This window comes from Cornus florida, unplaced genomic scaffold, assembly GCF_030987335.1.
Source record: "Cornus florida cultivar Cherokee Brave unplaced genomic scaffold, ASM3098733v1 CherokeeBrave_3.0.0_Hap2_Chr06, whole genome shotgun sequence".
In the NCBI taxonomy this organism is placed as follows: Eukaryota; Viridiplantae; Streptophyta; class Magnoliopsida; order Cornales; family Cornaceae; genus Cornus; species Cornus florida.
Window position 1 is genome coordinate 48,926,981 of NW_026775576.1, and position 72,089 is coordinate 48,999,069.

The following is a 72,089-nucleotide window of genomic DNA, read 5'->3' on the forward strand; positions in this document are numbered from 1 at the left end:
CATGAGCAATCTCCATTCATACACGATGTCGCTTTCCCTGTAGTATCTTTCATCTCTCGAGCAAAATCCAAATGATAACCCTAGATTCAATTATTTCAGCTCTGCTTCCAAAAACACTACACACCAACAATCCTCTTCAAATCAACCAATTCGCAAACCCTAGATTAAAAAAAAATCCCCCCAATATCAATCAACAAACCCTAGTTCCCTCAAACCGGCGGGCATTGATTGATTAATCTTATATTCTATTGATTGATGATCTCATTTCTAATTTGCAAAATCAATCACTTTCTCTCTCATTCTCGAGTCACATTGTGATCCAAAAACAACATTAGATGCTCCGAGTAAGCAACTTTCACAAAAAATACATGAAACTCTGACCTCCTTCGAGCACAATAGCTTCGATAGGTGTTGTCTTTGAGCAAAACCAGCAAATCTAGGGCTTAACTTCGAACGGTGATGGTGAAATCTGAAACCGCCCTTGAATCGCCAGAGACATAATCAGGAGAGGAGAGAGAAAAAGTTGTCCAAAATGACCTTAAATGTTTATATACCTAGAGCAAGTATGTTTTGAGTTGAGCTGGGTGTTTCCTCCGTTACAGTGAACGTTATTGAAATGTTAAAACATCATTTTGGTGTTTCAGTTTTTTTGACTTTTTTATTGAAATGTTTTACAACTGTACAAATCAAAACAGAATCAACTAAACATGTTTAGGCCTCATTTGGGCTACTGTAGCGAACCTGCAACAAAAACAACAAAAACAAAGCAGATACCAAACAAGGCCTTGTACCAAATACAACTAAGTGGAGGGTTCCACTTCCTTATTTATTACATAATTGGCCAATTAAAAGAGTATGTCTAACAATTCACTGTAACTATTTGGTGCAAGAATCATTTTCCTTCTCATATATGATCAAGAACTAGGTATTCAAGTTACTGAATTGAAATCCAAGGGGATAGATAGCCTAAAGCACGACTCTCACCTCACATCCTCAAGATAGGGAGTTTGAATTCCCTTGAAGCGGTCCCATGAAAATTTTCTGATAAATTATTCGGTGCCCGTTGGTGGTCCATAAGTTCTTTAAGAAGTTCGACACCAACATCACCTCGCACCAACAAAAAGTTTGACACTGCCATCACCTCAGACCATAAGTTCTTTAAGAAATTCGACACCAACATCACCTCGCACCAACAAAAAGTTTGACACTGCCATCACCTCACACCAACACAAGGAGAAAAAACATTACTGAATCATGACCCTACCCAGATTTTGGATTGCATCCCTTTAGTTATGTATTTGATACCCAAATCATGACCCTACCCAGATTTTGGATTGAATATCATGAGGACTGGTCGGTCAAACAATGGATATGAAAATTTTGAGTATAGCTGGAATAGTGATACTCAAGCCGAAGAGTTGCAGTTAATTGCCTAACCGAATGATTTTGATTGGTTATTTATGCAAAACACAAATAAGTAGAGGATCTCTCCCCCTTATTTCTTACATAGACGACCAATTAAAAACATACTGCAGCTACTCTAAAAATCATATTCCGTATAGCCGTCATCATTTTTTGCATTAAAAATATAACTTTAGAAAGTAGATCCAGTCCAAGTCTGTTGTGGGCTTGCTCCCTTCCAAGTTCCTAGACTACTTTAAACTTGGGAGTAATGCCGTCAACAGAGAATCATAACATATCATGAACTTCTTGTCTTGCATGTTCTTCAGTCTTGCATCAAAGCAACATCTGATCGTTTATTTTTTTTCCTACAAGATTCAATGATTGATTATAACATATATCAATTCAAGCCTATTCCTTCAATATTCCATTGCACAAACAGTCCTTACACAAATTCCTTTTGCACACAACAGAGACCACGACAATTCCAACAATGAGAGTCCCAGAATACAGACTACTTTCAGGTTAATCATCAAGGTCTTCAATTACTTCCATCCATTCTTTAGGCAAATGGAGACCTACAAAAATGTCCATCGCAGCTTTTCCAGGGCATGACATCGATACAGGTACAGAATGCGTTCAACATACCAATGTAATGCGCCAATGTTTACCTATCACGCTGAATAAACAGATCATATTCCACCAGAATAAAGAAAAACACTTTCGCATGTCCTTAAAATTGGGGGAGTAAATGATTCAGACAGTTAGATACATATATCCACGAGTCCATGCAACACCAGCTTCTGCAATTGCAAAATAAGCAGAAGCCAAAATTCGTCCCCTCAAAATGACTGGACTTTAACACATACAACCCGAGAATAAGTGCCACCCATCCTACCCGCTTTGAGACCACTAAATCTTCAGTGTGTCAAGATTCACCAAATTCAAAAAGTATATCGAAGACACCAGATCAAGAACTTAGCACATTAACAGGCAGATTGTACTTAACAAATTACCCTGCACTCCATAATGCAAGTTAGCATAGAGAAGTACTTTTGTCTTTATGGATATATGCAGAGCAACTTTAAGAAAATCTAAATATACAAAAAGGGGTATGGTGAAAATTAATGATACCAATATGTGAAGGGTTAAAATCACTAAACCCCCTTTTACTACATGTTTCTCATATAACCTCCTAAGCTAAAATACTCAATGGTCATCATTAAAATAGTTAAAGGCAAAATTAGTAAACATCCATACAGACGGGGCTTAAAATTCAACATGAAATCCATTAGACATATTAAATCCTCTTTACAAAATCAACAGAATCATTTAAATCACATCCAAATTTATGGGAATTAAATATTAAATGTGTCTCGGAACATCGTAGAATAGTTGTAAGCCACCACTCCTGTAGCTGCATCTGTTATGTTATGCCCATAGAACACGCGTCTGTTAAACATATATTGTTATGGATATGGCTTTCTTTACTTAAAAACCTTAGTATCATCAAAGGAGTAATGAAATAGAAAATGTACCCAAAAAGATTTAGAAACATGAGCTAAAGAAAATGGATTTTTATAAATATTTACTAATAATGAAGAAAAAGCACAAAAGATTTCAAACTCGATCCTGTCAAATCTCCTTCAATCCAAGAAACTTGTACATTCATTCAGCTCAAGTGTATATATCTACGAAAATCATCAAAATGTATTATTTCATTCATAACCAATGTAACAAAGAGAATAAATTCAAAATTTAAGGCAGACATAAGATCATGGTATATCTACACTATAGCTCAAAAATGTAGCAAAAGCCAAAAGTGTTACCAGAATATATTTGTAACCTTGCATCTCGCTCCCAGATCACACCATCTGAAAAGTGGCACTTTCATTTAAAACATCAAATAAAGCAATCCATGACAAATCTTCTCATTTCTTCCCTCATTAGACCTCTATATATTGCAATATAAAGAATAATGAATTGGAACCAGTTAGAATGTAAACTAGTGGAGCAACTGGGAAAGGGAAATGGCGATAGCACCGCAGAACATCATGCACTCAGCATGTGTACATTATGTGCTTACATGGCTAAATAACATGTAACTAGCAACCACAAGTAATTTTAAAACTACTCCCTTAAAGTACAGGATATATAACTACCAGTATACTTCACAACCACACAATCTCAGTTGAGCTATAAACCACAATCTGTTTTCTTACTGGAATTCCAACAAAGTAAATGCATCTGCATTAAATTATAGTTGGAAGATCAAAGTGGACATGAATCAAATAATGGAACCTTAAATATATGACGACCACAGTTCATACACTTGAACTTTCGACTTTAATAACAGCTTCAAGTATCTAAAATTCCATTTCTACAGATCTCATACCATTCCAAAGATGGCGAGATCAAGGTTGGGGATTAGCCAGCCCACATAAACTATTAAGCCAACCATCTTTGCTAATTACTACATCCAATTTACCAAACATGTCAATTTTATGTCATAAAAACACAAGGGCAAGATAGCGAGTGCATAAAATCAAAGTTGTGTCAAAACATCCACCAATATCACCAGATAATACCCACTACCCTTTAAACAAAGTGACAGTAATTCAGAAATTTGCAGGCAACTATGTAATTTGAGTCAAACATATGGTATATATGCCAGTCTACTGATAAACAATGAACTACAACCAATACTTCCTAAATTAGACATCTAAAAGCATATACATCAATATTAGAATTAATTTGAACACACATTTCCCAATAATGGAACATAATGTGTAACCAAAAATGTTATTTACCTACAAAATATATAATTGAAAACATTGTACACAAGCAATAAGTTACGACATCAATAGTGATTAAAATGACAAAAGATAAGAACATCATAAGACTACTGTATCAAATAAAATCGACTAACAATCAGAATGTGGTCAGTTTTAACATATTCACAGATGATATATACAAATGAACTACAGTACTTAACAATGACCAGTGTTTTGATCACCCAAAGGAGCACAATGGTCATCTTCTTTTACTCATGAAATTCGTCAGATGTCAAGGCGAAATGTAACATTACCATTACTCATTCTTTTATAAAAGGTGTTCATGTTGAGCCTTCATAACACCGCTCAATAGCTACTCCAAGCCCTATAAGCTCCCTTGATGCATATAACTGTTTTGATTTGTTTGAAAAGACAAAATGCTACCAATCTGGCTGATCAAATTGGAAGCAAAGAATGTAAATGCAAATGTTCAACAGACATGCAAATGTATCTCCAAAGCACTCCCATACATGCTCACCAAGCACAAAACATTAGCCATCCTTGTACCAAACACCAAATATGGCACGCCAAGGTAGCAGTTTCCACCATAAAAACAATGGTAGAAATTGCAGTATTCTTTTATAAAAGTCAGTCCGAGGTCATCAAGGAAAGAAGGGACCTAAATCCTCAAATCAACTCTTTATTTTTAAAAATTTTAGGTGAATTATCCCACTATAGCTCTTCAAATTCAGCTAGCACCTCAATGACATTAGAAGATTCACAAATGTTTCATACCTCTATGGTATTGGCAGCCTCGTTACATCAGTCAAATTATAGGTATAACAATATGTACTACACCAGCTATTCTCCGCCATCTAGTAGTTCACTGGAACCGAGAACTGTTTGTGGAGGCAACTCGCACGAGTCAATAAGAGATTTATTTCCCAGCGACCCCATGATGCCTGTTGTTTTTACCAAACTGTTCTTTGAATTGTTATGCTCCAATGACAACAACTCTGAGTCTATAACATCCACATCAGCTTTGGATGGTGGGGGTTTTGTCTCAACAAGAGTACTCACAGTTACAACATGTCCTTTGCCCACTTCAATTGTATTCCCTTCTGATAAAACACTCTCATTGGATCTCAACAATACATCTGGTCTCCAATCCTTATCATCAGAATTTTGAAATGCCTCTGTTTTCCGCTCTTCGCTAATGGGTAAGTGCCCATTTTCTGCATCCAAGATGTTTGTCTGATTTGAATTTGGAACATTCCCTAATTGCTGCTCCATATGACTAGACTCATCAATCATTAACAATTTTGATTCTTCATCTGACTCAAATTTCTGTTCTATGAATACCTTATTTGGAGGCACAACGACATCAGATACTTCCTCAGGACATGCAATGCCCTCATCACTTTTCAACTCACCCAATTGAGCCTCATCACTTCTCATCCCATGCAAATGGAGGCAGATAGGGGCAGTCCCATTACGGCACTTGTGGCACTTAAATCCAATAAGATTACCCATATTTTCGACACTAAGCCCAAAGGCATCCCCATGAAACCAATCTGCATGATAAATTAAGACACTGTAAAACTACTATGAAATACTTTATTAAGACAAAAAAAAAAAAAAAAAGTTGTATTATGAAATATATGAGTTGATAGTTTGTTGCTTCAACAGCCAAGAAATTTATCGGAATCCAAATATTATATTTAAAATGACAAAGAAAATCAAAATATATGTTAAAAGAAAGCAAGTTACCTCCACAAAATTCACAGCCAATATAAGTTAATGTAGATGTAAATCCTCGCTCACAGCAAAGACTGCATTTGGGTTGATCAAGGATGGCGGACAACTGTTCAGAAGGGTCAATAAGTTTTTTACTCCTAAAATGCGTCACTCGTTCATCATTTGGCTTTCTAGACAAACGAAGACCATTCAGCCAGTAAGTATGATACACTGGCGTTCTCTTCTTCTGCCAAGCAACTTTCTTTGGTTTTTTTGATGTCCCTTTTCTGGATTTCATTCTTTTTCCTTTCTTCCATCTTGGAGCTTTCATTTGCTTCCCTTTCTTTTGTCCTTCAAGATTCTTATTTTGAAGTGACACACATTTGACTTTCCTTGCAGAACGTCGCAGAGATACAACTACAGAATCTTTTCTGTTCTTTTGTGATTGTGCTGTTCGTGCATCTTTGCAGGCATTTTTACTGATGTTAGATCGCAGTGCCCTGCCAACTGTGGAGGATGATTTCTTATTTTTTTGTAACTGCGATTTTCCAACCGTGGAGGATTTCATTTTTTTTTGTAACTGCGATTTTCCCTTCTTGGTATCAATCTTCACGCACTTCTTATCCTGGCATTTGTGGCATGTATATGTACATCCAGTAGTAATGGCTCCAGAAGACTTCCTTACATGCCTTTTATGGAAAAAGCCTGAAAGTGATTTACAACTAAATCAAGATAACAACTCTATGGAAAACTTTAAACAAATGACATTAGGTGGTCACAATAAATTCTGTTACATAAAACCATTAATCCATATCATATTTGAAACTGTTATGACAAACACAACGAACCCAAGTTGAACCAAGAATCACGACAGAAAAGTAAACACGCCACACAAAGGACACAAAGATTTATACATGGTTCGGCAACAGCCTACGTCCACGGTTGGGATCCGGCGAAAGTTTTCACTATGTGTAAAATGGGAGATTACAAGTTTTCAGCCTCACTATGTTTCTGTACGAATTTCAGTGTCTCTCTTACCCCACTCCAAACCCTAAGCACCCTTATATATCAGGCCACAAGAGACTAATTAGAGTCCACAGCCCATAAGCCAAAAACGGGTCAAAATTTTTCGAGCTTTGATAAAAGCTAGATCCTTGATCTAATAGGCTTTCGCTCGATGGTCTTGAGAAGGCGTAGCAAGTTAAACATATTCCTCGACAACAAAATTTTGCAAAGGTTCAGGAATGAAAGAAGGGCACATTGAGGTAGCAAATAAGAGAGCAACCAAAAACAAAAAAAAAAGAATATATATATAGAGAGAGAGGTTACCGCTGGTATAAAGATCATGAAGTTATCATACAAAAAAAGAATAGAGAATTAAAGCAGCTAAATCATAAATAAATTGGCGAGTAATAGAGCAACAAAGATATCATGAAATTTAACCAAAGTAGGTGAATTAATAAAGAGAAATTGGGGTTATCTTATCATTCAATCATGGTGTAGGTGAATTAAAGCAAATCGTGAATTTACCATTGGAGAAAAATAAAAAAAGAAAACATCTATGGCCATGGAACTAAAATGGATTACAAGACAATAAGGTATTGGAAAGACACGTGAGCAGGATGAGCCAACTTTCAGACGTATGTTTCTCAACTCTTTTGTACAACTATCTTTAAAGAATGAATTATAAAGTATTCTGAAAAAAGAAATAAGAAATTATAAGATCTATAGAATCTTTTAAGGACGGCTGAAGAGTATACAGAAAAAATGTCTTCTCAACAGTTTTTGGAATGGATATAGCAACAAGATACAGCTCACATCCTTGCAGCCTTCCATACCACTTATCAAGTCATCTGCTTGCACTAACTCATCACTTCTGTTCACAGCTTTGTTGAATCACAAACACCCGGCACTAGCAAAAAATAACAATTTTTCACATGGTAATCTAGATTTTCAAAAATTCTGATCTTCACACAAGACTGGCAAATGTCATTGGTATATATTCCAAATTTTACATATCTCACCTTCCCAAGTTAAGTATAAATACATAAAGCAAGGACTACATTTTCTGAACTCATAATTCAGCAGTACCAAAGTCAACCAATATGACAGGTTTAATTATTGAAGCCACCAAATTGAGGTATAATAAGATTTTAGCAGTGACCAATTAGCATGGGAGCAAGCCACCTAGAAGTTCCAAATTCTAAGACATCAAATTAGTAAAATTATGCAAGATTAAGTACAAGTGACAAGGATCTAAAATTTCAAAAGACAAAAGTGCCAAAAACCCCACTGAACTATATCAGAATTGCAGAAAACCTCCCTGGATTATTGCTTGTTGCATATCAGCCCCTCAACTATTAAAAGGGTGCATCTTACCCCTTGGCAGTCACCGAAAATTAAAAAAATCAGACATACAAAATACCAAAAATGTCTTCATTAACTTAACTTATATACCATATATCTAAACACAGGCACAGTGTCTGAGTGAGAGTTTCGCCGGAGCCAACAACACACACCAGTGTGTGTATGTGTGTTTAGTGGCGGCCATGGCTAGGGTTTTCTTCAGCTTTCGGGTCACCGATGTGTCACTCAAGCCACTCCCACCACACCCTCTCTCCTTTTCTCCAACTGTTGCTTCCCACCATCGTCATCAAGAGGAATCCTTCCGCCGTCATTAACTGCTTGGTGTCGACGTCGATGGCGGCCATAGTATCGAATGACTTTGTCTCTACCACGAAATCTGGAATCGATCAAGAATTCTCTGTAATCGCTGATATGAACTACAACGTTCCCAACATTTAAAAGCTTCTCAACACACAGCTTTTGATCACCAAGCGCATCGAAGAGAATTATCGGAAGCCCAATAAGTTAAACGAAGCCCGGTAATTTCAAAGATATAAGATGTGGTTGGATTTCAGGTTTTCTATATAAAATAAATAAATAATAAATAAATAAAAACCCTTTTTTTTCTTTCCTTTTTGGGACCCAATCAATGAGGGTTTTTATTGGAGATTAGGGTTTCGATTATTTTTTTTCCTTTATTGTGGGATTTACTTCTAGATTGATAATGGAAAGTTTAGTAGTTTGATGATTTTATTGTTTTATTTTTTGGTAGTGCACATGTTCTTTTATACTCTGCTTAGTTGTTGAACAAATAAAAGGAAATAAGACTTTGATTCTGAACATTACCTTTGAGTGAGGAAAAAAATAAAAGGAAATCCATTGCAAATCGTGTATAGATATAGAGTTTTATATGTAATTGTGAATTTTTTTTCTAGGGTTTATATGAGTGAGTATGACCATACAATGTGTATTTATGGAGGTCTGCTTGTATTCATATATATATATATATATATATATATATATATATATACATTGAACATATATATACTCACTTGAAATTTATATGTAAACATATATGTAATATAATAAATTTATGCATTGGAGAGCTTATAGAGGAAGGGGTATACCAATCATATGGAAGGGCAATTTTGTCATTATCTGAGTTTTTTTTCCCCTGAAAGTTTATATGTCATTTAAAGTCACGTGACTCTCTAATCGTCGGAAAGCAGCCGGCGGTGACCACCAGGGGGTCACATTGCAACTTTCTGATAGTTTAGGGTCTGATATGCAACAAGCAATAGTCCAGGGAGGTTTTCTGCAATTCTGAAATAGTTCAAGGGGCTTTTTGGCACTTTTGCCAATTTCAAAATGGTCTCTTGGACCATGGTTATCAGCAATAGTAATGATACACTTTAACTAAGGGCAATACACTTTAATTAAGGGCGGTAGATGACCAAGAATGACTGGCCATGTAATTTGAACATAGAAGTTCACAACCTGCAGCTCAGAATCATAGCAAGAAGAATAAAATAAACCGAAACTTCACATAGAAAATTGTGGAACCACATGCTTGATTTTCAAAAAGGAAAAGGAATGGACAGTGGGTTGATTTAATATTAGCAACAATTATAGTATCTGTCACATATTTAGTACATGCAACAAAACACCACAATATTTCCATGCCTAAAGGTCGAGGTGGAAATTTCAGTTATGGGTTGCACATCAAGCTGTCATAATGGTTGTTAAAAGAACAAAACCGACCTTAACCAAGATGCCAGATAACATGAACCATCCATAAACAACCTAGTCTAAAATGGGGCAGCCCTAAACTGACCTGCTTTGGTTGTACACTTTGTGAACCAAAAAAGTACAGGAACAACAGATGAAGATCAAATGATTTATGTTCCCATATCTTCAGTTGTTTTAAGCAACAAGACAACATAAGACCATCATAATACAGTAAATGATGAAGAATAATCAACAAATAACCAACATCTAAGGAGTTGAAATTAAATAATTTGAGAGAAAACCATTAAGAAATGAAAGTATAAATAAATCAAAAGAGCAAAAGCATTCAGATCAGGCCACTAAACCCCAGAAAGCAAAAGGTAAACATATAGTATGGTACAAATCCCTTCAACTAAAATTGAATTATCTCGAGTCCAACTTAATAAAAAATAAAAAAGAAAAAAGAAAAGAAAGAGAGAGAAAAAAATCATGCACTTTGCAAGAACTCGAAACTAGGACTTGATCTAGCCATTGTTAACATTATTGGTGAAAAGGAAAGAACATTCACCAAGATCACACCCTTGGAGGGGGGGGGGGGGGGAGGTTAAAATTAAAAAAGTGTCCTACAAGTTTCTAAAAAAATATTTGGAACCCAACATTTCTATAAACTATTTAAGGCATAAAAACCTGGATTGGCCAGAAGATGCCACCCCTACCAATAAAATTCTCTCCACAAAATTAATGCCACCATGAACAGTAACCATTTCAAGAGGATGGATCAAAAATCAAGAAACCATAACATATTGTTTAAACTCAATTATTTACCTTTGCAATGTTGGCAGCTGACAGCTTCCCTGCAAATGAAGAAATGGAAATCAATAAGATTTCAAATTAAAATGGAATTGACACAAAGACAGAATGGAAATAGAACTTGATGTGCTTTAATCTATTAACTATACAACTGGTAACATTACAAGTTTGTCAAAATAGCATCTGAATTTTTTTTTTTTGTTTTTAAAGAATAAGAAGATATAATTGACTTCAATAAAACAATTAAATAGTGCGATATAAATATGAATTACAGTAAAAAAGTGGGAAAACCTATGTAATTATGGGGTACACATGAGCAAGAAAAACACTAAACTGATAATCTAAGTCTATCTAGTATCTATAAATTCACAAAAAGTGTCACAAACCCTAAATCTTCCAAAGAAGAAAATCCCCAAGTAAGCAAAGTTCAACTTTACAAACATTTCTACACTATCAGAAACTCTTATATTTCTTCCTTCCAAAGTCCAGAAAGCTCATGCGGAGTCCCATTCAAAATAGTTCAGATATTCCTGTACATGGCAATGAAGCACCAATTCAGAAGGAAGTCAAAGATTGATCAATACAAGACCCATTCCACTGGACCCATAAGGGAAAAATAAAGAAAGCAAATACCCATATATACTTCGACTTGGTGGATTCCTATACATGAGCATCAATTTGGAATACAAATGTTTCAACTAATTGAATGATCCACTGGCATCACCACCACCCGAGTTCAAAAAAACCACTTTCACAGGGAACAGGAGGCATTCAACAATTTTTTTCCAGGAGATCAACCTCAATTTTAACCAAAACATTAAGGAGTTCACTGTATATAAACCATTTAACTTAGCTTCAAAACCATAACATCCTTCATAACCCAAGTCCCGCAGGACCTTTTCAAAATACATGACACCCAAAATCCCAATCATGAAATCTTCAATGAAACAACATTCCAGTGCACCTCTTTACCCTCACACACCACATTATCATTCACCCACACTTCTTATCCTTGCTATTTTAAGAAAGAAGATTTCCAACATCAGAAGCACTTCATCACGCCTTATTACACTTTCAACCTCACCTCATCCACAAACTAATCAACCCATCAATGATAGCCTTCTGAAAAAAGCACTACTAAACTTCCCCAAAAACCATCACCACCACTCACCAATGTCAGCTTCATCACCAAAATTATTGAAGTCAATTTCTACATCTATTGCAAGCTGAAAGTAACATCAGAGCTCAAAAAACAGCCCCGGTCACCTAGCCTAATTATTTTAATTCCCTAGAAAGTAAAACACAATAACACCAATAAGAATAATAAAACCCATGATATTATGAGAACCTAAGATCAGCAACGGGTATGGAGAAAAAAGAGGAGAGATAGGGGGAGCAAGTTATTTTCTTCAGTTGACATTAAAATCTCAGAAATAAACACTTAAAGCACAGCAAGAGCCATATTGCCCCAGAAAAAATTGACAGGAAGTTTAAATAACTTAGAGAAACCAGTTGACCATTGCTCAAGGTTGGATTCCAAATCTGCTGGAATTGTTCATTCTGCTAACCAATATTGAAATAATTTATTCAAGCTTACAAGCGGAAGGAAGTCTAGAAATTTTTTAAGGTCATAACAACCAATTGCCACAACAATTATAATGTTACACTAATGATGGTTCAATAGATGTGGAAGACAATTGGCAGGACAAAAGCCTCTATTTAAGGTTCAGTATTGAACTACATTGTTATGCCAAATCTTCAGCATTGACAATTGCATAATACCATCAAATACCATGATAAATTTAATACATTTGATAAATCTCCCTGACAGACTAGCAGGGTAGCACAAAACAAATGTGCATAATTTGAGTAGTAGCACTTGAAGACTTATTTTATAGGTGTCATCACTTTCTTCTTCAGGTGATCTTCCCATAAAATTTTGACATATAATAAGGAAGTACATCTTATTATAATTTAATAAACCAAAAAAAAAAAAAGGTGTGCAAAATAATTCATCATGATTATTAGTTGATAACAGCATTTATTGCTTCAAACTTGGCTGCACCACAGAATTTTCTGTTTAGTATCATGCACCATTCCATAAAAGTGATATTTCATTTGTTAACTCTAAGGCATATAAGCAACCAATAAAACACATGACACTACGTTTCATAAGGGAAAACAACTATATTTATATGTATATATATATATATATATATATGTATATCAGTATCCAATGCATCCCTTTCATGATGAGGGATAGTCGGTTGCCTCCTACTATTTAGAGAACACACGATGAAAGAAACGGCATAGCCAAAGTTTTTAAGACATGACAACTGATAGTGAGATCAGATGAGAAGACTGGGCGATTGTTCTTGGCTCCTTAGCTTTATAGGGTCAAGTATTTCTCAGCAAAAATAATGAGATTAGATTAAGAAGACTGGGTGATCATTCTTGGCTCCTTAACTTGATAGGGCCAAGTATCTCTCAGCAAAATAATGGATGATTATTAATCCCTAAAATAAAAAGAGGCCCCCTTTAGAAGACCCAATCTTAAATAAATAAATAAAAACCCGCAAGTATAATTTTTTCTCTCTTTTTCTTTTACTTTTTGCGCAGACAGTGTATCGTAGTCTAACCCAACCTGTGCTCAGTGGGTCTCGAACTTAATTTCTCAAACATCTGTGTCATTAGCTTGCTTCACTCTTCTCCATGCTTGAAAATAACTTTCTTCAAGAGTGCAGACTAGGAACTTTAGGCTAAAAAATTTTGGTTGACTTTTCCCTTTGCTTCCCGTGTGAGAAGTAATCCTTCTCCCTCTAAATCAGGAAAATGCTTTTAAACTGAATGGCTCCCCTAAATTCATGGCTGTTCGGAAGTCCATCGCTTACAAGTGAGTCAATATTAATGTGGTACCTAAAGCTAGAAGGCCCAGTGAGCACTTTGTACAAAATAAGTATTATTTCACCAGGGAAGTAAAGAGACCACCAACAATTTTCTTACTCATGGAGAAGACTCGTTACTTTGGCTGGAGCTTCATAACTCACCCTTTGGAGATTCATTCATTACTTTACCTCTCTCTTCAAGGAATTGGTTAAAGTGATATATCTGAAGTAATTCCAAATCTTGATAATTTGGATTAACAGAAATGATAGACTCTGTGAAGATAATTTTTCTTCAGAAGAAGTGTGTTGGGTACGGGATCTCCACTATAAAAGAAACTAGAGGAATGCCTTTGAGCATCAACATGCAAGAAAAGATTACAGCAACCTCCTCCAGGCCTAACATAGTACTACAATTCCTACTCCAAGGGGAGAATCAAATTCAAATGCTATTCACTTAGTAATCTGAAGCAGTTTCATATTGGAGGTCTTTCAAAAATTTTGAAGGAACAATCTAGTAACACTCCAACCCTGTTGGGGCAGGTTATGCATCAAAGCAGAAAATTAGCTCTTCAAGGCCTTAGAGAGGCGTCTTCTATGGGATTTCATTGCTTTGTTAAAGGAGACCAATTGTGAGGTTAGATGAGATTCTAAAGAAATCTTGCTACGCGGCAATATACATATTTGATGAACGAGATTGTGGATTTGTTTGTTCTTAGTCAAAGGGGGTATTACTAAGATTCCTAGGATCACCAATACCAATATGTTAAACAAAAGAATAGTTGCCTCACATGTTCTTTTCTAACCTCCTTGACTTTTATCTGTTAGGTGCAGCTTCTTGTTTGTCATAAGCTAAATTTTGTCAGCTCATTTTTCAGTTTTAATAATTTTAGTTCCAATTTCGAAGGGCATCTCACCCTTCTATCCTCTCAACCCTCAACTTCCTTTCTTAGTAATATTCTTCACGCCCTTTTACCCCCAAACAATAAAAATAAAAAAATCTTAGCCAATAATGGCATATATAAGACAGTCCGTTTCTAGGAATATTTCTTTTGTTAACAAAAATAATTTGTTTAGTATCTTCACTCTGAGGCATTAAAAGATAATATAACCAATTTAAATTTAAGAATTCCATCAATTGATTAAACTAGAAAACTCATCTATCCTCTAGAAGAACAGTACACATAGCTATGACACGCAATGATAGGAAAGGATGCCTCATTTAGTTGTCATTCTAACCTAGAATTTGAATGCTACAAGAAAGAATAATTTATGGCCCAAATATTGATAATCTTCCCATAAAAGTAAAATCTTTTTTGTTTAAGCTCACACCTTCATGCTTACATTCTGCAGAGATCAAATGTTGTGACTTTAGTAACATCTAATAAAGTACTGGCATCCTGTCTCAAGTTCAAATCATTACATCAAGAGAATGAAAGCAAAGACAAATACTTACCCAGTAAAAATTTGTGCAAGGTCTAGCAAATACTCAGACAAGGCCTCTGATTAAACACTCTGATTAAACTTGAACACATCCACTGACTCTAACCCTAATACCAAACCATTTGACCGCCAATATAATAGACATACACATACTTTAATATATAAACCTACATCAATTAGACATGAGATCATAACCAAAATCAAAAGCATTCACCTTGAAAAAGAGGTAACCTTTCATTCGGAGAGTGACTAAATCAGATTAGAAAACAAAGATATATGACCAATCAAAATTTAATATTGTTGATTGTATGGACTGCTGTTTGGGGTAAGATTTTGCTGATCGATAATCTGAGGAAAAGGGGAAATCTTATTGTTAACTGGTGCTGCATTTGTGAGCGGGATGGGGAGTCAGTCAATCATCTCCTAATGCATTGCTCTGTAGCGCGCGATTGCTGGAATCTCATTCTTGGCCTATTTGGCATGTGTTGGGTAATGCCACACTCTACTAAGGAGCTGATTCATGCTTGGAGACGTTGTGTGAGTAGGAGTGTTCGTGCTTATTGGAGATCTGTTCCTCATTGTATTTGGTGGTGCATCTGGAAAGAGCAAAATACTAGAATGTTTGAAGGGAAGGAATCGCCTACAGCGACTCTAAAACTTTTTATTCTTCGTTCTCTTTTTAGTTATGTGAACAGAAGTTCGTGTTCCTCTTCTGTTGATTTAATTTCTTTTTTGGATTCTTTGGGGCCTTAGACCCCGGGTTCTTTTATGTCTACGGGACGCGTTCCCCTATTGAACGCCTTTTTTAATTTATTATTACTTATCAAAAAAAAAAAAAATTTAATATTGTTGAAAACTATCTACTCTGAAAGCTTGAGTTGTTAGAGAGGGTGTAACTTTAATATTTAAGTCCTTCAACAAATATTATATACCCAACAATATTTTTAAAAAGATAAAGACTGAAAATCATTGGTTAGATTGTAGCTAAATAATGATTTTATTCTTTTCCCGTGAATATTTTGGACTTTTTTGTTCAATACTGATTTTCTTTTAAATTTAAGAAATCTCTATACAAACTTTTATTGATGTTCAGTAAATACCACTTGTCCCAATTTATCAGTCCATTTAGAAAAACCCAACTATTTGAAGGAGGCAATATTTAATGCATTAAGATTCAACTAGGAAGTATCAATTTTACGATCTACACTCCATTCACAGTATCTGTATTCACATTAGAACTGCAAAAGGTAATATATGAAAGTTAAAAGCTGTTTGCAGTGACTTTCAAACTGGGCAACTTTTATGGGAAATCCAAAGGAGAATGCATGAACCAACAAATTGCAGTGGAGGTGGTAAAAATAGGTTCATACTGTTATTTTGGTCCTCGGCATTTTTTTTTTTTTTTTTTTTTTTTTTTCACACTTTGAAAGTTAAAAGGTAGTTATTTTATATTTTCTGTTTTCTACTAGTCCGTAGACTGTTGGTTTGGACCCAACTAAATTGATATGTACTAGGAAAAATACATTTTACCTCCACTGAGGTTCAGCAATTTCCTGTCGACTGTCAGAACTAAGCAGGGGCATCCCTCACCTTTAGTAATCCCCAATGGTGTTATTGGAGAATCCATAACTTATCTTATTACCGCCATTATTTACATTCTTTTATCACGATAAACAGCTTGATTAATTGGATATCTCAAAGCCCACCTCCCTATACGGCTACACCACCCAGCCCCGCTATGCCCCTTCTTGCCAACCAACATTTCCATCGTCATCAAACACCACTTCCCATCTTCAAATTCTCTCACCCAAACCCAAGCCATACGTCTCTCTCTCCGAGTCCCAACTCGATCCTGAAACTTTCCAATAATAAACAGCACACTCACAAGATCAAACTAATCACCATTAAACTCCCAGTTTAACAGTATAATTATAACAAAGTTTTAGAGAGAGGGTGCAATAACAGATGCTTCCTAAAAGAACCAGCCTTCACCTTATATTTCTCAACCCCTCTTTCAACTATCTCCTGAACCAACATTAAAGCCAACATAAACATATTAGAAAATTCACTTTATTATTTTCTGAACCAGCTGCTTGCACCGCTCTATAATAAATTTGAGAATTGTAGGGTAATTGACATGTTACTTTATATGGTAGGTTCACTGCACAAACCTTACAATGAACATTGTCACATTAAAACAGTTGCAGAATTGTGTGTGAGAGAGAAACATTTAAGAGGAAATACAAAGATTGGTATGAAGAAGTACTCAACCCTATGATTCTTAGATTTGGAAGGTAATTGACATGTTACTTTATATGGTAGGTTCACTGCAAGGACCTTACAATGAACATTGTCACATTAAAACAGTTGCAGAATTGTGAGTGAGAGAGAAACATTTAAGAGGAAATACAAAGATTGGTATGAAGAGGTACTCAACCCTATGATTCTTAGATTTGGAAGGAATGAATAGGGCCCACATCAAAAGATAGTTGAACCTAGGAGTCAAGACATCGCCACTTTAAAAACCATAACACTAGTGTATCTCAACTAGACTGCACTCGCAACCTCTTGGTTACTCAGGGTGCCCTTTGGGTACCAACTGAGCAAATAGCTTGTCTGCAAGGGAATACAGATCCTTCAGGAAAAGGTTTCCAGCAGCCTATGTGCCACAATCCATTAAACTAAACCATCTTAAAGTACCACAGATATGTAGAGATTTATCAACTCACCATGATTTTGGAGCTAGTGAGCAGAGCAAAACAGAGAAGATGAAATAACTCCCCCCCTCCCCCCCTCCCCCCTCTCTCAACTCTTTTGTTTGACTGTTTTTCCTTCTAGCTCAGATTGGGATCGGTCAGTATAGTACAAATGATTTTTGGCATTAATCGATTGATTAGTTTGGACATGAGGGAGCTTCCTCTATGTATCAATTGATGTGATAGACAGAAAAAATGAGGACCACTGTTCATCTAAGAAGAGGTGAAAATGAGCTTGAATGGGCAAAATTGGATTGGTATGAGAGTATAAAGGTTAGTTGACTTGTCGTTGACAATGGAGAGAGAAATAGAGTGAAATAAAAATATGATGGGTTGATTTTTGACAGAGTAAATCAAACTTAGAGAAAATAAATACTGCCCAAGAAAATTGACTTACCTAGCATTAACCTTTCTTCCTTAGTTTAGGGGTGATATCAAGATCCACCAATTAATGTTCGAACCCGAGAAGATGGAAGAGATCTTCAGAAAGTGAGTTTTTATGATCCAACAAAGAATCAAACTTAAATAGAGTTCCTGCTATTCTATACTTACTTTTTTGTGAGATTCCATCGAGATCCACCAATTGCAAGGAGGTCCCCGACTATTTTGGAAACCTGTGGCAGCATACTGCCAAACCTAGGCAATTGAAAATTTCACTATATTTTCTTCTCTGATTTAATAATAAAAGACAACCATAACTATCAACTTATTTTCTATACTTTAATTTGAGTTTAACATATTATAAGGTCTTTCAAATTTTCATTCTTTTTTAGATAAATATATGATTATTATCAAAGCATAAAAATCACAGCCATAAGGATACTTTTGAGAAGATAATTCCATAGAATAAAATAATTCTATAGTACCTGATCAGGACATCTTTATTACAGTGCCCACACTGATAATTCTCAGATCTTTCTGCTTTTGAGAAAAGGTATGAGAATCCCCTTTTCTTGGAGGTCGTCTTCTTAATTCTACCACTCTCATAAAGTTTCTTAGAACTCATCTTACTGGACTTGCGGGCAATTGTTCTCTCTTCAAAAGCTTTCAAGAGATGCAAAGGAACATGAGATTCTTCCAGCCAATATTTCTTCCTTCCACTGGAGGATTCTTCAAGCATGCATCCGTGTCTCACAACAATATCAGGGATAAATCTTCTCTTGCCAAAATCAAGAAGATACTTTACCATTGTTCCTTCCGTGCCCTTCCGACGGATTATCACTTTCTTGAATGACCTCACTGGTTTTCTAGATTCCTTGTCCATTGCCGACAGAAGTTTAGTGTTTTCAATTTCATCCCATTTAATGCTTGTATCAAGTTCTCTAACCTGGAAAACATTAAATAATGGCCCGAGAAATTCAGTAAACATATAAATCGTGACCATTAATTCAATATTTGAAAAATAATGAGTGTTGGAAAGAACTGAGTCAGGTCAATCATAACAAGTGATATCGCATCAATTTCTTGTACCCTCAAAATGGACCCATACTTCGGATCATAATCGACTGTTGGTAATATAAATGAAATTATAACAATCTTTTACTACATTGTACATAATTGAGACATAAAACAACTATTTTGAAAATGCAACTGATTGACAGCCAAGTTCAGAAAGTATAATTTTACTTGGAGTTGGATTTTCAGCCTCAGCCACCTTGGCCTGGCAGGCTATCAGCAAACCAACCCACATGCTAGGTGTGCCAAGCTGGCCAATGCAACAAGCCCACAATTAAAAGTTAGCAGTAAAAGTCACTGAACAGGGGGAACATACCTGGAGAGCAAGCTGCGCCACACTTCTTGATGTCTCAACAGCAGCACGCCAAGCAACATATTTGCTTCTCTTTGCAAATTCTGAATTGTCAGGATATAGTATGCCTGGTATCTTCGTAAATCCAGCTGCAGAATTTAGACTTCAAACAAATTCAGAATGATTATTCAGTTGAAAAAACAAGAAAAAGTAAACAGAAGAAAGAGGAAAAGAACTTGCAGACCTTGTCGGGCAGCCTTGGAAGCTAAGGAGCGAGGCAAAACCTTCGAATTGAACAGCTGACGTGAAAGCCTACCACCCCTCCACCAAAACAAAATCAATCCAGAGGTAGCATTTGAAGAAGGATTAGAATCCATACTCGAAAACCTAGCCCGTTTTTTACCAATCCCGTGTTTAGCAGACAAGCGTAGTGAACTGGTCACAACATGAGAAGCAGAACCCATTGTAGCGACAGAATCCACATGTTTTAGCCACTCTGGCGAAAGTGCAAGAGGACGCAAATTTGACTCTAACTGCAGCACACCCATCAACAATGTCAATTTACACAAAAAGTAATTGAGTGAGAACACAGATTACTTGTTGGGAAAAAAAAAAAAACACACACACACACACACAAAAAAAAAAGTAATTGAGTGAGAACACAGATAACTTGTTGAAAATTGCAACAAATAAGATGACACTTAAGAAATTCAAGATGAAGCAAATTCAGAAAAGACCAAATTGGAAAAAATAATTCCCTTGCTATGAGGCCACTTTCAACCATGCAAAACTCGGTTCTATTTCCAAGTCGACTTTTACAGTCTTACATTATGTTTCAAAAACATTAGTGTGCTGCTATTTTAGTTTTACTTTTACTTTTAGCATTCTGCTATTTTAATTTTACTTTTAATTTCTATGAATGAATGAACCAAAGGTAGTAGTTGCCCATGGATTTTGTTTTAATAGTATGGCAACGCTAGCCTTTATCATCTTACAAGATTTGCTGCAATTGTTGTCACTCCAAACCAATATCCAGTGAACTAAAAATATTTATTTGCGAATGAGGGTTGTTAACAGCTGAAACTTTGCATAACAGAAAACTGACCGATAATACATATCCAGTATCTATACATGTATCGATATATTAAGAAATATTCTACTCCTACAATACTTTTTGTAAATATAACCTTGGTTACATTGTGCCGTCTACACATTGTAACTAGGATGGTTGCACTTAAGGTATTTAGTATAGAATTGAGTTCCAGATGAGCTCATCAGGCTATAGTTTAAATTGGGTCAGATCTCCAGATAATGCCCTGGATCCCGTCCCGCCAACCTAATCCTATATACTGAGTTACAACCCAATTTTGCAGCAACTACAATATTACAAGTAAAAATTTTGAATATTCTCACCGTGAGCAACAGATTTTTCACTGAGGTAACATCTGATGCTTTCAGAACACTTTTATGCAAAAGCTTGGAATAATGTGGATTTAGCCATGGGCCCAGAAGAAGCCCGTGCAAACGATATTCAGTGCAGAGAATATGGCACATAACATCAATGAGATGGCCTTTCCTATTCCTTTTTGAAGGAAGACCAACCAGCTCACTTGTAAAACCATCCAAAGCAGGACCAGCATCAATCATGTTGAACAAGCAATCCCTATCATCGTCAGGAAACTTGCAAGAGAAGCACCACCCACATTTTTCTTTCCTGGCATCAACATGTAGGTTCTGAATGTTTGACCACTGAAACTTGGAATAGTTCTTCAATATGGCCTTCAGCTGTACTGAAATTATTTCCTCAACCGATCCTGTAGAGTCTTTCATGACCTTGTCCGATGATTTATGTGTTAACTCTTCTGCAACTGAAGAGGCTGTTTGAGCAAAACTATAATAATTTGCATAAATAATTTCACACTGCCCCTGTGAGGCATCCCCTTTTCTTGTCTTCATGCTAGGTGATGTACTGCCACAATCTGCAGATTGGATATTCATTCCTTGTTCAACGTTTAAATTGTAGATGTAAAAAATAGTTTGAAACAGAGAGGATTTTACCTGGAATCTTGGAATCAATTGATATCCCAGCAGAGGATTTCGAACGATCTGGCCCAGTTTTCTGGGAATTCTGAATGCCAGTGATAGCTTGTGAGATTTCGGCTGATCCCTCAGAACTTGTCACTAGATTTTCCATCTTCATGAAATGGTTCACATTCGCTGGCTCAATATTAACCAACTCTGAGACCTCGCAGCCTGTATTACCAGAATTTTGAGTGATCATAGAGTTTTCTTCTGGTTTTCTTTCATCAATGGTATCATCCTTAACACGGGTTTCTGAAGTTGTCAAAAGCAGATGCAATGCAGCAGGAGCAGCAGGCATTTGTCCCTTCGTAAGAAAATCTGAGCTTGCAGTAATGTTCTGGGAGTCCAAATCACTTTTGCCTCCACTAAAATTAAAAGACAGATCCCATTGCTGGGATATGGCACTTAGTATTGCGCTGTAATGTAAGTCCGATGACTTTAGTGCTTCAGTAACAACTGTCAAATCACTTCGGTGGTAATAACTATATGAGGATTCAGTGTCACACGAATCTGCCCTGTGGATTCATTACACCAAACAAAAAAGTTTAATAACAGATTTTATGTCAAAGATGAAAGAAAGAAAGAAAGAAAGAAGGATGATGATCAAGAATAAAAGGATAAGTTCATCAGGAAAAAAAAAAAAAAAAAAAAGGATCTCTTCTGTAAAAATTAAAGAGCTTCGATTTTCAGGACTCCAATGAATGTTCTTCAAATGTGAAATTTAATAGCTAAATCAAACAAAAGAAATGTGAAAAGAAGTGAGCCAGAGGTTTCCAAATACTTCTAAGCTTCAAAAAAATTGTAACAACAATTACTTCACAGAGGTTTCATAATTTGACAAGCCACACAACATACCATCTAGGCAATACAACTTAACATCACAAATAAATGTTGGTAAAACTCAGTACAAAATGAAGTGGTCTCAATTTCAAACAAAACACGAGTTACGGGGGGAGTCCCCGGGTCTATGTGTACCACAAACATGGTTTAATGAACCAGTCTTCACAATGGAATTTAATAAGCCCCGACTCACGGACACACTATGATCAGAAAAAGTTGCTAAAAACATATACAAAGATTCTGGGGAAAAAATTTAAGCAGAAACTGAAAAGATGAAATGAGTAAAAGGCACTCTTAATTAAGTTTAAAATATTGAGTTAATTGCAAGGCTATCAAGTTAGACAGAAGGAAAACTAAGACTTTAGGTAATAGAGATATAAATATTCAATAGTACCAATATTGAGATTATATTTAACAATAAAAAAATAGACTAAACATCATCTTCTTCTTTACAGAAAAAGTGTCTTTCCTCCATCCATTACTCAATCAACACATGCCAAGTTTCAAAATGAAAAGAAACGCTGACAGTAAATTTTTGGTTTTCACACAAAATATAATAACAATTTTTTATGTGTTGCTTCAAATAGATTTAAAATGATAGGTGTGAGTTTAGTATCAACTGGTATGTATTTGTCTTCACAACATCAAGGTATCACTTGATATTCGGGAAAATTCATCAAAGACACCTTTTTTTCTCACTTAATTTGAGTATGGGGATCTGAATACACATCTAAGCCTATGGATACCAATATCTAGCAAGCACTATAACTGAATTTCAACTATCAACTGATACTTCTTACAATAATCGCATTACTGCCCTAGCTAAAACCCACACATTTAACTGCAAAAGGCATCTGTTCAACCCAAAACTACAACCTTTAGTATATCTTAACAAATGATCTCATATGGTTTTAATTGGTTTATAGAAAGCCTATGAAAGGGTACGCACATAGTTCTTAAAGGCGCACGTAGGCTCCAAAAAAGTCACAGGCTCGTCAAAGCTCAGCTAGAGTGTCTTAACCTAATACAGGCCAGGCTCCTTCAGTCAGGCTCACAAAAAGCCCTCAGGCTCACGCCTTTTATTTCTAATGATTTATTCATATCATTTTTCTTGTTTGTAAAATAACAACTAAATTAGAACTTCTATATCATATCATGATCATATTTAATGGATCATATTTTTCAACGTTATAAAATATCTGACAATAACCATAAATTTATGGTTCATTAACATTAATTGCATTTAGTGCTTGATTGTGAATATTTATGATAATATAAATTTATGGTTCACTACTTACATTAATTGCATTTAATGCTTGATTATGAATATTTATGATAATATATTCCTATTGTGACCTCCCACTTCGCCTGGGGAGAGAAGTAGTTGGCACTTATATATATGGACCTCCTAACTATGTAGGTGCATTTTGAAAACCATGATCACAAAGAGTGTGCAAAGCGGACAATATCTACACAGCGGGGTGGGTTGTGACGGAGATCAGAGCCAATCTCCAGCCGGAAATGGGGGGATCGTGCACAAACCCATGAGGGTCATGCCAACAAAAACGTTGGGTCCCAATAGGGGGTGATTGTGACATCCCGCATCACCTGGAGGGGGAGAGGTGATCCGCACTTATATATGTGAACACCTCCTAACTGTGTAGACACATTTTAAAAACCATGAGCACAGAGAGTGTGCAAAGCAAACAATATCTACATAGCAGGGTGGGTCGCGACAAGTTTTACATAATTATACTTTTTAATTGTTTAAGATATATAATCGCATTGAATTTGGTTAATACATATAAATATGATATGTTTTATGAGCATTAATTTACTTAATCCTCTTAGTTGATATATCAAAAATCCTATTTTTAAAGAATTTTTTATTATTTGTATCTCATATTTTGAATTGTTCTTATTGTACATTGATTTTATTAAATTCATATGCAAATAGAAAAAGTATATGAATGTTGTTTAAGTTAATTTATTGAATTGATATGTTGAAAACATTCCTTATTTTGATATTGACAAGTATGTGTTGCATATTTTAAATATATTAAATACACTTATAACTAATATGCATTATGATCACGCACGCGCCATACTTCAATAAGGCTCGCGCCTTGCACCTAGGCTCCAGAAGACGGTGAAGACTTTCAGCGCCATGAGTCTTTAAGAACTATGGGTATGTAGAAATCTCACATGGAGAGTTTTAGAAAAGAAGGGGGCTCACAAATGGATATGCTGACATAATAAAGAATGTATGTGGGAGAAACAAGTGAATTTTTTAAAACTGCAACCTTCAAGGGTCAGCATTAAGCCCATATCTTTTTCTCTTAGTTATGAATTAAATGACAAGACACATTCAGAGAAAGATTCCACAATATATGTTATTTGCTTATGATAATGTTTAGTTGATGAAGCTAGAGAAGGAGTAAATGCTAAATTGGAGGTTTGGATAGATAGGAACAAAACTGAATATATGGAATATAACTTTAGCAAATTTAGAAATACAAACAGGGATGGAATTATAATTGAGGATCAAGAGGAACGAAAAAAGAAACATGTACATGTGTTGTTTCAATACAATTGCTTGCTTGCCAAAAAGAGAAAGTTAACACTTCCATTAGTTGGCTCAATTATTCCTATTGAAGGAGAAGTTGGAGATGATTTTAATCATAGAATAAAGGCAGGATGGGTTAACCCAACTCCCTCACCCCCGACACGCGCAAATTCAACCACCACTGGTGACCTACTTCAATCAGGCGAACCCCCAAAATTCACCCACAACTGGAACTGACAAAACCATGACAACACCACTATTATATAATCATCAAATCCCAACAACCACCACTAATACCGTCACCATAAAATTAAAAAAATAATAAAAAAAATTAAATTAAACAACGATTGCTATCATCTTTGGATCAAAATCCATCACCAAACCCAATAATAAAAAATAAAAAATAAAAAACCCCAAAATAACGATTATAAATTTCCAAAAAAAAAAAATTCTACTTTCTTTCTAGTTAATCTACTACGACTCCCAACTACATCCTAGAACCCCTCTCTCATACACAGTCTCAATTGATATATAAAAATCAAATTGAATCTCCATCCACCACCTCCTTTTAGAGGTGGTAAGAACATTAAAGGTCCAAGTAAATGAAACTTCTCACAGTACAAGAACTATCTTTACCAACCCTCCACACATCACCCCTCTATTTTCTCTCTCCAACCTAAACCTCCGTCCCTTCCATCAATAATGATTGTCAGACCACACACCCACCACCACCTCCATATACTGCCAGTATGCCACTTCCCCATCACTACCTGGAGCTAAAACCCACATCATCCACACACTGACAACCACTTTCATATGGTGAACCACCACTTCCATTACTCTCAACAATTGAAACCCATTCCCATTGCCACCAAACCTGAAACATAAAATATCCTCCTCTAACCAACACAATCCAAAGCCCAAACCAGTAAAATCTACCATCATCCAACATGTTCAAACTTGTCAAAAGAAACAATAACCAATCTTCATTTAGGAACCCCATAAGCCTCTCTTCTCTTGAGACTCAAATATGCACACATAAAAGCACCTGTGAGATCAATAAAATCCCTAGTCACCATCCAAGAGGTTCCTGATATTTGGGTTTATCATGGATAAAGCCAACAGCAAGACACTGTCACTGACGGAGAAGCCAGTGATGATGATGAGTCGTGTGCATATATATACCATGTATATATAGAGAGAGAAGGTATATGTGTATTCTATATATGTACTACAGATGTAAACATAAACACCTGTACATTATTGAAGCTTTCCATATGCTTTCTTCTTATTTGTCAATTAGCATGCAATGACTCTTCTGCCTTTAGTTGATAGAATTCACTGGCAGAAGAGTGCATTTTTAAAATATATCACCACCATGTCAAATATTGGAAAAACTCATGGATGGTAAAAGAAACATTGACTAAAAAAATCTAGAAAACCCGAAATAGCAGATAAAAATGAGAGGGCATAAATATCCCCCAGTTTATGAAGCTTTTTGCATTCATATAACAAAATTTATGAGGGCTCCGGCGAAGATGATATTGACCAACTGCCATGGGAAAGGGCAGATTGAAATCATGAACTCCAAAGGTGATGACATTTTCAATAGGACCTAGATTCACAAGGAAGCAACCATTAGAATTAAACAAAATTCCTCCACCAATTATGGTTTGAAGATGCAGAAGCGGTGTAACAGACGCAAAGCCATATCGGGCGTAATGTAACAGAATCGGTTATTGAGGTTTTGACATTTTATCAATCTTACACACTATCAGATGTGCTGACTCGGCTAAGTCTCTAAAAATTCAAAAGAGACTGTGTTGATTCCCTACAAGCTCAATCGAGTCTCGTGTGATACCAATTCTCACCAATATATCAGTGCGTATCAGACTCAGCCAAGTCAGTTACAACTCAGCTGATTTAGTCATGATTTAGCTGATGACTTGACCAACTTGCTGAGACTCATCTAATAATAAGCTGAACTTGTTATGATCTTTGTGTAATTTCACCAAATTACCCAAATATCTTCTGACATTACTGGAGAATAAAAATAAATAGTTCAATTATTAAAAACCTAAAAGTTGAAAGAATAAACAAAATCTAACAGAGAGTCTCCTCTCTTCTCTCTCCCACATCTTCCTCTTGTAGATGAGTCACCTCCAGAATTCTTTTCAAATCAATGTCAACATCAATAGCTCCATCTAGTATTCATACTCTTAGTCGGGGCAAAACCATCATAATCATTACTAAATTTCACTCGACTTGACATCCCAATAATTAATATACCATTTAATCATCAACGCAGATAAAAAAAAATAAATAAATAAAAATAAGCTATAATTCAGTTATTCATGGTGAGAGCGAGAATTTTAGAGATAGAGTGCTGCAGTGGCCATGGCAACAATGATAAAAGGGTTTACTGTTTTAACAAAGAAGGTGAAAGAATATTCTTTTTTTTCTTTTTTCTTTTCCTTTTTTTTTTTTTTTTTAATAAGTAAGAAGGTGGAAGAAGATTCACCGAACCAAAATAGCAGTTTGTCAATACGGAAAGGTTAAAATTTGCAGATTGGTGCTGAAGCCACTCTTAGAGAGTAGATGCTCGCAAGAAACAGGAGTTTGGCACCTATCCTAGAAGAATCGTGGGAAATTTACATAGCACCCATTCAATTTCTTGGTACATCAATTTGTTCCAATCAATTTAAGATAACCAACAGACCACATAAATACTCTGGAATACAGAACCACCTTTACCTTTACAGTTGAAAATTGGAAATTCCTTCTCCAATCAAATGCCTTATATAGGGGCCAAGAAATCACAATTCCAAACCAACTTCCCCCTATCCACCAAAAACAAGGATATCGCCCTCCGAGAAGGTGGAAATTTGCCATAAAGTGAACCACATAATGCTTGCCAAATCAAACCGCCTATACAAAACCAAGAAATTTAAAGGGAACGCAGGGATAAGATTAAAATTCCCAAGGTCAAAATCAAACAACCATACCATGCGAGAGAGATTTTTAGAGTCTCCTATTTTTAGGCATGTCAACTATGTGCACCTTACCGAGGGCAACCAAGGGCCTAAGCTTTCAGCCTCAAACTCATTCCTTTACCCTGGCTAGACTTCAACATGCAAAAGAAGCTATACTCTCTCTTGTTTAGCACCTTCAAGGCTTCACCTTCAGTAGACTCTAATCAAACTCTTCCAGAACATCCTCATTCCCTCTTTACCTCCTCTTCAAACATTATCAATAGAGAAATATAATTGCTGCAGGAGTTTCCATTTTTCCAGATAAAACCAAACGATATTGACCAATCAATTTTTAGATTACTTTGGAAGCAACAAAAAGCTCTTGCCACTAGCACTATCAAAAAATTTATTGTAGAAAACAAACTCAAATTGCATATACCACAAATCAATTCCTACTAAAATTCCATCACCAAAATCCAAAACCTGCCTCTTTCAAGAAAATATGTTATAATTTAAAAGGATCTAAGGTTCTCATTGTCGTCCAACAATTCAACTAGAACAAGTATACAGATCTAATCATTCATTACGTAGAGTATCAAAAAGTTGTCTGAAAAAGATGGCCACGTACCTATGGTTATTCGACTCATCCAAATTTCTTCCCAATCCAAAAAATCACCAAAAACAGAGGAGAGGGGAATCGTTTTACCCAACAAGTTTAATGCATTAATAACTATATAGAAAAGAATTCCAGCTATGACATACAAGAACCATGTGCTGTGAGCTCTACTTCAAGCATAAAAGTAATACCTGTACTTTGGTAATTGTAGAAAGAAAAGTTTATTATGATTTCCGGATAATTCTTTTTCTTTTTTTGATAAGTAAAGATTGTATAAAGAAGCGTTCAAAAGGGGAACGCATCCCTCAGAAAATACACAAGACCTAATAGGGCATCTAAACTCTCAGAGAGTCCGGAAAATTCTTGACTTTAAGTTATGTAAACCCATTCTCTAGCCTAACTCCAGCTCTCTCTCTCAATCTACGCCCTAGTTACTTACAAAAACATGTGAAGGAGATCATATGAGTGAATTCCCATGATAAAGAATGCAAAGGATAGAAGAACACAAACTATGCACAAAATAAGGTTAGGCAATTCAAAATAATAACTGAAAACATCATATTTTGTTTATTCTTTTCAGTCTCCATTGATTTGTTAAACAACTTATCCACATACAATACATGCTCTATATGATTTTTTAACACAGTGCATGGTTACTAGCAACAATGATACGAAGCAGATTGTGATAACCATTTAAATTCGCAATTGGCCTAGGCCTATCATAATTTTTGAAAATTAATCATGCCCTATTCTAACATTTTTAACACACATATAATCAATAATGATTTAAATAATCAATAAAAATATAAATGAAGTTTATTAAACTTTGTAAACATTATTCAAAGGGAAAACTTACACTAAAAGGTAACCGCAACTATAATAATATAGCCGGCCATGAGGATCTATTCCCAATAGCTCTGCTCCTCGAAGTGACTTTCCCAGTTTCATCCCGGGCTTATCTTTGCCAATCATGCATTCAGGGCAATACCAATCACCCTCTGGCAAGAGACCACTGGCAACTCCCACACACTTTGAATGATAGGCTGCCGGACAACCATCACAGCATATTAAGCTCCCATCCATCTTGCAAAGACAGCATTCATCACTGTTCCAGTCTGTGGTTTCATCAATCACCTCATCAGTCAAGCAAGAACCACCTGAAACATCCATATGGGTCCTCCTTTTCTTAGAAGTCTCAATCTTCATATTCCAATCCGAATCCGTACTTAGCTCAGTAGTCATTGTTCTTCTATTAAGCTCCGACCTTATTGCTTCCACTTCAATCACGTCGTCACAGAGACACCGGAGAATCTCAATCTTTACCCATACTGGCTGTTTGTAGTAGTCAATCTCAAATAGCTTCAAGTGACATAGCTCAAAACCAGGTTTCAATCCAGAACCATGCATTAGCAAGTACTCAACCATAAAGATGGGCCACGTGATCAAGTCCAGAAAATCCCAGTTAAGATTCCTAAATGAAAATTTTAAATAAAAAATACATTAAGTGCAACTTAAGGGAAGTTGAAATAACAAAAAATGGATTGATCTTGTGGGGGAGGGGATAATAGAATACCTGAGGCAATTGGAGGCAGATTGGGAACTTTCATCAGAAAGAGACTCTAAATGCTTCCTCAAAGTTTGCAAAAGAGAAACGTTAATAGAATCAAATAATAAATTAGGAGCCTTGCACTTTAGTGCTGCTACAAAATCCTCCAATTCAAAGGGACTCAAAAATAATAAGGTACTAAATGACCGCAAACAAGAGTAAACAGAGAAAACATCGAGTATAGGAACGCCATCCAAATTCAAGTTTTCTGAAGAAGGGGGTAACTGCAGCTTTGGAGAAAGAACACTCGGTTCTTCAGATTCTTCAAGACCTGACACAGTAGATTTTTCCTCCAACGCTGCACCATGTCCAGGACACGAAGATGCATCATTTGCCTGGCATAATGTTGCATCCAAAACATCCTTTTGAGCAGAAATGGTGGCTGTTCCTCTACGAGTGCTTCGTCTCAGCGCTGTTCCTGTTGCAGAGGTCACATTATCTGAAAGTTTCCTTCTTTTACTCCTATTTCTGCCTTTGCATATGCTTCCTGAATCGCCTTGAAAAACATGATCTACTGGAGTGCCAGCATCAGAAAGTCCCCCCTTCACCTGACCTTCAAAAGTCATACTATTCTTGGAATACTCGGGGTCTGTAACTTCAAGAGAAATTCCTTCTACCATTCCCACACATGAATCTCCCAACACATTCGCATGAGAAGCATTTTTACCGTTTATTGGAGTTCCTTCACTGACTTCACAATGAACTCCCTTCTCGGTCCCATTTGTACTGCCAAATCCAAGAACAAATCCTTCTTCCGACTCGATACAAGAATTTCCCAACAAGTTGTCAGTGGAAACGCTTATACCTTTTATTGGAGTTCCTTCACTAACTTCAAGATGAACCTCCTCCAGAGTAGCATTTGTGCTGCCATCTTCCAACTGGGTATCCTTAACAGCTCCACCAATCTCCTTTTGGGTTTCTTCAAGCATGTAAAATGTAGTGTTGTCCTTCATCTGTCCATTGCAGTCAGCATCCGTATTGTTGATCTCTTCATCTAAGCCCAAATTCAAGTCAAAATAATGTTCTTTCTTCTGGGCTTCCACAATAGGAACCCCTGAATCAGCCCCTTTCAAAGTTTCATCGTAATCACCATTTACATCCAAATTCAGATCAAAAGAGGTACTTCTCTTCAAATTCTCTTTATCATTACCATTTAAACTAAACCCATTATTTGAATTCAACTCATCATTCAAATTCAACCCATCATTCAAATTCAACCCATCATTTAAGTTAACACCATCCATATCATAGCTACTACTAGTGTTCAAATTCACACCAACAGAAACAGTTTCTTTCAAATTTTCACCTACCGCGCATTCCTTTTCAAGAATTATTGAAGACCCCTTTTGACTCTCACTATCTTTCCCCCGAACCTCACAAGTCTGCTCTAAACAACTATTGTTCACTAAAGTAGCAGAATTGTTACCTGATTCAGCACGATTTTCGATCCGCCGCCGTTTCTTCGGCTTCCGACCAACCCTCGTCCGCTTCTTGGTGAGGTCGAGAGTTCCAGATTGATCCACCACCATGCCCTCCGAGAGGGCAGCAATTTCAGACAGTTCCAACTCCTCGAAATCGCCGTCTTCGTATAAGATTTCGAATAACCCACTTGATGGGTCGTACGATTTCACGGTTCCTGTGAAAACCCCAAACCCTTTGAACTCTTTCCTCACTGTTCTGCCCACAAACTCCATTTCGAAAACCTAGGGTTTCGAGTAAAAACTATGGGGAATCAGATAATTCGAAACCCCCCGATCTGTGGCAAAAGCCCAGAAGAGAATCTCTTCTCTCTCTCAATAAACAAAAGAAATGTCATTCAAAGAGGAAGGTGTAAAATAATACTCCGTAACTGTAACTTTCTCTATAAATGAAATTTGAGTGCAGATAGAGAGAGAGAGAGAGAAATACAAATACGTGCGCGAAAGGGAGAAAAAAATCTGTAGACTCTAAAAATGCAATTTTTATTTAAGAGCTAGAAGAGGGGGAGAGAAATGAGCTTTCAAAAATCCCAAATATGTATGTAACTCTCTCTCTCTCTACAAATGTTATATAAATATATGTATAGAGAAGAGAGAGAGTGTATAAAATAATGGAGTATCAGTTTCTCACTTTATGGGATGGGCTGGAGAAAAAATCTTGCAGTGTAACGTTTATAGAGTGAAACTTGTAGTGGATATAAGAGGATATATTTGTAGCTTTTGGGCAAATAAAGGTAAAAGAGCGAAGAATGAGAAAGGACTGTTTAGAAGTCTGGTCAATTTATTAGATTTCTTCAACTTGGGTCATTTTGTGGGTGTTTTATTGACAATTATATATATGATTTTTTTTTTTTTTTTTTTTTGACAAATTGCATAAAAAATTTCTTTACTTTAATTTTTGATACAATACCTTTAAAAAAAAGGGTTAAGTGCAAAAAAATTCCTGATATATAGGGTTTGTGCTGAAATAGTCCTTATTTTTCGAAAATATGCATTTCAGTCCACAAAATTCAAAAAATTTACAAATAAGCCCCTCTGATCACTTATTAGTCAAAATTGACTTAAAAAAAAAAGTTCAAATACCCTTGGATTAAGTGCAAAAAAACCCCTCTACTATCGACATAGTGCAAAACAGTCTCTATGTGGTATAAAACCCCCATATACTATCAATTTGATGCAATTACCCCATGTCGCATAAAAAGAAATTAAAACTCTCCCTAATATAAATGAAATAATATTAAAAAAATTTGGCAATGTAAAAAAATTCATGCTAAACAAATATAGAATATAACCACTATTAATTTTCATCTAACCAGACCGAGCCTAAAAATTTCAAAAATTTCAATTAATTTAAGAAGATTAATTTTTATTTTTGAATTTTTTTTCTCACATAAATTTTATACTAATAGTTACAAAATTCAATATTATCCAATTAAGATCATTAACCTTAAAATAAATATATTTAAGATATTCAATAAGTAATGACAACACTATAAAAAATTAATTACTAATGAATTATGAACTAAATTAAAGATATATTAAAAAATATAACTTTATTCATCTCGATTGTTACAGTAAAGTGGATTTTTTTCTTCTTTTTTTTTTTACCCACTGTAAAGTTAAACTAACTGATAATTTTCTAACAAATAATGCATTTGGTTTATACAGTAATTATGATAAATTTCAAGGATAATCACTGATCTTTATTTTTGGAAATTAGAATCACTGTAATTTCAAAATTGCATGCATTTGCTCACTTTACGTTTTCAGGGGACCCAAAAGGGTGCTATGGGTCCTACTTTCTTCAACTCGAGGGTAGTGAAACAACTTTTTCCGTACAAACACTCATCGGCCTAGTCTAATATGGATTTTTAAGAGGAAATTATGGTATACACAAGTTTTTTTAAATGAGGATAAAATGTCATGTCTTTTTTTATTATTTATTTTATGTCAATTTTGATCAAAAAGTGGTCAGAGGACTTATTTGCACCTTTTTTGAATTTTATGGACTAATATGCACTTTTTCAAAAAGTATGAATTATTTCTGCACAAACCCTATATATCAGGGGGGTTTTTTGCACTTAACCTATAAATTTATATTGAGAGGGTATTAATGTTTTTTTATGTGAACAGGGGGTAATTTGTGACGTTTCCGATTTTCGGCACTTTCCATTTTTTCGGAATTTCGTTGAAGTAAGGGTATTTCTGTCTTTTCACGTTTTGCGTGAGGGATTGTGGTTGGGTCCAATTACATTTGGTGCATTTTAATTTATATGATGGTGTGATATTTAAATGGTGATGCATTTTATATGGTGTAAAATTTCAAGTAAAAGATAAAGAGAAAAGAAATAAAAATTCGTCCACTATATCAAAAGTGGTCTAGAGACCACATTTCCAACCTTCACTCTCTCCCCCTGCTGGTTCTCTCTCTCACTCTCTTGTTTTGCTTTTTCTTTTCTTTTCACATTCAATCTTTGAAGCAAGATTACTTCTTCATTATTTGCCGAATTGAGGTGCCGTTTGAGGCAAAACGAAGAGCATGACGAGCTCTACGCATGTGTACCAGAAATTCCAACTTTGACCCTCCCTAGGGACTTCGAAAAATTGAACCCATTTTAAGGGTTTTGTTCAAAATCAAGGTAGGGGCCCTTAATCCATGAAATCTTGTACCTTAGTGAGTTAATTCCCTCTATTTGTTGATTAATTTGATTAATTATTTGATACCTAGAGAATTGTTGATATGTATGCATACATGTTGATTAAGTGACTATGTGTGTTAATTGTACTATATGAAGAGCATGTGTAAGAATTGATTATATGTGTTCATTTTGCTAGATTCTTGTTGTTTGAGAGCATGTTATTAGTTTCCTTATAAATTCTTGTGAACTATGCTTTCTCCTAGAGACTGGCAATGGCGAAAAAGGTTGGATCTTAGGTGTCTTCTGGGACGGAAGTCCTCACTTTCTTGCACGGGCAAGGGTTTGTGTTGTGTTTCCTCACTGTAGTAAATGGATTCTTGGGATTATGGATTTGTAGAGTTAGGTGTGTGAGTTATGGGATTCTTTCATGTACGCAAAGTTGATTTGACGTCACAGGATGTGAGGTGTTGTGTAGTGTATGACTTTTAAGGTTCAGGTGTTGTACTGGTTGAGCAAGGGTTATATTTGGATTTTTATTTAGAAGTTCATTAATGTTAAGATTGCAAGTTTGTTATCTTAGATTGTCGTTTTGAGAGTATGAATTGTGGTTGACCTTGAGTTGGCGACGAGATGACTAAGTTGCACCTTTTGCTATGATTTTCGATGAAAAAGGCAGAAACTAAGTGTGATGTTGTTTGGTGACCATAAAGTATTGGTCACAGATTGTGTTGAGCCAGGATGAGGAGTGACCTCTTGGGCTTGGTGGCCTGTTCTGTAATAACCCAGTCATTTTTTTTCTTTTTCTTTTTCTCAGATTTTTACGGATATTTTTTTTTCCGTTGTCTTTTCCTTTTTGTGTTCGGTTTTTCATCACTTGATGTCGTCTCGAGTGCTCTGGAATGATTTCTGAGACTCTTTTCTTTGGATTGACAGCCTCCTTTGGGGATTATGTTATTTCCATATTTTATTTTTCTGAACATTATTAACATTTTATCTTTTTCTCGTTTATCCTTTTTCCTTGCACAACCTCACTTTTTGTGCTCGAATTTGATTCCGGTTTTGCATGCATTCATGATATTTGATTTACATGATAGTGGTATTTTTAGTTTTCTAGAAAAGCACGTTAATTGCTTATTTCTTTCATAAAGTGACATTAATGCATACTTTAGTATAATTATCCTTAACTTGTGGGGTTTTAGTGTAATTAAATAAAGTAATTATTTTTCATTTTGGGGACCATTTTGCAATTAAACTTAGAAGATATTTTCAAAAAGGACCTTTTTGTAATTTTTGAAAAGTGTGACAAGTGTCACACTCTTATTGGTCCACTTGTTGACATTTGTGTGGAAACACTTTGATGCATTAGATGATGACATTTGGAGGGTGAGGATTCACCCACTTGTTGGCCTAGGATTGGTGCACTTGTTGGCTTTGATGGTTGACAAGTGTAGGTGTGGGATAAAGCCTAGGAAGGAGCCGTGGATTGGTGACAAGTGTAGGGCCACAATTTAGTCTTGCAAATATCTTTGGGCCACTTTGGGATTATGGTTTTAAAGGAGGATTTTTGTGCAATTGACCATAGATGTGTGTGTTGACCATGGTGTAAGATCACATAGTGAGTGGAGGATTTCTATTTCCTCCACTCACACTTCATTCATTATTTTCATTTCCTTTCTCACCAAAAACCCTAGCCTCCATGGATGGAGCTTGAAGCCTTAAGCTTTGACCTTTGATATATATTGACTTGGGATGATTTAGATGAGTTTTCAAATCTAGAGATTTAATGGATTTAATTTGATTTAAATTCTAGTAAATTGTATTTTTACTTGTATTCCATTTTAGACTAAAGATATGGTATGACCATAATTTAGTGCTTGTTATATATTAATTTAGGATCATTTGAACAACTTTTGAAATCTAGATATTTAATTAAAATTGAATTAATTAAAATCTACATGATGATGTCTTGCTTATTTTGCTCTTTTGATTTTATATATGTATTGAGCATGCTATGTTGTTTAACATAGATTAATTTGAGATTGTTTGGGATAGATTTGAAATCTAGAGACTTTCCATGATTAGGTTGAAAATCTCTTAAAATGTAGTATTCTAATTACCTTGTGAGCATGCTACTAATTTGAAGTATATTTAGTACTTGTGGCCTCTTAAAATGGTATTTAGACTTAACATGATATAGAATATCATTGATGAGTAAAGCTTGTTTAAATGTATCTTGTGTAGGTATATAGCTTATCTAGAATATTACAATTGTTTACCTTGGAAACTAGTTACTAAATTGAAGCTTATTTAGTACTTGTGGCTTAGAATGGTAATGTGACTCAATTGTTGTAACATATTTTTGCTTTATATATAAATTGCATATTGAGGACTTGACATGTCATATGCTATTTAGACTTGAATTCTAGGACATGGTTTGTGTGGAATCAACCTTACTTGTGCATGCAATGTGGTAACTTGCATTTGATTATGTATAAGTTTTGAACTTATTGGTTTTGAAAAGCTTGTGAGGACATATATTATGTGATGGCTAGGGTTTGGATCTAGTACGGAGACAAGTGTCTTATAAGTTATAAGTGCGCACTAGGCAGTACCTTGTGGATCGTAATTACCCGAAAATATTTGCTTGGTCTAGTGACCGCATGTCCTAGTCTTTCCACTATTTGTTGTTTTTGCATTTAATTTCAAGTTGTTAATCATGGATTACTTGTAGCTTGAGAATTGATGCTTGTTTGGGACAATTGAATACTATTTAGTATACTTGAAGTTGTATACTTGCTCCGTGAGTTTGACTTTCATTTAGTATACTTGTGACATGTATACTTGTCTTATGTGCATTTTGTTGAGCTTAATATACTTATGTTCGTATACTTGATTTATGAGATTTTCATATAAAATGTATACTTGGGTAATATGCTTAGACATTGTGTGACTTGTCTTAACATGGTTAGTATACTTGGAAATGTATGTTTGTATGTCGTGTATCATGTTTTAATATGATTTAGTGTACTTGAGCATGTATACTTGGATGCCGTTGTTCGCTTTAACTTGCATGGGTAGCTTAGGATGCTCTCTGAGTCTCACTTGATATAGACGTTAGGTGGCATGAGCCTCTTTAACATGTTTCACCATAAGGTGATATAATTGTAAAATGCTAGGTCGATGCATGCTCATTTCCTACGAGTAACTTTATGTTACTCACCCCTACGATACTGAGGCATATTTCAGGTACAAGAATTAAAGTTGAGACTCCCATTATGTGTGGATGACTTGTGGACTTGAAGATTTCCATTTTGTGAAGATTGGCTTGAAATGCCTTTATAGCTTTATATGTCAAAATATGTATATTTGATTCCATTAATGTAATGTGTACATAAGTACACTCTTTACAATGTATTTGACATGTATGAGATGAGGCCAAAAGCCATTAACATGAAAGACTACAAGCATGTTCTCTTTAAAACTCAAGTATTGCCATTGTAGCTTATTTGGGAGAAATGGAGGCTTTGTATGCTAAAACTTGTTAATGGAATTTAAAGAGGCTTTAGGCCATGTTGGTGCATCTATTTTATCATATTTCGTGCACTTGCATACTCACTTTGGCAAACAATACTTTCCTTGATGAAACAAAAACTCTAAGTAGCATTTTTATGGAGTTTTACTATATTCTGTTTCAAGAGCATTTCGGGTATTTCACAATGCATGTTTTTTCATTTTTCCTCGCAAGTCACGTAGAAAACTCAATTTTGAGGGGTTTTCTTCTTTGTGTTTTTCCAGAAAACATCATCTTGGCCCTCAAAAATCAATATTTTTCTGAAAAATCCTTGCTGCCAGGTTTTGCAAATTTTTAGTACAAATGTAGTTGGTACTATTCATCGACTTTTTTTTGAAAATCGTCACGACCGATCCGAAACTTCCGGAGGTTTTGTGGGTGTATTTTAAGATTGCATTTTCAATTTAGGCAATTTAAAAACCTCCCGAAGCCCTATTTCCAAAACTTGGGCAGTAGCTCGGATTATTTTTTTCCACTTGACCTGATTTTTGTTGGGGGCATTCTGGGCATTTTAGAATGCATTTTTTTTTTTTTATTTCCATCCGCAATGGGGGTAGGAAACTTGATTTTAGGGGGGGTTTTTTCTGTAAGTTTTTCCAGAAAAGTCCGTTTAGATACCCGTTTTTACTCTCAGTTGCAACAGTAGTGGGTTGACGGCACTGTAGCTGTCACGGCCTTCGTCGGACTACCGCGACGTCGATTTTATTTTTGACCTTCCTCCCTCATTCGGATTCCAAATCAAGTGAATTTTTTTTTGAAATTGATTAATTTTTCATTGTCTATCCAACAGTGTGCTCGGTTGCACCCAGATATTTCTGGATAATTACCAGTTTACCCTTTTAGCTTTATTGCTCATTTTTCTTTGTTTTGTCGTTTCTCCTTCATTCGGAATCCGAATAATGAAATTCTTGAGTCCATCATGATTAGTTTTCCAATGTCTTCCCAGTGGTGTGCTCGATAGCACTTGAATACATTTTTTTACAAAAATGACCATTTTGCCCCTAGGTTCCTTTTTGTCCGTTTTTTAAACGACACTTCCGCATTTGTTTTCCTTTAGGTTCCATGACCTCATTGAGGGTCACATTGGTGTCTTAGAGACGCATTCTATCTCTAGAGACCGTTATTTCACCTTTCGCTTCCGCATTTCGGATCCGTTATCGGGTCATCTTTCGGTCATCACTGACGCACCGGGTTTACAAAACTTGGGCTGTCACATGTTCTATTTGATTTGTTTGTTTTGTGGCCTTGTGGGCGGGTATGAGTGAGCGTGTACAGGTGGCACCAGAAGGCTACCACACTGAGCGAGCTACGGGCACACAACTCAGATGAAATTTATGTGAACATTCCATTGTGTTGGATGGTAGTAGTCATGGTTGTAGGTGTAACCTGAGTGTCTAGCTAGATACCAATTAGAGACCATTGTTTAGTAGTTTTCATCTACTTCAGTTTATGTGATTGACCGTTTAGCGTAGTGTCTGTTTTCCTCCTAGGGATTGTTTCTTTAGTGTGCCACGTATGATTCTTTTCTTGTACCAGGTTGTTGACTATAGTGTCAGGTATCATGAATGATGTGTGTTTTCATGTCGAGTTGGCGCCACTTCTGAAGGAGCGGTTGGTAATGGAAACTTGTTGTTTCCAAGGGATTAGAGTTTGTACAATTATCTATGGAAGGATGATCATGAGGTGTTGGAACTTGAGGTTCCTGTATTGGAGAGTAAGTCAGTTTAGGGGTGATCCTAATATTCAGGAAGAAAGTGGTAATTGATTGCATTTTTGACGGACATAAGGAGACAATTAGGTGTTGAACATTTTGGATTTTTATACTCATTTTATTTTGAGGTTTTGTCGGCATGGCATTGTCGTATGGATGTTCTTTACAAATAGTAAATAATGGTCGTTGTAGGAAGTATTAAGAGTAGTGCTCATTTTATTGTTGTGATGGTGTTATATTATGGTTATTGAAAGAAGAATTGCTTGGTAGTGGCTTAATGGTTTGATGGGGTGATAAGCTTGAACCGTTGTCTTAAATGAATGCCAGAGAGGGTGTTATGACGTGAAGTTTGGCATTTACGAGCATAATGGTTCGAGGTATGATCCGAATGTAGGTTGAAAATTATGAGTGTTGTTCTGTGCTAACAGGTATGTGAGGGGATTGTGCGCCAGTAGAGGCGGTTGTGAACGGCTTAAACTTTTAGAACTAGTGAGAGTGGTGTTCTCGGATGGGCACCTTTTTCTTTTGGGGAGCCAGTGGACAGTTATGATTGAGGTTACGGGTCTTGTGCGCATAGTGATTGAGGCAGTGTCGACTTCACAAGGTAGAGGTGGAACAGATGATCAAGTGTCGTTTAAGTCATAAAGTTTCACATTGGGGGATTATCAAGTAGGATGGGACGCAATGTCCAATGTACAGTGATGGTTCCTAGTGTTAGTATGTTAAGGGTGCTGGTGTTTTCCTTTGATTGGTTTAGGTTAGCATGGGCATTTTGGAGTATCTTATGCGAGGTGTTTGTGTTGATAGGGTGTGACGGTTTGTTTGTGGCAAGGTTGTCTAGAATTGTGTTCGTAGTTCCGTATATGTTCCAATTGGGTTTACTCCTTGCGTGTAAGGAGTTCATTTCGTCTCAGAAGAGATTGGGTGTCCATGGTTGGACAATTGATGGATAACGTGTGACAAGTGGTCGGGTACACTTAGGCATGAGTCGTTAGTCTCTTGAGAGAGCGGGGCTTGTTACCCTTTTTGTTTACTCTAGTCCTGGCAAGGACGTTAATTGTCGTGAGTCTAGTAAGGAGTTGTGCACGTCCGAGGGTGGACAAGTTTATAGATGATTTGTTATGCTGTTGGGGTTCGTCGGTAGAGGTTTTGGTTGAATGGGGACTGTGTTTCTAGTGTTGTCAATTGCGGTGGCGACAACGATGTTTTCATAGAGAAAAGGTTGAGGATGAATAAGTGACGTGATGTGATGTGACTCATGTACTTGGATGATTTGGTAGGTGTCTGATTCGAGCAGTGTTTTGAGGATCAGTGTCGTTATTACTTTAGAATTTTGTGATTGTAGAAAGTGAATGTGTGATTCTATTGAGGAATAATATGAATGATTGACTTTGATTTTGAGGTTACAGGTATGAGACAGTCATATTATGTGTTTTGAAGAAGTAATAATTGATTGAATGATCTTAGGGAGTTGTTTGTGTGGTATGGTGCTATGGAGAGAACAGGAATCTTATGAGCTAGTCGATGATTAATGTATTTAATGTCATGTTACTCTTAGTTGTTATGGGTTATGTGATTGAGAAATGATTGAGATTCTTAGTGCTGGTACGTGATTGTATAGTTATTGAGGTTATTTGGAGTGATGGATTGATTAGAGAGTCGATCTTGTGGTTGTTTTGTGGACTGTATGAGACTATGTTTGAGGTTCGGACCTGATGACAAGAACGATGTCTGTGTTGAGATCGGATTGAGGATGTGTAATACCCCTAATTTTAAAAGGATAGTCTCGGCATTTATTTATTATTTTTATTGTATTTTTGCATGATTAGTTGGATTAATTATTTTTATTTATTGATTTGATTTAATTGTTTACCTATGTGTCATGTGTTTTAAATTGAATTAAGTTATCTTTTATTATTTAATTGGAATTTTATTGTTTAAGTGTTTTTAATTATTTAATTGGGTATTTAATTGGAATTAATTCGTTAAGTGGATTTAATTATTTAATTGTTTTTTTTTTCATTTAATTCTGTTTTAAGTTACAGTTAACTTTGGGGTTGGAATTTCACGAATAGGTAAGCCGTAATAGAGGTATTTTCATGGGCCGACTAGGTTTAGAATTAGGGCTCTGTCTCTGATTAAACACGGATTAGGGTTTATGTTTTTACGCCTATATATATACAGTTATAATCTGTATCAAGGGTTGGAAAAACCCTATTCACGTACCAAAGATACAGAGAGAAAAACAGAGAGCAGTTGTGGGAAAACAGAGTGAGGCTTAAGAGGAATTGTACAGAGAGGACCAAGGAGGTTGATTAAGGTTTAGAGACAGAGTTATATGAAGCTTGGCGACGTTCAGAATTGCCGGGAAAACTTAAAGACGACACAGGGATTCAAAATTGAAATCACAGGCAAGTTCTTATCTTCCTCCTTCCCTTTGGCTTGTGTTCTATGCACCTAGACAGTCTCTAGGAGATTAATTGGCCTTAAACTGAACCATGCATGTTTTATATATGTTTTGCTTGATCGTTTTATCTGTGAAAAATTTATTTACAAAATAATTATAGCACGTTGTTTTCTTGACTCTGTTTTGGCATAACGTTCCACTGTTCTAATTTTTATTTTGAATCTTACTGAAATCAACCAAGGTCTGACTGGATACTAGATGTAATTGAAGACTTCAAATTTAAATAGGAGAAAGAACAGAGGGGTTGGGATAAAACTGATGTTGCAATTTAGTTTCAGTGCCGTTCTTCAACAACGCTAGTTTAAATGGCTTGATTAAACTCTGTAATTGCTTTCAAAATTATTGTAAACAATCTTGGGGAATGCTTCTAGATTAAATTAAGACTCCTAAGACTAGTTTTTGAAACTAACAGAGTGTTAGGAATAAGCCAGAGAAGGAGCACAAGAGCTGAAACGATGCACCGGGGACGAAGGCTCTCAAAGGAGGTGAGAGTCGGCTCCATAGAAGTGGGAGCCGGCTCCCACAACAAAGTAGAGCCGGCTCTAAGAAGTCCTAGAGCCGGCTCTAGGCTGGAAAAAGAGCCTGCTCCAAATTCTGGAGCAGGCTCCCTTGTTATTTTTGATTTATTTTAAGTTTTTTTAATTTTTCTACGTATTATGTTCACTGTTTGGGCAATCTGGGTTATTAATCAGTTTTAAAATTTTAGTTGGGTGTTAAATAATAATTTTAACTTGTAACTAAGGTCTTGAATTGCATAAATTTACCCCTTAGTTTAAATGGAATTAACAGTACGCTATTTGACAACTTTGCGTACAGTTAACGGCTGGAAGGAGATTTGTTGATTAATTTTAATCTGATGGTTTAGGGTGCTATAAAATGATTTTAAATTTATTTTAGATGCACGATAAAGTCTTTTAAAGTAATATATTGGACTTGTGGCATAGTGGGGGCTCTGTGCTAAAGGATACAACACAATATAAGTATATGACTTAGTACTCTGTTACCGGATGGAGGGAACTAGATCGCTTAGTTTAATTTAGCGATTTATTGGACTATAATATTATTATAGAACTAATTTTAAATACATGATAGGGTCATTGTTTTATTAAATTTGAACTATGCATGTGTTGGATGTTAATTGTTAGAATAGTTTATTCTCCGATGCAATTACATGGATTATTACTGGATTTTATTTGCTAGATTGTTAAGATTCCTTCTGCAAGTATTGGATGGTGGTTTTTGGTCTGTAAATTATTGAACTGTTATATATGTTGTAATTTACATGGATATGGAGGATTGTATGTACCGGTATGGGACAGTGACATACTAGGGACGGTTTAGCTCAAAACGCATAAACCTAACCTAATGGATTAATGGAATGGATTGAAAGATATCGAATCCTAATTGTGACTAAGTTAGATCAGCTGTAACCAAGTTGGATGACTTCCTGGATTAACGGATGGTAGTTAAGTCATATCAACTGAATAAGTTGAGTGACTAACTAGTTGGTTTATTGTATGTCAGTTTAATAAATAGTTGAACTGCTTACCCTGGATTTGGACGAACTTTATATATATGTTTATGGTACCACGAGTTGAGCTTGAGTCTCAGACTCGTTGGTTAGGGTGCGTATATGCAGTGGATGCGTAGCTGGTTATAATAGGTTGAGGTGTACCCTGTTAGGTCTAGGTACTCATGCCCACCTTTGGGTGCGTATTCGCATGTTTCCTTCTATTCAGATTGAGACCCTTATTATAGACTAGTGAATGTCCCGTAGTGTGGATATATTTATACGAATGGACTAGATAGATATTATGAGGTGTCTACGGTGTATCTGCGTATCGGGTCACTGTATGGATTGCAGTTAGATTAGAACTTGCTCATGGGTCTGACCCACTCCTTCATTATTCTTTTCAGGTACAGGACGATTCCAGCTTTAGAGCTTGATCGTGCTTGTCGAGGACAATCTCACCTTCATCTGATTACGTAGAACTTCTCTCGATATTTCTAGCATTATCTATTTTCAGTTTTCAGTTTCAGTTGAACTTTTGGTTAGGGGTCCATCAGTGGATTCCCAAGTTGTAACCTTGAAGTTTTGGAGGATTGGAGTTTCAATTTTCAGTTATACATGGAGGATTTTATAATTAATGTTTATTTCAGTTTTATTCTATCTTTATTGTTCTTTTTGTCATCTGTGTTCGTTTTAAAATACTTTAATTGTTTGATATTCCCTCGGGTTTGGGCCTAGGCCTGATCAACCCGTGTCTCGGATCCGAGGGGTATCACAGGATGAGAATGGCCTGGCCAACCATTTCTCCTGAATCAATCCCTCTTCAGCACGATGTCAGGTCAAAGGTCAATGATCGTTTCGATTTGTTGGTGATAGTGAGAGTATGGTACCGTGCATTGTATTGATATGACAATGTGGATTTACATGATATATCTTGGGTGACGAAAGGTGTTAGGTGGTATTGGGTGTTTGACAACAAGTTTGTAGTACAATCATTCATTATAGGGGATCTCGTTTTGAGGAATTGTGTTCAGAATACAGGGTAGTACATTTTGTTGTTTTGGTGACTCATGATTGAATAATTGTTGGGGCATTCATCATTTTGTTATCTTGAGGTTGACCATTATTATAATTATCGGTTAGTGTGGTTGGTGGTCATTGTATGATTTTGTAAGAGTATAGCCATATGTTGGATGACGAGTATTGGTTGGACAGTAACGTGTAGATTGGGATTGAGTCTAATTGTGTGTCGGATGAGGTTTCTCATTAAGGGTCTGGATTGCCCTTTAAAAGGATAAGTATGATAGGATGCTGTCATGTTCCGGGGTCTTGTAACCATTCTTCTTCGAGCTCCGAAGTATTATGTAGCAGTGTAGAGGAGACCAGTGTTGGTCTTAAGTCGAGTATAGGACTCAGTGGGTTTTGTGCTTGATGTTGTGAGTGATGAGTTCCCTCATGGGGTGGTGATCATTGAGTTTTTCTGGCGGCAGTGTGTGATTGCCTGTTGACGCTAGTGTCAAAGGCAATGTGGTTGTTAAGTTCTTAGTCTCGGGATTTTGTGAGATGTTATCGGAAAGACTGTGGTTGTGAACCTCCTTCTTTTAAGTAGGGTAGATTTCGAGGACGAAATCTCTTTATGGAGGGTAGATTGTGACGCTTCCGATTTTCAGCACTTTTCATTTTTCCAGAATTTCGTCGAAGTAAGGGTATTTATGTCTTTTCACGTTTTGCGTGTGGGATTGTGGTTGGGTCCAATTGCTTTTGGTGCATTTTAATTTCTATGATGGTGTGACATTTAAATGGTGATGCATTTTATATGGTGTAAAATTTAAAGTAAAAAAATAAAGAAAAAAGAAATAAAAATTCATGGGGCCCACCACTGTATCAAAAGTGGTCTAGAGACCACATTTCCAACCTTCACTCTCTCTCCCCGCTGGTTCTCTCTCTCACTCTCTTGTTTTGCTTTTTCTTTTCTTTTCACATTCAATATTTGAAGTAAGATTACTTCTTCATTATTTGTCGGATTGAGGTGCCGTTTGAGGCAAAACGAAGAGCACAACGAGCTCTACGCGTGTGTACCAGAAATTCCAACTTTGAGCCTCCCTAGGGACTTCAAAAAATTGAACCCATTTTAAGGGTTTTGTTCAAAATCAAGGTAGGGGCCCTTAATCTATGAAATCTTGTACCTTAGTGAGTTAATTCCCTCTATTTGTTGATTAATTTGATTAATTATTTGATACCTAGAGAATTGTTAATATGTATGCATATATGTTGATTAAGTGACTATGTGTGTTAATTGTTCTATATGAAGAACATGTGTAAGAATTAACTATAAGTGTTCATCTTGCTAGATTCTTGTTGTTTAAGAGCATGTTATTAGTTTCCTTAGAAATTCTTGTGAACTATGCTTTGTTAATTAAACTTGGCCAATTGTGAAATGATGAGCATGGGCATGGCATTGATACATCTATGCACTAACATTGGGCATAAATGGGAGAAATTGTTTTTGAAATGAAAAAAGGGACTTTGGGAAAGAAGTTTTGATGAAATGGTTTTGATTAAACCCGGTCGCTGCGGAGTCACCAACGGGCCGGTAGGTTATTGTAACCTAGAGGGAATTAGGGAGATTGCCCTAGCGTGGTTGAGCTATCTGGGCCCCACGATGACGTTGCGGAGTCACCAATGGTCTAGGGACAGTAGCCAATCCTTCTCTCGGCTCTGAGGGGGTACCAAAGGGGGTTACATTAACAGTTTGAAAGTGATGGTTTCGAATGTTGAAAATGGGAAATAACATCGGCATGCATTGTATTCCATGGCATTGCATTGATTGTATTTGAATTTGGTTAGCATGTTGTATTGTCCCGACATTATATGATCCCTATTCCCATTGTCTTATGCTTTGTTTTAGATTCACGGGGACACAAGAGACGTGTCTTAAGTGATACCTACTGAGCGATTCGCTCACCCTATCATAATTATCATTTTTTTCAGGACATGGAAAAGGAGTAGCTGACGGTAATCCACCTTAGCCTTAGTTTGGAGTAGAGAAATGTCTCTTTTGTTATCTTTCATAAATGGACCTAATATTTGTAAAGTACTAATTCAAGATGTATTATTTTTGCAACGTGTGATGTATTGAGGTTCATTTTGTATATGGCTATTGGGAAATTGTAATTAAGTTTTGCTCACTCTAAATCAGTTTATGTATTTTTAAGTAGCGTGTGGCAACTTACGTTACAACGTGGGTGGTTGGTATTGTATGAAATGTTGAAACGTATTTAAAATTGTACGTGAGTGTAGTGGCATGGGTGGTTGATCCCAAAAAGTAGTATATACTAATTTTCTTTGGACAGTGGCAAAATGAGTGAGGATAACCCAAACCGATCGATGTAAAATCCTACACGTCGACCGAGTTGCGTGAACCAGTCGACGTGTAGTTTCCCACACGTCGACCGGTATCTTGCCAGTAGCTATCTCGCGGTGCACGCCTCAAACCAGTCGACGTGTAGCCTCCCACACGTCGATCGGTATCTCGGCAGTGGGCACCATCACTGTTCATAACCCAAACCAGTCGACATCTAACGTATATATGTCGACCGGTTTATGTCCCATATATGAACTTTATTTAGTTTCCTAAATTATATTTTAACCACCGAAAAGTCTATATTGTCCCGAACCTTATTTTATTTATTATGCGATACAAGTAAATGACTATGGTGCCCTTTGAGTTTCAAACCATTTGAATTGTAGCAACTTACCATCTTGCCCTTTTTGAACCTTGATAATTAAATTTAACGTAAAATGACCGTATTACCCTCAGAAGTTTTTGGGTCGGGTAAGGACCCATTTAATGATCCAGATTCAGTGGATCTGGGTCGTTATAGAATGGTATCAGAGCGATTGTTCGAAAACCTTAGGACGACGGGTAGAGGCCTATGTAGGATTGCGTGAGAAGTTGTTTGCATTAATTATAAGATTATTTGTTACGTGTTTTGATATTTGGAGAAGCATGCTAAATTGTTTACTTGTCTATGTGTTACATGTTAAAGTGTTTAAATGTTCGAGCAGCATGCTTACTTGTTTACTTGCTTATCTGTTTAATTGCCTACGTGTAAATTTGCTTACGTGATCACATGCTTATATAATATATGTGTGTAACGCTGACTTAAATGATCCATGAATAGGTGTTATGGTTTCAATATGCAATTGTTTAACAGGTGCACTTTTGCATTGTATTAATTCTGTGAGTTATCACCTATGACTGGGGTAGGTATCAGCATTGTGAGCAAGGGTGAGGTGAATAGAACAATCTTCCGAGTCCGGTTTGATCTGAATGCGTCGTTCCACTAGGTGTCTTTCTCCTAGAGACTGGCTATGGTGAAAAAGGTTGGATCTTAGGTGTCTTCTGGGATGGAAGTCCTCACTTTCTTGCACGGGTAAGGGTTTGTGTTGTGTTTTCTCACTGTAGCGAATGGACTCTTGGGATGATGGATTAGTAGAGTAGGGTGTGTGAGTCATGGGATTCTTTCACGTACACAAAGTTGATTTGACGTCACAAGATGTGAGGTGGTGTGTAGTGTATAACTTGTAAGGTTCAAGTGTTGTACTGGTTGAGCAAGGGTTGTATTTGGATTTTTATCTAGAAGTTCATTAATGTTAAGATTGCAAGTTTGTTATCTTAGATTGTCGTTTTGAGAGTATGAATTGTTGTTGACCTTGAGTTGGTGACAAGATGACTAAGTTGCACCTTTTGCTATGATTTCCAGTGAAGAAGGCAGAAACTAAATGTGATGTTGTTTGGTGACCATAGAGTATTGGTCACAGATTGTGTTGAGCCAGGATGAGGAGTGACCTCTTGGGCTTGGTGGCCTGTTATATTTGATTTGTTTGTTTTGTGGCCTTGTGGGTGGGTATGAGTGAGCGTGTGCAGGTGGCACTAGAAGGCTACCACACTGAGCAAGCTACGGGCACACAACTCAGATGAAATCGATGTGAACATTCCATTGTATTGGATGGTAGTCATGGTTGTAGGTGTAACCTGAGTGTTTAGCTAGATACCAATTAGAGACCATTGTTTTGTAGTTTTCATCTACTTCAGTTTATGTGATTGACCATTTAGCGTAGTGTTTGTTTTCCTCCTAGGGACTGTTTCTGTAGTGTGCCAGGTATGATTCTTTTCTTGTACCAGGTTGTTGACTATAGTGTCAGGTATCATGAATGATGTGTGTTTTCATGTCGAGTTGGTGCCACTTCTGAAGGAGCGGTTGGTAATGGAAACTTGTTGTTTCCAAGGGATTAGAGTTTGTACAATTATCTTTGGAAGGATGATCATGAGGTGTTGGAACTTGAGGTTCTTGTATTGGAGAGTAAGTCAGTTTAGGGGTGATCCTAGTATTCAGGAAGGAAGTGGTGATTGATTGCATTTTTTACGGACATAAGGAGATAATTAGGTGTTGAATATTTTGGATTTTTATGCTCATTTTATTTTGAGGTTTTGTCGGCATGGCATTGCCGTATGGATGTTCTTTACAAATAGTAAATAATGGTCGTTGTAGGAAGTATTGAGAGTAGGGCTCATTTTATTGTTGTGATGGTGTTATATTAAGGTTATTGAAAGAAGAATTGCTTGGTAGTGGCTTAATGGTTTGATGGGGCGATAGGCTTGAATCGTTGTCTTAAATGAATGGCAGAGAGGGTGTTATGACACGAAGTTTGGCATTTACGAGCATAATGGTTCGAGGTATGATCCGAATGCAGGTTGAAAATTATGAGTGTTGTTCTGTGCTAACAGGTATGTGAGGGGATTGTGCGCCAGTAGAGGCGGTTGTGAACAGCTTAAACTTTTAGAACTAGTGAGAGTGGTGTTCTCGGATGGGCACCTTTTTCTTTTAGGGAGCCAGTGGACAGTTGTGATTGAAGTTACGGGTCTTGCGCGCACAGTGATTGAGGCAGTGTCGACTTCACAAGGTAGAGGTGGAACAGATGATCAAGTGCGTTTAAGTCATAAAGTTTCACATTGGGGGATTATCAAGTAGGATGGGACGTAATGTCCAATGTACAATGATGGTTCCTAGTGTTAGTATGTTAAGGGTGCTGGTGCTTTCCTCTGATTGGTTTAGGTTAGCATGGGCATTTTGGAGTATCTTATGCGAGGTGTTTGTGTTGATAGGGTGTGACGGTTTGTTTGTGGCAAGGTTGTCTAGAATTGTGTTCATAGTTTCGTATGTGTTCCAATTGGATTTACTCCTTGCATGTAAGGAGTTCATTTCGTCTCAGAAGAGATTGGGTGTCCATGGTTGGACAATTGATGGATAACGTGTGACAAGTGGTCGGGTACACTTAGGCATGAGTCGTTAGTCTCTTGAGAGAGCGGGGCTTGTTACCCTTTTTGTTTACTCTAGTCCTGGCAAGGACGTTAATTGTCGTGAGTCTTATAAGGAGTTGTGCACGTCCGAGGGTGGACAGGTTTATGGATGATTTGTTATGCTGTTGGGGTTCGTCAGTAGAGGTTTTGGTTGAATGGGGACTGTGTTTCTAGTGTTGTCAATTGCGGTGGCGGCAACGATGTTTTCATAGAGGAAAGGTCGAGGATGAATAAGTGACGTGATGTGATGTGACTCATGTACTTGGATGATTTTGTAGGTGTCTAATTCGAGCAGTGTTTTGAGGATCAGTGTCGTTATTGCTTTAGAATTTTGTGATTGTAGAAAGTGAATGTGTGATTCTATTGAGGGATAATATGAATGATTGACTTTGATTTTGAGGTTACAGGTATGAGACAGTCATATTATGTGTTTTGAAGAAGTAATAATTGATTGAATGATCTTAGGGAGTTGTTTGTGTGGTATGGTGCTATGGAGAGAACAGGAATCTTATGAGCTAGTCGATGATTAATGTATTTAATGTCATATTACTCTTAGTTGTTATGGGTTATATGATTGAGAAATGATTGAGATTCTTAGTGCTGGTAGGTGATTGTATAATTGTTGAGGTTATTTGGAGTGATGGATTGATTAGAGAGTCGATCTTGTGGTTATTTTGTGGACTGTATGAGACTATGTTTGAGGTTCGGACCTAATGACAAGAACGATGTCTGTATTGAGATCGGATTGAGGATGAGAATGGCCTGGCCAACCATTTCTCCTGAATCAATCCCTCTTCAGCACGATGTCGGGTCAAAGGTCAATGATCGTTTCGATTTGTTGGTGATAGTGAGAGTATGGTACTGTGCATTGTATTGATATGACAATGTGGATTTACATTATATATCTTGGGTGACGAAAGGTGTTAGGTGGTATTGGGTGTTTGATAACAAGTTAGTAGTACAATCATTCATTATAGGGGATCTCGTTTTGAGGAATTGTGTTCAGAATACAGGGTAGTACATTTTGTTGTTTTGGTGACTCATGATTGAATAATTGTTGGGGGATTCATCATTTTGTTATCTTGAGGTTGACCATTATTATAATTATCGATTAGTGTGGTTGGTGGTCATTGTATGATTTTGTAGGAGTATAGCCATATGTTGGATGACGAGTGTTGGTTGGACAGTGACGTGTAGATTGGGTTTGAGTCTAATTGTGTGCCGGATGAGGTTCCTCATTTGGGGTCTGGATTGCCCTTTAGAAGGATGAGTGTGATAGAATGCTGTCATGTTCCGGGGTCTTGTGACCATTCTTTTTCGAGCTCCGAAATATTATGTAGCAGTGTAGAGGAGACCATGAGTTCCCTTATGGGGTGGTGATCATTGAGTTTTCCTGGCGGCAGTGTGTGATTGCCTGTTGACGCTGGTGTTAAAGGCAATGTGGTTGTTGAGTTCTTTGTTTCGGGATTTTGTGAGATTTATATGATGGTGTGACATTTAAATGGTGATGCATTTTATATGGTGTTAAATTTCAAGTAAAAGATAAAGAGAGAAGAAATAAAAATTTTTGGGGCCCACCACTATATCAAGTGGTCTAGAGACCACATTTCCAACCTTCACTCTCTCCCCCCGCTGGTTCTCTCTCTCACTCTCTTGTTTTGCTTTTTCTTTTCTTTTCACATTCAATCTTTGAAGCAAGATTACTTCTTCATTATTTGCCGGATTGAGGTGCCGTTTGAGGCAAAACGAAGAGCACGACAAGCTCTACGCGTGTGTACCAGAAATTCCAGCTTTGACCCTCCCTAGGGACTTCGAAAAATTAAACCCATTTTAAGAGTTTTGTTCAAAATCAAGGTAGGGGTCCTTAATCCATGAAATCTTGTACCTTAGTGAGTTAATTCCCTCTATTTGTTGATTAATTTGATTAATTATTTGATACCTAGAGAATTGTTGATATGTATGCATATATGTTGATTAAGTGACTATGTGTGTTAATTGTTCTATATGAAGAGCATGTGTAAGAATTGACTATATGTGTTCATCTTGCTAGATTCTTGTTGTTTGAGAGCATGTTATTAGTTTCCTTAGAAATTCTTGTGAACTATACTTTGTTAATTAAACTTGGCCAATTGTGAAATGATGAGCATAGGCGTTGCATTGATACATCTATGCACTAGCATTGGGGATAAATGGGAGAAATTGTTTTGAAATGAAAAAAGGGACTTTGGGAAAGAAGTTTTGATGAAATGGTTTTGATTAAACCCGGTCGCTGCGGAGTCATCAACGGGCCGGTAGGTTAATGTAACCTAGAGGGAACTAGGAAGATTGCCCTAGCGTGGTTAAGCTATCTGGGCCCCACGATGACGCTGCGGAGTCACCAATAGTCTAGGGACAGTAGCCAATCCTTCTCTCGGCGCTGAGGGGTACCAAAGGAGGTTACATTAACAGTTTGAAAGTGATGTTTCGAATGTTGAAAATGGGAAATGACATCGGCATGCATTGTATTCCATGGCATTGCATTGATTGTATTTGAATTTGGTTAGCATTTTGTATTGTCCCGACATTATATGATCCCCATTCCCATTGTCCTATGCTTTGTTTTGGATTCACGAGGATACAAGAGACATGTCTTAAGTGCTACCTACTGAGCGATTCGCTCACCCTATCATAATTATCATTTTTTTTAGGGCATGGAAAATGAGTAGCTGACGGTAATCCACTTCAGCCTTAGCTTGGAGTAGAGAAATGTCTCTTTTGTTATCTTTTGTAAATGGACCTAATTTTTGTAAAGTACTAACTCAAGATGTATTATTTTTGCAACGTATGGTGTATTGAGGTTCATTTTGTATATGGCTATTGGGAAATTGTAATTAAGTTTTGCTCACTCTAAATTAATTTGTGTATTTTTAAGTAACGTGTGTCAACTTACGTTACAACGTGGGTGGTTGGTATTGTATGAAATGTTGAAACTATTTAAAATTGTACGTGAGTGTAGTGGCGTGGGTGGTTGATCCCAAAAAGTAGTATATTCTATTTTTCTTTGGACAGTGGCAAAATGAGTGAGGATAACCCAAACCGGTCGACGTAAAATCCTACACGTTGACCGAGTTACGTTAACCAGTCGACCTTTAATTTCCCACACGTCGACCGGTATCTTACCAGTAGCTGACCGATATTTTGCCAGTAGTTATCTCTCGGTGCACACCTCAAACCAGTCGATGTGTAGCCTCCACACGTCGACCGGTATCTCGGCAGTGGGCACCATCACTGTTCATAACCCAAACCAGTCGACATCTAACGTATATACGTCGACCGGTTTATGTCCCATATATGAACTTTATTTAGTTTCCCAAATTATACTTTGGCACCCAATTTATGTTGCAAGTAATTATGTTATGACCCAATAGAATGCAATAATTATATTTTAACCACCGAAAAGACTATATTGTCTCGAACCTTATTTTATTTATTATGCGATACAAGTAAATGACTATGGTGCCCTTTGAGTTTCAAACCATTTGAATTGTAGCAAATTACCATTTTGCCCTTTTTGAACCTTGATAATTAAATTTAACATAAAATGACCGTGTTACCCTCGAAAGTTTTTGGGTCAGGTAAAGACCCGTTTAATGATCCGGATTCAGTGGATCTGGGTCGTTACATAATTACACCAAATTGATAGTGTAGGGGGGTTTTAAACCACACAGGGACTGTTTTGCACTATATCGATAGTAGAGGGTGGTTTTTTGCACTTAACCCTTAAAAAAATAATTTTAACCTAAAGCCTCCCAAACTATAGTATTAAATTGTTGTACGGCCTTACGATATCAAGTTTTGGGCTAAGTCACACAATTATTTTCAATAGGTGTCGCTCTAAACGCTCTCATGCTCCGTGCGTGCTTCTGCTTAAATTTTCATTACTTATGACTTAATTATGCCGCTCTCACACTTCCGCTTTCAGATTCGTTCTTGCTTTCGCTCCCACTTTATGTGACTTAGGCTTTGGGATTAATGGTGAGTTGAAAGGACCAAATTACCCTTATAATTAAGGAAGACATTATGAAAAAAAAAAAAATTTGAAAATTCAAAGAAATTTTATACAATTTACCCATGGACAAATGTGGAAAAAAAAAACTCATGGACAAAATTTTCATTTTTAGATTTTTTTTTTCCAATTATAAAATTAATACAAATAACTTACTTGGCATCATGTTGTTAAAAAACTATTAGATGTGTTATAAGAAAATGAAAATGCCTTAGAACAATTTTCAAAATATTCTTAAATTTCTATTTTTTAAAAATTAAAAAAGAAAAGAAAACTTAAAATGAAAATTATTTTAGACAAAACCTAAATTTTCTTAAATTTATATTAAAGAGCATTTTTGTCATTACAACATCACTATAGTGATGCATTTTTTTTCAAAATTTTGGTATAGTGTTGTTAAAAATTATTTCCAAAAACATATTTTAATGTATTATTTGTATAAAAATTAACTTTTAGATGCGTCTATAAGAAAATGAAAATACCTTGGAATAATTTTCAAAAGTATCTTAAATTTATATTTTCTAAAATTTAAAAAGGAAAATAAAACCTAAAATTAATTCATTTTTATAGCAAACATATTTTTGTAAATTTATGTTAAGGGGCATTTTCATCATTATAATATCACTTTAGTGGTGCGGAATTTTTAAAATTTTATTAAACTTATATTTTCTAGAATTTAAAATGGAAAAAGAAACCTAAAATGAAAATTATTTTTAAGAAATCCTAAATTTTCTTAAATGTATATTAAAAGGCATTTACGTCATGAAAACATCACATTAGTGATAATTATTTTTCAAAATTTTCTTACATTTTTATATTTTAAAAATAAAAAGAAAACCTAAAATAAAAATTATTTTAAAGAAAATTAAAAAAATTAAAAATAAATATATATATTATTAAGGGGGCTTTTGTCATTATTGTTAGGTTTGGTTGTGCCTTTCAAGCCAATCTGAATATATTCGACATATTTTATTAATTGATACATGGTTATTAGAATTATAGTAGTTGTCTTTATAATTTCACCATATTTAAGTTATAACTTACTTACTTAAGTATGAGAGAATAATGGAATTATCTATTGATTAAGTAATTACTTTGATTTATTGAGAGGACCTTTAGTTCTAAATATTGGTTACTTTAGGTAATTATTAATTAATGTGTGGAAGTTTGTACGAATATTATCAAGATGACATTTATATTAGGTCATTTATTATTTAATCATAAAAAAACCCGGCGGATATGTTTTGTTGAATAGATATAATAAATTTATTTATTAAGTATATTATTTTCACAATGGATACTTTTGTGATTAAATAATTTAATTATGAAGTCAATAATAAAGGATAAATTAGGGTTAAATTGATGGTTCTACAATTTGTTCCAATATCCTAATTTGTGCATTAAGAATCAAGTATTTTAATTTTATTAGGATTTACTCTTACAAACACAAATATAATTAATTTATTATCTGGAGTACATATATTCTTATATAGTGGTATTAATAAATAGCTAATGGTTTCAATTAATTTAGTCATGATTTTGATTGGAACTTTAATTAAGCCCACTAAAAGCTAAATAATATACATGCCCATTAGATCCTAGCCTAACATAATTGATAAGCAAGTATTATAGATAGATAAGATGCTAAGAGAGAAAATGAATTGTATTCCTAAATGGAGGAGTATTACTCTTCGTCGATAAATATAAATACTCTTAACACACTAACACAAGTTATATGGTTTTTTATTGGTAGGAACTAACACGTCCTAATACTTAGATTTCGTTTGGATAAATAGAAAAGAAAAGAAATGAAATGATATTATTAATTAGGAGAGAAATGAAAAGAAAGGAAATGATAACAATAAACTCTATGAATTCTTATTTGAAAACAACAAATGAGATAAAAGAAAAGAAATGGTAATAATTAAATTATTATTCAACCCCCATTTTATTAGAAAAGCTTGACGGCTGTTACTATGATGAAGTTATATTTTATCTGCTCTTTGCAAGTAGTTGCAATGCATACTTGGTATATATTTTTCTTTTTATTTGCTGAAAAATAAAATATAGAAATAAAAATGAGTTTATATAGCATCTGCATCTTCCATTAGAATTAAAACTATTCAACTAGAGATTTTCCATTTCATCTCATTTAAATTATTTTATTCGGTCCATTTTCCAGCTAGCTAAGTTAAATAAACTTAAAACCAACCCTACAATAGGAGGAATGATGGATGGGAACAGACCCTTCTACATTGTTGCACATGTAGGCAAAATTTAGAGGATGCTTCTCTCTGGAGGATGATTTGATGGGATATTTGTTGTCCAAAATATGGTCTAAGTATATCATATATTATAGTATTACTATTTAAATATTATGTAAAAATATAATGCGTATATATATAATTATTATTATAAAATAATAATCTATATATATATAATTTCTTATAATATATAGTTTTATATAATAAAATAAAAGTATACAAAATAAAAGAACTTGATTATAAGTCGAGGCTAAAATTTAATTCTATGTCCTTAAGACAGATTCGTCCCATTACGGTGCTAACGGACTCGATAGCGTCTATATCCTAGGATACAACGACTTTTCTTCCTTCGGTAGTAGCCCTGCAAACCGAAGAAATAGGCAAACCGACTCGGTGTAGTACTCTCTCTCTGAAGTAGACTCGAACTCGGACTACTAAGGCTCGAACCCACAGACTAAATTCTATGTATGCAAGAAGAGAGAAGGAAGAAAAGAATTCAGAAAATGGAAAGAAGATTTCTGAATTGGTGTGCTTTGGAAATCAACTCAAGGGGGGGTTTTGTGATACCCCTCGGATCCGAGACACGGGTTGATTAAGTCCGACCCGAGTCCGAGGGATATCAAACAATTAAAGTATTTTAAATCGAACACGGAATACAAAATTGTTTAAGAAATAAAAATTTAAAAGCTGAAAGGAACTAGAAATAAATATCTTCCAAATATAATTATAAAAATCCAAGCTTCAAAACCTCTGTAAGTTTACAACTCGGGAATCCAACTAGTGGACCCCTAATAATCTCAACTGATAAAACTTTACAGAATAAAATCAAAAACTAAAACCAGAAAGAAAAATCCTATTTAGTTGGAAGAGTGAATGACTGTATCTGCATCACCACGATCAAACCCTAAGTCGGGTACTCACGAACACCTGAAAAATAAAGGTGGGTCAGGCCCACATGCAAGTTCCATCCTACTACAATCCGTACATAAACCCGATACACAGATACATCCTAGATAGCTCGGCAATATCTACAATAGTCCACAGATATATGTATATACACTATAGGATGCTCACTAGCCTATAACATAGTTCAGCCTGGGTAGAAGGTGACATATAAAACACGTTTTTCAGCGGCCAATTACCTAGACCTACCAGGGAACATTAGCTATATCTAGCTACTCAACCTTTGCCATATACGCACCCTAACCGTGATCAGGAGACTCAAGCTCGTATCACGGTACCATAAATATATATATAAATTCCTTCCTAATGCAGAAAGATAAAACAAACATCCGTTATGTCGTTCAATTGTTTTAGTTGACAGGACATGCATCCATGTAGGATTTAACTGTTTTAGTTAATCCATTCTGTATGTATGAAAGGGGTAGGACTTAGCTTTTTGATCTAATCCATCCCTGATATGTCACCGTCCCATACCGGTACATATAATGCATATGATCCACACATAATGCACACTCAAAATGAACATCAAGTATATCCAGAACCAACATAATAGAAATCAGATATAGATAAGCTCCTATCATGCATCTAGTATATGATTATATTCATAGATCCTCCTTTTAAATTGTTAAAATAAGAATAAACAAATTAAACCATCCATTTCCATGTAATTGACAGAACAGAAATTAAGACAGTTCAGCAACTATCCTTCATAACATAATATAATGAATATCAGAATTTTAAACTGCACATTATACTAGAATTCCAAAACAACACATCCATACTAGTTTGTTTAAAATGTTAAAATGATGACTAGCATTTAAATCCTCCCATATCCTTTACGGCACGCAAATTTATAATTAAATCTCATGGCATCTATGTAATTCCCCATTATAAATTCTGTGTTGGATATAATGACACTCCAAAGTTTAAGTACATCATATGAAACTTCAAAAAGTATTTTATATGAGTTCCATTTAATTTGCTAACACAAAACTAGCAACTAATCTTCCACTACTCCCGACAATATGCAGCTTATTAGATAAGGGTACATGACGTCATAACCAACATTCCTGGAACTGAACTATGCTAAATATATTAGTGATATAAATTCTAACAATAATTACAATGTCAGTCCAAATTAAGTTGTCAAAACAACTTAGCAAAACAAGCATTCCTCCTTCCTTGACAGTAGGCCTATTATAAGCTTATATTTTATGACATGCATTTAGGTTTAGCACCTTAGCATAAACCAACTATTTGAAGGCTTTAACAAGTTAATTTTAATCATTTAAAACCCCCCATCACTTTCCAGTAATTACCTTTAAGCCCATGAACTTCAGAAAAATTACAAAAAACACCCGTAGGGGTTTTTTCCCATGGGAGCCGGCTCCCCTTTATTGGAGCCGACTCCTAGGCTTCTAGAGCCGGCTCTCCTATGGAGAGCCGGCTCTCTCTTTATGGGAGCCGGCTCCCACCATTTAGGAGCCAGCTCTCACCCCTGAGAGCCCCTCTCTGCTTCACTGCTTCGTCTTTGCTTCCGGCAGAAGTTCCAACTGTCTGTCCTAAGTTTCTTAAGGATTTTAAGAGTTCAATTTAAGCCCTAATACTCCTAGAAACTCCTTTGATTTCCCTAAGAATAGTTTGGCAAAAATCTAATTTGAAGACAAAAACAGTTTATGCAAACAACCAATTCAGTTCTTCTTCGCTTCCGGCGAAGTCCAGTGTCATATCCCAAACTTTTGTAGCATTCTTTGGATTCTATTTAAGTTTTTATAGTCCTAGAACCTCTCATACTCCAGTGTAAATCAAACGACAGAAATTAAACTCACAACAGAATAGTTTAAGCAACAACAACGGGTTTAAACTTTAAAAACACAGAACAGATTTCAGAAATCATCTAGCAATGCATAAAATCCGTTTTTAATAGTTTAATTAAGTTCCTGGAGTCTATATAAGATGCACAGAACACAAGTTTATGGGGAAAGAGATAGTCTGAAACTTGCCTATGAGATTTTGAATTAAAACCTCTACGCCGTCTCTACGTTTCAGAATTCCCCAGATTGTTTTCCTCCTTTGATAAACCTTCTATTCCTCTGTTGCTTCTTGACTTACCCACGAGCAACTCCTCTGCTCGTCCTCTATCCTTCCTCCATTAGCCTCACAGATTCTCTCAAGAACCCTCTCTGTTTTCCTCTCAAAATACTATTTCGTGAATAGGGTTTTGTTTTTGTTTCTCCAACCCTAGCAGACCATATAGTTATATATATATATAGGCTATTATTTAACCTATGTTTAATTCAATTAAATTTACAAGTCGGCTACACCCATGAATTGTAATACTCCTGATTTTAAAAGGATAGTCTCGGTATTTTTTAACAATTATTTTAATTGCATTTAATTATTTAGTTGATTTCTTGGCTAATTGTTTACTTGTTTAATTGATTTAATTATTTATTAAATGTGTTAATTGATTTAATTGTTTAAATGAAATTGTGTGATGGTGTGTATTTATTTAGGAATTTAATTGTTTTATTTTATTTTTATTTTCATATTTTTAAGGAATTGGATATGAATAGTAGTAATGGACCAACCAATTGGGCTCCATGGACTACTTGGATAAGGGGTTTAATGGGAACGGATAATTACCCACGTATATGTATATTTAATAAATAAATAAATAAATAAATATATATATATATAAGGAAAGTCATATATGTTTATATATTACATATAAAAAGGATTACACATAGATTATACGTACCATATATTTTAGTTACCTTTTTGGTATTTAGATTTTATTTTATTTTTATTATTAGTTTGGCTTGGATTGGAAAAAGGATTAGGGTTATTTTATTTGCCTATAAATATATAATTATAGGGTTGTGAAAGAGGTTAGAAATATATTACGTACTATATTTTAGAGAGAGAAAGAAGGAAGAGGAAGGAAGAGAAAAGGAAGAAGGAGGCTAGGGTTTTATCTAATCCCTAAAGGCAAGTTTTAATCTTTCTCTTCTCCTTTGATTCGTACCCTATGCATGCTAGATTAATTCTAGGTTCTTAAATAAATTAATTGAATCTAATTACATGGATCTATTTGAAAATTTCAGTTCATGTGTTTTAATAATAGGTTTGTAATGAATTTTAATATTGACAAATCGATGCATATGTTTGAGTTATGGTTTCCATTATGTGTTTATGTAGTGTTTAAATTTTTGTTCACATGATGTTCGTATGTATCAGTCTGTGTGTGTGTCTGTGTGTGATAGATAGAAAAATCAAAATTGATAACTCATCATAAGGTACGCACGCCGAACGAGGAAAGAAACATGTGGTATATTAGTTTTGTTTCATTGTAATTTAAATCTCATTGTTTCATAAGACTACACGCCACACGAGGGGAAGGAAAACAAAGCATTACAAAGTGATATGAATCATGTATCAGTTTGCTGTTTTCTTTAAATTGAAGTTTCATTATTTTCATAAGGTTCACACGCTGCACGAGGAGGAAACAAGCAACAATTACAATCTGATATGCTATATGGGTTAGAAATAAATCTTGTACATGAAATAATAATAATAATAATAATAATAATAATAATACTTAGTTATGCATTAAATATTTTTTTTAAATGTTATTTTGATTAATATTAGAATGTTAAATTAGTATTTATTATTTTTGAATGATGGATCTGAATTAAATATCTATTTAATTTAAGTACATTATCCTTGAATTGGAATGCATGATTTAAGTTTACATGTTATGTATGGAATTTAATTAATTTTAAAAGGATAAATTAATTAAATATTGTTGGATTAAATTATTTTAATCAATTGTTTAGATTTAAATTAATTTAATCAAAACATGGAGATGTACAATTTAGTCGACATGCATGTTAATTTGTTGTGATGTAAATTAAATGCATGCTAATTAGAATTGATATTTTTGCTTAAGTAAATGCAAAGGATGTATATAAGATTTATATCATATTTATTTGGATTATTAAATGTAAATATTATTTACATTATCCTTGAATTGGAAACTTTTATTTGGTTGTGATATGGATTAATGCACCATTATGGGATGTGGGCATATTAGGGACGGATTAACTTAAGAGTTAAGTCCTACCTATTTTTAATAAGGAAACGGATTAACCACAGTGTTAAGTCCTACTTATTCGTGTCAGGTCAACGGAATAGTTGGATGACATATTATTGAAATAATAATTGGATAGTTTATTTGGATGGTTGGATATGATGGATTTTACATATAGAATTATATGCCATGATATGAGCTTGAGTCTCAGGATCAGTGGTTAGGGTACGTATATTACCAGGGATGTGTAGCTAGATATAGTGTGGTTATGTACCCTGGTAGGTCTAGGTACTCATGCCCACTATATGTGCGTTTTGCATGTTACCTACTATTCAGGTTGAGACAACTTTATAGTCTAGTGAGGTTCCTTTAGTGTGTATATATATCTATATATGGACTATTTAGTTATTGTTGAATTAATTAGGATGTGTACGTGTATCGGGTCTCTGTTTGGGATGTAGTAGATTATAACTTGTATGTGGGCCTGACCCACCATTATTTTTCAGGTGTTCGTCAGTTCCAGTCTTAGAGATTGTTCGTGCCGAGCAGAGACAGCCATTCATTCTTCCGACTCTACGTAGGACTCTTCTTCATTAGTAGCTTATTATTTTTATTTCGATTCAGTTATTTCAGTTAGGATATTATTAGGGGTTCACAGTATGGATTCCCGAGTTGTAGTTTAATTAATTACTGGTATCAGAAGATTGGAGGATTTTATTATGGAATTTTAATCATTATTTATCTGAGGATTTTTAAATAAGAATTTATTATTTAGTTTTCCTTTCAGCTTATCTATTTATTTTTAATTCATCTTGTATTCCAATGCTTGTTTAAATATTAATTGTTTGATATCCCTCGGATCTGTGCTCGGACTTGATCACCCGTGGCTCTAGAATCGAGGGGTATCACATGAATAAATGAAACCCTAACTTAAATTAAAATAACCCTAAAATATAAACCATAAACAAGACACGTCAGTTAAAACCAATTAAATTAAAATAAATAAATAATTAATTTAAAACACCAATTCAATTAAATAATTAATTTAAAACCAATAAACAATTAAAATAAATCAATTAATCTAAAACAAATAATTCACACTTAATCAATTAAACAAACCAATTCACTATATAACAATTAAATTAAATATACACAAATAATAATAAATCAACTAATTTAACCAGATAACAAATAAGTCCAATAATTTAAATAAAAATGAAAAACAAACCAAAATATTCCCATTTTATCCTTTTGAAAACTAGGGGTATTACAGGTTTATATAGGCATCAAGGTGCCTTTTCGGGTGGCCTGAACCATCACCTGCATGGGATGTGATGGTTCAATTCAAATGGTTCAGTTTAAAATAGAATGGGTGCAACCCTTGTGGAAAAAAATGAAAACTAGTTTTTAATTTAAATACCAGCTCATCTGAATAAGCCCATCAAAGATTAAAAATAAAAATAAATGGATTTTATAATCAAGCCCAAGCCCGGACCGGGTCGGGCGTGAGAGGCGCGCGCGTGCGTGTTGTAGATGGTTTGGACCCAAGCTTGCCTAGGTCCTCATCCTCTTAAAAACTTGGGTGCCCTTGGCCTAAACCCGAATCTCATACTTGACTTATTTAAACTTCAAATGGTTTTAATATTTTTTCCATGTTGGACAAGCACTTCCGACATTTTGCAAACCCATTTAGGCTTATCAAACACCTCACTTTGAAACTAATTTCTCATTCACCCGGAAATGGATTTGAGAAAATAAATATACCTCGTTCATCTCCTTGTGAAGAGGAACGTGTTCGTCTATAGATCTGTAAAATTTCTTAGCAGAATCTACTTCAAATTTCATCCAAAGTATCTATTTTATATGCCCCAGTTTCCAACAATCTCCCACATGAATGGAAATTTGCATCAAATGCAAATGATGAAAATGCAGACACTAGAAAGAGTACTATTGAAAAGTTACTGCATTAAGATAGGTAACTTTTGGCCTTGAACCTTCTTTAGTGTATTACTATCAAATTTACTGGCTAACCAGTGAATATGATGTCTTGAACTGTTCAGCTGTTGATATAAACCAAGACAATAGCAAACACATAGTTCCTTCCCGCACAAAGTCGGTTCTCACGGTTATGTTCATATCACCCTGAATAACTCCTGGTATTTTATGAGTGCTCTAGTAAATTTAGCTTTTGAAGTTCTAATAGAAGCGGCCCCCACTTCACACTCATATATGTGACCTCTTATTAAGAGTATCCTACTATACCTCACTTGAATTTTCAAGGAATAAGAATTATTAAAAGTATAGCTTATCCTAATCCTTGCTGTCGGTAGCACTGTCTGATCATAAAAATGGGTAGAAGATTAAATCTTCTCAGTGCTTCTGGTGAGCCATTCAGAATTTATGTTGTCCCTTTGAATCTAGATCTTGGGATCTCTAGTCAACTAGGTTCGGTTTCCATTAAGATGACTCGTTAGCTTTCGGCTTTAATCCTATTCCCCTCGATGAACTATACACTTGCTTTATTGTCAAGCCTTTTGTAATCAGATCCGCTGAATTATCTTTAGACCTGATATAATCTATTGAGATTATCCCACTTGAGAGCAATTGTTTAACGGTATTATGTCTTCGACGTATATGTCGAGACTTACCGTTATATATATTATTTTGTGCCCTTCGAATTGCTGATTGACTATCACAATGTATACATATAGCGGTCACAGATTTAGGCCAATTTGGAATATCTTCTAAGAAATTACGAAGCCACTTAGCTTCTTCTCCAGCTTTATCCAAAGCAATAAATTCAGATTTCATAGTGGATCTGGCAATACAAGTTTGTTTTGAAGATTTCTAAGATATGACACCTCATTCAATAGTAAAGATATAGCCATTTGTGGATTTAGAATCCTTTGTATCTGATATCCAATTAGCATCACTGTATCCTTCAAGTACCGCTGGATATCTTAAATAATGTAATCCATAACTTATAGTATATCTTAAATACCTTAGAACCATATTTATTACAGTCCAATGGTTCTTTCTCGGATTGCTTGTATATCTACTCAATTTATTAACTGAGTATGTGTAATACCCTGATATTTTAAAGGGTTTATTAATTGAAATTAATTACTTTTATTTTATTTTAAATAATTTATTTGATTTAATTTGAATTAATTGGGTTTATTTTAATTTTTAATGGATTTGTTTTATTGTATTTATATTTCATGAATTATTGATATGATGATTGTTGTGTGTGTGCTTAATTATTGATTGAATTGTTGGCGTGTTGATTTAATTGGTACAGTGTGACTTAGTTGTAATTTATTATTTTGTTTATGTGGTTAGTGTAATTAGGTTTTAGTTTTTTTTTAAGTGTTTATTTAATTATTTGGTTTATTTAAATTAATTGAATTTGATGTTAAGGGAAGTTAGACCAAAAGATGTGGTCTTGGGCTTATATGAAGCCTTATTGGGTTAATTAATAAAGATCTATAGTTATTTAATTATTTAAATGATCATTTTTGTTTTAATTATAAATATATATAAATATAATTAATTAATAATTGTTACGGAAAGATATATATTTATTGATATATATAGGTATATATAATTTAATTAACCAATGGGTTAATTATGGAAGGTATATATATATACATGTAATATAATATATGCTTATAGATATATATATTATTTAAAGATTATTATTTTATTTGAGAGTCCTAGTCGGAATAGGATTTGGATTTTTATGTGTATAAATATACACATAAGGCTTTAGGGTTAAAGGTTAACACGTTAGAAAAAATAAGAGAGGTAGAGAGAGATTTTAAGAGAAGGCCCACAAAGAGGAGGTCGGATCAGAGAAAGAGGATGCTGGAATTAGAAGAAACAATTAAAGCTTAAAGCGTCGGTTTCGTTTTGAAACCTTCATGCGAGTTCTTTTCTAACTTTTCTCTTAGAACTCATAAGGATTTCACCTTGAGCATCAAAATTTAAGATTAAATTTATTGATTAAATGATGGTTAAAACGGAATATTTAAAATATGAATTATTATAATTTATTTTTGAAATTTTAGATTTTTATTGTTGTATATATGTGTTGCATATATTTTAAAAATCAATTTTTATAGGTTGATATGTGTCCCAAGAGGCTTAATTAGGGTTTTTATATTTTCTGGAATTTTCTGATATTTTTCTGGTATTTTTGGGAATTTATTAGAATTTATTTTTCTATATTTATGGGAAATATATATATATATTCTGTCTGTTTATATTTGTATAAGTGGCGTACAACGTAACAATAGGGTTAGAATTCAGGAGTAACAATAGGATTTTAATCCAGTGTTAGACGGTCCATATTATCATGGTGCACACACTAATCTAGCCCATTGGAGTATTTAAATATATGTGGATTGATTGGGTGTAGTGCGAGTTCATGGAGATTCAGTGTACCACAAGTCTGAGCCATAGATGTGAATTGATTGAATAGAGAACGGATTTAGTGCAGCGCAGACGCATGGAGAACCATGCAGCTGCGAGAAAAGATCTGGTGCGGCGCGCACCATCAGAGTTGATGCAGCGTTGAATCAGAGTACGCCACGTGTCAGAACCTTAGTCTTTAATCCAGTGCGGACGCGCTCACAGTATCGATTGAGCTCAGCCTATTAGTTTGCTTGTTTTGTTACTCGAAATTGAAACGGTCATAACTTAGTCATCTTAAATCCAAATTAGGTCATTCTTGAGCTCAAATTTAACGATTTTTTGTCCTCTTTCCAATGGTACTAATTTCGTTATCAGATTCCCATCATACTAGGAGATATTTATGTTTTAGTGAAACAGTGTCGAAAAATTATTTACCGAGATGGAGTATTTATGGGAAACTATTTCTGACGAGATTTAGTAACATTTAAATTAAGTAAATATAATTCAATTAATATATTGTTATGGAAGGAAGTATATATATATATATATATATATATAATATTATTTTTATATATGTATATATGGTTTAATTGTTTAGGATAAGGATGGAGGGATGTGTGTGTATATATATACATATATATTGATATATATGTATATATATATATGATTTAAATAATCAAATATTATTATGGATGGTATTATATATATTTACATATTATATAATATATGTGTGTGTGTGTGTGTGTATATATATATATATCATTTTAGATGATTAATATAAATTATTCTTATTTGGTATATCTGGATAGGCTGGTCATTAAAGTAATGTTATGCTTATGAAATGCATGAGATATCTATGTGTGATTTAGTTCATCGTTAAGTTTAAAGTTGGTACATGGTTGAATTGTAGTCATGGATGAGTTGCCAGAGGCTTAAATATATGGCCTAAATATATGTATGAATAAAACACATACATTGGAAGCTTGGATGAGTTGCTAATTAAAAGTATAAATATATATATATAAGGAGGCATGGTTAAGTTGTCAATATATAAATAAATATATTTATAATGGCATGGTTGATTTGCCAAAGTGTAATTATATTGTTGTGTGTTAGATGATTAAAATATCATCTATAGTTATTGTATGTATATGTAAGATTAGGATTAGATATTCTTAAATTAGAATAGTCTAGTACTTACAGGTTAGTGTATTATCTTATGCATATTAATAAAATAATACTGGTAGAGACATGGATGATTTGTCAAAGCTTAGATTTTGGATATGTGATTTAAATAATTAAAATTATTTTCAAATTTTGGGATTAAATATAATATTCTTTTTATTATAATTTATTGTTTAAATGATTAAACAATTGACTAGGATGAGATTAAGGTTTAAGGAGTTTCTTTTTAAAATAAATAATAGATTGGTTTAGGAATGATTATTATTTTAATAATTATTTAATAGGTATGGAAATTTAATAAACCTATTAATAAATGTGATTAGTATAGTATATATAATTATATATAGATATGTATATCGTGCTTTATTAAAGTTAAAACTTTATTAGGTTTGGTTTTGATTAGATATGATCTACTTATTGGTTTTTAGAGGCCTGGTAGAGTGAACTTGCTCGTAGGGTTTAACCCACGATTTATTTTTCAGGTTATTAGAAGTTTAAGTCTCAAGGTTGAGGATCCGCAGCTGGAGGACTTATCTATTTTTTCTATTTTATTTCGAAGTAGGATATTATTACTTCAGTATTATTTATGGATCTATGGATAGTGGATTTTGGTTAAGGGGTCCTTGAGTTACGGATTCCCGAGTTGTAACCATTGATAAGTTATTAATAGAAATTTTTATTCCTTAGTTTTCTTCAGCGTATTATTTATTCTTTTTATTTCATTTTGTACTCTGTGCTTGTTTGAAATACTTTAATTGTTTTGATATCCCTTGCTTTTGTCCGCGGACTTGATCAACCCGCGTTCCGAAATTAGGGGGTATCACAGTATGCTATGTCTGGTCGTGTGTAATTCATCAAATACATTAAGCTTCCTATAATGCGATAATACTCCAGTTGTGATATGCTAGGACCAGTATTTTTCGATAAATGAAGATTTACATCAACAAGAGTCTTTACAAGACTACCATCTTCTTTATTAAACTTTTCTAATATTTTCTCAATATGGTGAGATTGAGATAATACTAGACCATTTGATGTTCTAGAAGTCTTGATTCCTAGTATGACATTAGGTATGCCTAAATCTTTTATATCAAAATTTTTGGTCAACATCTTTTTAGTAGTTTTGATTATAACATCATTACTACCCATTATTAGCATATCATCCACATATAGGCACACAATAACATATCCATTTTAAATGTTTTTCACATAAACACATTTATCACACTTATTGATTTTAAAACCATTTGACAACATTACTTTGTCAAATTTTTCATGCCATTGTTTAGGTACTTGTTTTAATCCATATAAGGATTTTACAAGCTTGCACACTTTCTTTTCTTTCCCTGGAACTATAAAACCTTCAGGTTGTTCCATATAGATTTCCTCATCTAATTCATCATTTAAGAACGCAGTCTTAACATCCATTTGATGTATTTCAAATTTTGCAACGCTGCAATAGCAAGTAACAAATTGATGGACGTTATTCTTGTGACTGGTGAATATATATCGAAATAATCTAAGCCTTCCTTTTTCCTGTATCCCTTAGCAACAAGCCTAGCTTTATATTTATCAATTGAACCATCAGGCTTCATCTTTCTCTTGAAAATCCACTTATACCCTAAAGGTTTAGTACCAGGAGGAAGATCCACCAGCTCCCAAGTATGATTTTACATGATGGATTCAATTTCACTATTAATGGCTTCTTTCCATAAAGGGAGCTTCAGGATAAGACATAACTTCCTTGTAGCTTTGTAGCTCATTCTCCAATATATATGTTAGAAAATTAGGACCAAATGACTTAGATGTTCTAACTTTTTACTACATCTAGGTTCATCCTTATTTCTATCATCTATAAACTCTTGGTCTCTATTCTCCTGTATATTGCTATTAGCAATTTCATGATTTTTTTTAAGAGGATTTATATCTTGTATATTTTTACACGGAAATATATCCTCAAAGAAATAAGTATTCATTGACTCAATAATTGTATTGACTAGGAATGTCTGATTTATGCACAAGAAAACGATATGCACCATTATTATGTGCATAGCCTATGAAAATACCATCAAATGTTTTTGGTCCTATCTTAACTTTCTTAGGAGTAGGAACTACAACCTTAGTTAGACACCCCCATACTTTTAAGAATTTACAGGAAGGTTTTTGACATTTCCATAATTCATAAGGTGTCACATTTGTTTTCTTTTGAGGTATTTTATTGGGATATAATTTGCGAAAAAACAAAGCTTTTCCCCACAAATTCTAGGTTAAATCAGAACTTATCAACATAACATTCATCATTTTTTTTAAGGTACAATTTTTGCGTTCAGTAACATCATTCTGTTGAGGTGAATAAGGAACGGTAGTTTGGTGAATAATACCATGTTATGAACAAATGTCAGCAAATGGTGCTTCGTATTCACCACTTCTTGTTGATCTTAAGGATTTCATCAAAGGACAATCTAGTTATTTTGATGATTACAAACCATTAATGGTGTTTAAGGACTAATGTTTACATTTAGTGTTATAGATTATTCACATTCAAAGAATGACCTTAATGAAGTTATAAAGATCATTCTAAGTATTCCATTATTCAAGATCACATTAAGTAAAACAATGGATATAAAGAAGACTTAAAGTTGCAAGGAACCAAAATGTAAAGTCCATCCGAAGATAGATTGGACTACAATGAGCAAGCAAGCAAGTCGAAGAAATGAAGAAAGCTAGAATACCTCAAAGATTAAACGATCATGACCAAATCATGATGAAAGGGGCAAATAGATTGGTAAGTGTTTAGGATTTATTGTCAAAGTATTTATGAATTCATTTGAAGCTCATCTCTACAGGACCATGCATATCATTCATCATTCATATGCTCCTACATCTATTAGCAACAGACTATGCACTTCATTCATTTATATTTGTACATGAAATCTTTGTTAAAGAATGAGTTAGTTCAAGCTTGCATATGCTTTGAAAGAACTCATCACTTGTGCTAGAAATGCTAGGACCATGCACATTAATCACATGATTCATTTTGGTCTCTAGAAAGTAAATGTTAAGGCTTAGAACTTATATTGCTCATCTATAAAGCCTTTGTTACCATGCCTTGGTAAAGGACATCAGGACCCTAGTATGCACCGGATGAAAAACTGTCTTTTTGGCTAAGTATGAAAAATGGCTAAGTGTGAAAAATGAATTTTTGAAATAATAATTATTTAAAACTATATTTTCCCGGTAATTACTCCTTACACTTTAAATAGCCAAATCTAATTCTATACGATTTTTTCATCTACTCTATATTTGTAATGACCCGGTCATTTTTCTTCCTTTTCTTTTTCTCAGATTTTAACGGATATTTATTTTTCGTTGTCTTTTCCTTTTTGGGTTCGGTTTTTCATCACTTGATGTCGTCTCGAGTGCTCTGGAATGATTTCTGAGACTCTTTTCCTTGGATTGACAACTTCCTTTGGGGATTGTGTCATTTCCATATTTTATTTTTTCGAACATTATTCACATTTTGTCTTTTTCTCGTTTATCCTTTTTCCTTGCACAACCTCACTTTTTGTACTCGGATTTCGGTTTTACATGCATTCATGATATTTGATTTCCATGATAGTGGTATTTTTACTTTTCTAGAAAAGCATGTTGATTGCTTACTTCTTTCATAAAGGGGCATTAATGCATACTTTAGTGTAATTATTCTTAACTTGTGGGGTTTTAGTGTAATTAAATAAAGTAATTATTTTTCATCTTGGGGACCATTTTGCAATTAAATTTGGAAGATATTTTCAAAAAGGACCTTTTTGCAATTTTTGAAAAGTGTGACAAGTGTCACACTCTCATTAGTCCACTTGTTGACATTTGTGTGGAAACACTTTAATGCATTGGATGATGACATTTGGAGGGTGAGGATTCACCCACTTGTTGGCCTAGGATTGGTGCACTTGTTGGCTTGGATGGTTGACAAGTGTAGGTGTGAGATTAAGCCTAGGAAGGAGTCATCAATTGGTGACAAGTGTAGGTTCACAATTTAGTCTTGCAAATATCTTTGGGCCACTTTGGGATTATGATTTTAAAGGAGGGTTTTTGTGCAATTGACCATAGATGTGTGTGTTGACCATGGTGTAAGAGCACATAGTGAGTGGAGGATTTCTATTTCCTCCACTCACACTTAACCACATTATTTCATTCTCTTCCTTACAAGAAAACCCTAGCCTTCATGGATGGAGCTTGAAGCCTTAGGCATTGACCTTGATCTTTGAGGCCCTTCCACTTACTTTAGACCATAAAGTTTGGAATACTTTTTGTTCCCCTCATCCTCCTGTTCAAAACCCTTGAAGGATCTAACCTAACTCCTAGTTTTGTTTTGGTATCTAGAGATTCAATTCTCTAGTAAGGTATTGATCTATTATTTTGAAGTATTTATATGTCATTATTGAGTATTTTACGTGCATGGAAGAGAAGGACTTGTATTTTGCCCTTAAACTGTTTTAACTTGAAATTAATCTTGTAAAATTAAATATAAAATATGAAAATATACTTAATTAGCTTTCATTTAGTTTTGGTTTCATGTAATTTGGATTTAAAATGAATTAGTTATGAATTTTTGAAGTTGCAAGCTAGTTGCTGGAAGTTTGAAACTTTTCCTTTTCGGTCCGGAAATAAATTTTTATATGAAACTGTGGTACTTCAATTGCCTTGAAATTTTTACTGAAACTTTCCCCATGGGTTATACACTACTCAAAATTTTTTCACAATTTTAGAGCATTTTTAAATGTTTTAAAAATCCGAAACTATCTGCTGTCCATGTTTTTATTGCAACTGGAAAACATATTTTTAGATGATTTATTTCACTAACCTTTTGATATTGGATCATGGCTTAAATTTTTAGTTTTACACTCTCATATGTTTACTTCCAAAATAAATTAGGTTTGCCCAATTTGGATGTCAAATGAATTTTTCATGAATTTTCAAAGTTGGAAGCTACAGGCTGAAAATGTGTTTTCTGGGCAGAATTTGTTTCAATGTTGTGGGTCAAAACTGTTTCAATTGGGAAAATATTTTGTTAAATTAA

At 34.9% G+C, this 72,089-nt stretch overlaps 1 protein-coding gene across 1 annotated transcript; it reads right to left on the minus strand.

Moving 5' to 3' along the window:
• Window positions 1-4,268: 4,268 nt before the first annotated feature.
• On the minus strand, window positions 4,269-32,424 carry LOC132311467 (DDT domain-containing protein PTM). The gene is made up of 10 exons (XM_059809372.1): window positions 30,274-32,424; window positions 29,557-30,171; window positions 21,683-22,221; window positions 21,038-21,603; window positions 19,869-20,157; window positions 19,649-19,773; window positions 18,744-19,204; window positions 10,812-10,840; window positions 5,946-6,617; window positions 4,269-5,749 (listed from the first exon to the last, which is right to left on the minus strand). The coding sequence occupies exons 1-10, from the start codon at window positions 31,998-32,000 to the stop codon at window positions 5,037-5,039; spliced, it is 5,736 nt and encodes a 1,911-aa protein (XP_059665355.1). The 5' UTR covers window positions 32,001-32,424; the 3' UTR covers window positions 4,269-5,036.
• Window positions 32,425-72,089: the final 39,665 nt, after the last annotated feature.

Bases quoted from the DNA above. Each gene is read 5' to 3' on its own strand.
- LOC132311467 (XM_059809372.1), bottom strand. From the start codon at position 32,000: ATGGAGTTTGTGGGCAGAACAGTGAGGAAAGAGTTCAAAGGGTTTGGG. The intron at 10,841-18,743 runs GTACTATAGAAT...CTTCATTTGCAG, and splicing joins AATAAAGATGTCCTGATCAG to GGAAGCTGTCAGCTGCCAAC. The intron at 5,750-5,945 runs GTAACTTGCTTT...TTTATCATGCAG, and splicing joins TGGCTGTGAATTTTGTGGAG to ATTGGTTTCATGGGGATGCC.